This window comes from Arvicola amphibius, chromosome 6, assembly GCF_903992535.2.
Source record: "Arvicola amphibius chromosome 6, mArvAmp1.2, whole genome shotgun sequence".
Lineage (NCBI taxonomy): Eukaryota > Metazoa > Chordata > Mammalia > Rodentia > Cricetidae > Arvicola > Arvicola amphibius.
Window position 1 is genome coordinate 42,524,026 of NC_052052.2, and position 72,089 is coordinate 42,596,114.

General features: G+C 44.8%; 1 non-coding gene across 1 annotated transcript; it reads left to right on the forward strand.

Moving 5' to 3' along the window:
* Positions 1 to 55,445: 55,445 nt before the first annotated feature.
* Positions 55,446 to 55,587, forward strand: LOC119818130. Its single transcript, XR_005286039.1, has one exon. It is a non-coding gene; the product is annotated as a small nucleolar RNA SNORA67 (small nucleolar RNA).
* Positions 55,588 to 72,089: the final 16,502 nt, after the last annotated feature.

The following is a 72,089-nucleotide window of genomic DNA, read 5'->3' on the forward strand; positions in this document are numbered from 1 at the left end:
AATTCGAGAATCATTTTTGCCTGAACTAATTATAAGGGCTTCTCTGCATCTTGAAAATTACAGGAATTTCTCCCATTCACACATTTTTTACCAACTGGGACAGCTAAAAAACAGAATATATTACAGCATTAGACCTGAGAGACTTTCCCCATAAATTTCATTTATAACACAAGTAAAAAGACAAACTTGGATATTTGCTCTTTTAATCCCCTGAAAGACAGCAGAATGACTGTTACTTCTGACTGCCACCCACTTGACTTATGTATTTTAATAAAAACAGGCAACGTGTACATTTTCTCCTCACAGTCACAGAATATCGTGGGAACTGTAAATTAGGCTAAACATGAAGTTCCTTAGGATTGAAAATGTTGCACAAAAACCAATGACATATTCAACTTTGGAGGGTTATTTTGGTTTAAAAAGTTGAATGGGGAACAAAAAAGGAGGAAGGGAGAAAATGTGCTTTTTCTATCACGTGACGACTTCCATGAAATAGAGAAATTATTTTCAATTACTTAGGAGCATAAAATGTGTGCATATAGATTTTTTCCCCATTGACTTGGTTAAATTTAGAAACAGAGTTTATTCAAGGAAAAAAATGCAAAAATTGACCTAACTTAATTTGTTTTTAATTTTTAAAATATTAAGCCGTAAGCTAACCTAACTTTAAACATCTTTTGAGGTACTAAGTAAGCTAAAATTTGCAAAAGCAAGTGTACTGTCTATTGAATAAAAATTCAAATATGAAAATGATAAAAAAAATGTATTCATTCTGTCTTTGGCAACTTTTATAAGTTAGGGAAATTATGACCCCCAATTTGCATGTGAAAAAAGAATGAGGGTCACAGACTACAGAATATGACAGACAAGCAATATTCAATAAATGATGGCTAAATGAATGAAAAGTACCCTTGGGCAGCAGCCATATTTAAATGTAAAACATTCAAGCTTTCACCCAGAGACCCAATTTCAAATGTAGGATGGTCACCCTGATCTGAGTGACCTTGGGCATGGTTTCATTCTACAGCTCCAATCCCTTGGCTATGAGATGCTTGAGTAGCATCTAGTAGTACCATGCCAATATCACCATCCGTTCTAGGAAACCCAGCGTCCCTGTGCAGAGAAGGCAGACTAAAGGTCTGTACAGCCATTTCCTAGGTTTCTCCATCACACCCAGACGCTACCTGTAGTTCCCTTTATGGGAAGGATCTACTAATATGATATGTGATCGGTGCCCTACCAAACACTGCTTCAGAAGCATGGCTTCAATAGAGGAAAATCCACATGTGGAGTGAGCTTTGAATCCACCCAAACTCTTGTCTACATCCTAGTTTACAAAACTCTGTCGCATGACCATCTGTAGTGTAGGACTTAGGGAGCAGAAGAGTGTGCTGAAGTCAACCAGTGAGGTGGTGGTGACTGTGAGCCCTGGATCCCATTTCGTCTGCACAACCATGGGTCATTTCTAGACTATGGTAGAGACTGGGAGAATTCGCTGGAACTCCCTGAGCCATTTGCTCGCTTACAAATGTTCACCACGCAAGTTCCTTTTGTGGTCAAATGAACCAAGAAACAAAGGCTTAAGAGATCTGGTCCCTCCCTCCAAGTTCACATTCTAGTGTGAAGGAAGGCATTAAACCGCCAAATACAGCCTCCTGTTTCTGTTCTCAGAGAGGCAGGTTTAGCAAAGTAAGAAAATATGGGGCTAATGAGCCAGCGTCCCTTGGAAGAGAGGTTCGGGAAGAAAGGGGGCCATCTACCATGTGGGAGGTCTTGGGAGGAGTGGAGAGGACACCTGGGCGCTTGCCAAGGCTGCACACAGTCATGTAGCTGGGACAGAACGTGAAGCTGGGAGAAATTTCCAGTATGGCACAATTAGTGGTGAGTGGGTACAGAGGGAGATCTGTGGGGCTCCTAAGGCTTGACATCCCTTGCTCCCTGTCCTACTCAGTTATTCATTCGTTCATCCACTCATTCATTCATTGCATGAGCATTAGTTAACATTTACAGTGGGGTCTGTGTTGTGGAACACAGCAACGGGTCTTTTCTAAGACCCCTTCCCCAAACCTCTACACCTCCCGTCTTCAGAGAGAGAATCAGAGTCACTTTCCCCTGTTAGCTTAATGAGAGCAGTAGACAACAGTAACTTCCCTGAGTGTAAGACATACATAGTAAGAGTCTCTGCGGCCTGATAAAACTGTCCCCTAGCTTTCCAGATCACCTGCCCCGGCTCCAGGCAGTTCTCACAGTTTAGACCTCCCCACAGGTGCCAGCTCCTTCCCAGGCCCTTACAGAGTAGTAATTGCCTTCCAATTGGTTTCTGGGTTTTGTTTGTTTGTTTGTTTTCTTGGTTTCTGCTTTCTTGTTCATGACTGTGCGAGCATCCCAACCCCATCTACCACACCAGCTGGATGCCACAGTATCCAACTCTACCTACGGCACCTGATGGGGGCCACAGTAGCCCAGCTCCACCATCTCCCACACCAGCTGGGTGCTACAGTATCCCAGCTCCTTCATGGAGCTATAGAAAATCTCTCCCTAACTCAGGCACATTTTTCTTCCTGGAAAGCCTGCCTTTGAAAGGTAAAGAAACGTAATCTAGTTTGAGACAAAAGGTCTTCAGTTTTCTCATATGAATTTCTTCTGAAGAAGCAGAAGAAGAAACACCAGCAGAGCACCAAGCTTGGAAATTAGAGACGCTGGTTTGTCTCTTGGCCTTTACTTTGCTGATGCTCTATTTACTGACAGTGAAAAGAAGAGAGAATCCACCCCTGAGCGTAGACAGCGTAGGGAAGACACCAGAGAGAATCCACCCCTCAGTGTAGACAGCGTAGGGAAGGCACCTGGTATCTACCACGTGACCATATAACTATTCAGCTCTTCTCTTGACTTCAGCCTTGTTGAGTAAGCTTCCCCACAGGTTTTGGGGGTCTTGAACCATCAAAGGTAACCAAGGACAAAAGTCCCCTTTAAAGGAAAGCTTAATGATTGGCTTCTTTGACTGTCTCCTCAACCTAGTTAGTCATTAATGTCCCTGCAAGCTGATGTTACACTTCTTTGTGGGTCGAATTGCAAACGGTGTTTACCTGTGGAAAAACACACATTTAACTTCAATTTTATTAACGAATTCAGATTTTGTAGGAGGAGTTGTTCATTAGAAAGGTCCATTTCTCACAACTCGCCATGTGTCCAAGACTAGTAACTTAAGCTCGTTGACTCTCAATTTCCCCAATGTCATAATTATGTATGGCATGGAAATATCATGAAGAATAAATGGGACACAGGCACATACATGTGGTGCACTTTTTCCCTCAATGTGATTTCCCTAGTAATTAGAAATGCCTACCATCAGTTGGAGATTGATCGAGAGAAACAAAAGGAAAAGAAAGAGAAGAAAACAAACATAAAAACTAAAATAAAGAAACATTCATTATGGAGTTTATTACTTCAACTACTGGAAACTGTGTAGGAATCTGAACTGCAAAGCTACTCATTAAACTGTCTGCTCTTTCCTGTTTAAACAAGGCCCCTCTTGGGTCGCAGCAGCCTGTGCCTTCGTGGGTCTGCATCCAGGAAGGAAGACGTTACTACGGTAACCGAGGAGGCCTTCTCCAGAGGGTCTCTAGGAGGGGCCACGATCTGGTGCAAGTGACAAACTCCAGCTCCCTTGATAATGAACAGAAAGGTAGCAGCCACGACGGCCAGGCTTTAGCAGAATGAGTGCATTCAGGCGTGAAATCCCTTTCAATTGCTCCTTTGTTCTTGGTAGAGAATTCACTTTGTGCTGCTCTTGAAAAATGGCTGATGGAGACTCAACGGTGTGTAAATAATAAATATTCCAGAAGGAAAGATATTGTGTGCTTGTACGTGTGTGTGTGTGTGTGTGTGTGTGTGAGTGAGAGGGAGAGAGAGAGAGTTGGAAAGAGAGGAATTGTTGGCATCCTTCCTGTACTTTGGCTCAAAAGTTTTTATGGCCTGAAGTTACAGAATAACCCAGTTACCTCTTTTTACTACCTGGGGAGCGGGATGTGAGGGGGAGACTGGAAGGAAGATGGGTCAAAGCCGTTGAAGTGGGTGTTTGGTAACAAAGCATAACCTATGCTCCCAGTGGACAAGGTTTGCACTGTGGGGACTGATGCTTGCAAAAGAGCAAAGACAAGTGTTGCAGGAATGGCTGGACAGGAAGAATTGGGAGAGAGAGAGAGAGAGAGAGAGAGAGAGAGAGAGAGAGAGAGAGAGAGAGAGAGAGTCAAAGTCCGAAGGATGAGATGAAGCCTAAGCCAAGAATCGGGAGTGAGATATATTGCTGTTTCTTTAAAAAATGTGCCGTGCTAAATACCTTTCTGCTTTAGCCACTGCATCTTCCCACCCAGCATCTTAGATGGGTGCGGGTACCAGTCACTGAGGGGTAGATGGAGAAATGTGCTTAGAAACTCAGCTACTAGATGGTCAGGTCAGTATTCAAACCCAGGCCAGTCTGACTCCTGAGCCAAGGATTTATCAACTACCCGCATGCTGCCTTCCACTGATAAGCATGGGTGTGGCATGTGAAGACTAGAAGACAAGGTTCTGGACTGGTACCCTGGTGAGGGAGTGGAATGGCATACTGTATGCTGTCTCCAGCTGACTCCTGTCAACTCTTAGTGAGCCTAGTAGTCTTCCTCAGATTTACCCACCACCAAAGAAGCTTAGTCATTGCTTCTGGATGCTAAGGACATGGTTCTGACTGGGGTGGGCCAGTAAGAAATTTTCCCAGTGATTAAACCCCACAGATCCCCAACCTCTCGGAACCTAGAGTAGTAAGTTCTACCTGAACTAGTCTCTTACCGTTCACTTTTATGATCTCTAAGTTTCTGTGCTCCATAATCATTCGGAATTCAGAATGTCCATCATTTTGAACATGCAGAACGTGAATAATTTCTGTCTCAGCATTTTTCCATGAGGACACACTGACCTTGGGTGTCTAGAGCCAAAGTGGTTCCAGTTTAATAAACACTCTTCCATGGAAAACCTATGGTTGAAGATGATGGAATAATTACCTGCCCATAAGGAAGTCAGAGAAGTGGAAGCCAGACAGAATGAAAAATGGAGGGTCATGCAGAGGTCAAGGCCAATGCCTCACATGTGAGTAGGAACTCTCTAGACTTAACAGCAATATCGAGTACTTGATCATTGCTATGGAATATGTATGCACTGTGTGAAGATGTACTGCCATGATTGGTGCAATGTAAGACTGAAGGGCCAATAACTAGGCACGAGAGATAGGTAGGATTTCCATGGAGAGAAAGGAAGAGGAAGAGGAATCCAGGTGCAGAGGAGACGCCAGGAGAGATGGAGAGGAAACAGGAGGTGCAAGATGGAAGAACGCAGATTTAAAACACCACATGGTAGAACATAGATTTTAGAATGTGGGTTAATTTAAATGATAAGAGCTAGTGGGATAAGCCCAAGCTGAGATCGAGCTTTCATAATTAATAATAAGCCCCCATGTCGTTATTTGTAGGCTGTTGGCCTGACAAGAAACTACTACTATAGCTCGTGGAGCAGGAAAGCTGGTAAAAGTTCCTTCCATGTTGTAGACTGTGTGTATTCAGGAGCAGAGAGACTCTGTGTTCTATAAGTCAGTCCATGGCTAGGCTCAATTGATAACTATATGTCAGATATTGACGCTGAAGAGGAGGAGAAGGAGAGCCTCTGGGGGATACATTCGTAGGTATTAGTGGATGAAGCAGGTACGGAGGGGTGTGATGTCATGGAAGTGAGAGAAGGGGGTCCCAGAAGTGGAAACTAGAACAAGCCAAATAAAAAAGACCAGGTCATACGTGGTGGTGGGAGGGGCTAAGCTGGGAACTAGTAATGGCATGACTTGGAAAATGAAGTAAAACAGGAAGCTAACACCAGAGTGTAGTATCACCACGTGTTCCAGTGAGACACCGCCTGAGGCCCTAAGGACAAGCTTAGACTGACAGGGGAATGGAGGGGGAGGGTGGGAGACACTTCCTGGAAGACGTGAGGTTTAGACTGAGTCCCGCACGATTCAGAAAGATGCTATAGATGAAAGATGCCGTGAAAGTGTGCGCAGGACAAACAGAACATGAGGAGATCCAGAGAGAAGGGAGACCCTGACGCGACTCCTCGGCAGATGGGCCGGCACCCATGTGTTGTAGAGACTGAAGCAGAAAGCAAGGTTTGAAGTGAGGAGTGGATGTGGGAGGCGGCAGCATCCATGATAAGTCGTAATATTACAGTAGGGCAATATTCTGGTGCCAACTCCAAACATGGGGGATGTCGGAGCTGGAGATGTGGTCTAATGGAGAAACCAGAAACCTCAAGGCAAACTTCGTTCTACAGAGAAGAAAACTGGATTCTTTGACAAGGAAGGGAGCTGACAAGGTCAGGCATACGGTAGGCAGTGAGCAAACATTTATTCTGTTATTCCTGAGTTCTGAAATAATTTTGTGCCCCCAGATCCAAGAGCTTCCTTGTCCCGCTAGACTATTACTAAGGTGGCTATCAAGACCGGCAGACAACAGCTGGGGATGGTGGCATCATGCCTATGATCCCAGGACTCGGAAGGCAGAGACAAGAGGATCTCTGAGCGCAAGGCTAGGTTGGTATATAATGAGTTCCAGACCAGAGAAGACTGTACAGGCAGAACTTGCCTCAGAATTCATGTCGACAGACAGTCACGCGTCCGTTGCGCTTGCTCTCTCGGGTGGAAATGGCGAGAGGTGGCCTTCAAATGTGTCAGTCAGAACTGACCAGTGTAGCTGGAGAAAGGTTACATCATACTCAGGCACGAGAAACAGGCACCACCTGGGCTTCCTTTAGCATCAGAACCTACTAAGACCTTCAGTCTAGAACTTTTATCTGACCCTCAGCCCATGCCCTTGGCTCTTCCTTCCTCCGGAAGGAAGCTCCCTGCAGGGCTTTGTTACCTGCGCTCCTGGGGTCTCACATCTCACAGCCCCCACTTTGACAAAGCATCCACGCCATTCATAAGCAGGGGCACGTGCATTTCTACTTGGGCTCTTCTTCCATCCCTGCACAGTAAGGAATCAGTTCCCCAAACCCTGGGAATCAGATAGCCCCTCCAGAGGGTATCTGCTAATGGCAGTGATTGCCACTGAGAGGAAGATCTATGTGGGGACAGTGCTCCATTACCTTTTGTCACTGGCACATGCACAGACTAGAAATGGGAAAACGAGAGCCAGGAAAGCCAACCAGTTTCTCCACGGTTACACGGCTCATGAGTAGCACAATCCTGGACCCAGATTTCCCACCTATGAACTTTATCTGGTCCACTCACTACCTACTTTCTCCCACTTAGGACTGGCTTGTATAAACACCAAAGTCATGTCACATGTAACCCAGCCCAGGGGCTTCTGTCACTGTTCCGATGTAGGGCCTCAAATCTCTCTGTGCCTCTGCTTAATTCTGTGTCAAATGGAAAAAGTGATTCCTCCTCCCTTGTCTATGTGTATGGGAATGAGTGTGACGGGGCGGGCCAGTGTAATTATACTGTCTATCCCCAAAAATCGGCTCAAATGCTGACTGCTTTGCAAACTTTCCTGTTAGCAAAGCCTTGCACTCTTCCATCCACGCATGCTCGGAGAACAGAAGTGAGAACAAACTCTGGGATGGCAAACCACTGAGTTTTGACTTAAGTGGGTACCTGCAGGGGGTGGTGTGGGAAATCAGGCTAGGCCAGGACAGTGAGTTGGGCCAGCTTGTGGTTGCTGAGTAAAGGTGCTTTTGAAGGGTGATTGCAGCCCAGTGTTCTGTATGATGACCCCCCCAAGCCAAGCAACTGCAGTCTTGTGGGGTCCAAATGTGCCCCACTGCAAAAAAAAACTGCATCATCTGGGATTACTGACTCTTTATACACCCTCATAAAGGTACCGGGAGAGTCACAAGACCCTATCTGAGTATCCAGCCACTTCCTCTCACCTGTTGTGTGCACCTTTCCCTTAATTGCATGCTAAGGCCTCAGGGAGGGACTAAGTATTTAAGCCTGAGGACACTAGGGTAGAGTGCTCCATCTATTGGGGCTTTGGGGAAGCCCTCATCCTGTCAGAGTAAAGGTTTTGTAGATGGTGCCTGTTAGGGGGAAGAGCACAGACACCCCGTAAATAATGCCTTACCTATGGTCTGTGAGGAGCACAATAAACTCACTGGTTCCCCAGAGAAAAACTTCAGCAGACTTGTCATGGAGTTTGTCATGGAGGTCTTAGTAGGAGGGGTAGACCCCGTTCTATGTCTCCCTTGCTGGGGAAAGGGAATTTTAGCTACACCCAGATACCAGAAAGAGAAAGAGGAGGATAAGGACAGCAGGGAGATCTGAAAGCTGTTACAGTCAGCCTGATGCCAGACATCCACAGCGAACAGGACTCATAGTCAGGAGAGGCCAGATCTGCCGCCTGAGTCCCTGTGTCAGTGAGGGAAGGAACCTGCCCAAAAGAGCCCTGGGGCTTGTGACTGGGTATCCAATGAGGGGCAGGGAATGTTGGGGTGATGCAGTGAAGGAAACTGCTTTCCAAAGAGTGGGGTGCTATTTCCAGAAGGTGAATGAGCAGGCTAAAGACAAAGGTTAAGATTTGTTGACAAGTTCAAGGATCAAGAAAGAAGTGCCAGTCTGGGAACTGTCCTTTAAAAGCCATCTGCATAGGAGTGAGATCAGAAGCAGGAAGTATAAGATGAGGGAACTTGTTAGGGCCAAGGAGGACAAGGGCAGGATTGGATCCTTTGAGTTCTATTTGGAGGAAAGTTCCAGGAAAACACAGAAAAGAAATGATATATAAAGGAAGCCAAGGGTTTAAAATTAATATTGTCTTATGCTGGTTGATGTTAAGAAGTTCCTTACCCCCTCTAGATATTTTCAAATATTTCAAGTATTAAATTATGACACTAACAGTACCTTGCACGTTGTGAGGATTAGGGATAGGCTGTATCTTTGCTCACCATTGAAGATGAATCCTCAGCAAATAGCCACGGTAATAACCAGCCATGATACTTTTGTCACTGAGGGAGGCCCAGCGTAACAGGTCTCACATGGCCAGTCCCAAGCCATCAGCTGGAAACACTGGGTTATCTCTTGGGGTTACCAGCCGCATCTATTTCAGCAAAGATAAAAGGAAAAACAACGGGTCAAACGTCTGTCACCAGCGTCTACAACATGGCTTCAAAAGCGTAGAAGTGTCTGTCGGGTACGGGACAAGACTAAGCTGTTTTAAACCAGTATCAACACTAAGCCCCCTTCACAGGCATCTGGAAAAACTCACCAAGGGGAAAAGTGCCCAGGAGAGGTGGCTGGGACCAAGTTACATGGGACAGGCTGGAGCCAAGAGATAAGAGGTCACTGGTCAGCACTCTACTCTGGGTCCCCCAGGACTCCACCTCCTGTAACAGAGGCAGCCCAGGACCCTTGCAGAGAGGAAAGGCGTGAAGTGTTAGCAGCTGCTGTGTTCAGAAGAGCACACAGCTGGGCCACTTAGAGCCTTGATGTAACATTGAGACAATCACTTGGCCTTAACCAGCCTCTCCATCTGCAAAATGTGGTAAACAGTATTTTCTTCCACATGACTTCTTTCTGTTAAATAGTATGTTATTTAAATATCATAATAGATGCAAGGTACCTGAACCACAGACATATATGATGGCATTATCCCTTCTTACCTGTCAAAGCCTACTCATTCATGACAATTCTTGTGGCCTTCTCAACACAGCGATGCCTGTGACTGAGACCTATAGACTATCAGTCACGCAGCAGACACACAGATTTGAGGTCACTGGGGCTAGGCTCTTAGGCCGGTGAGTCTCAACCTTCTTAACGCTGCGACCCTTTAATACAGTTCCCCATATTGTGGTGACCTCAAAGCAAACAAGAATTACATTGCTACTTCATAACTGTAATTTTGCTACTGGTGAGAATCATAATGTAAAATCGGATACGTGACCCCTGTGGGGTTGCAACCCACAGGTTGAGAACCACGGATCAAAGTTGCTCTTAGCCCAGGAAGGTAGTCTCAGCTTTATTCTTAAGGCCTTCCCACTGTATCTGTGAGCTGTAAATCGAGGGTAGCTGGTTACACAAGAGACACCCCTTATTGCTGATAGTAGTCCAGATCCAAAAGGAACACAGCAATGACAGTTATCATTGATCAAGCATTATTTTTTACCAGATTATGTTTCCTTGCTCTGTACAAAGTAGACGACGTTGTTTACTTTTTTCAGAAGGGAAAACTATGACTTGGAGGGGCTAGGCTCTCTGGGCTAGGGTCTGAGAGCTCAGGGTTTCTGGGCTCATTTATACCCAGGAGAAGTGAAACTCAAGCAAGAACCTGGTCCGTGCTTTTCACACAAGAGCTCCTCCTAACGAGGGTGGTGAATGAGCCATAACTGCAGGTGGAGGGGTGACCTAAAGTGGGAGGCAGGACATGAAACGAACCCCAACACCTCTCTATCTGAACCTCCTGGCCTACAAAATGGGCTGAGAACCCACAAGCTGCTGCTACCTGGAGTTTCGGGGCGGATCGCCTGACAGTTTATGATTGAAACCACTTTGCAAAATTATCAAGTCCCATATAAATGTAAGTTATTATTAATTGTTATACCCATTAAATAATTAAATCCCAGCCATAATAATGAAACATAAATTGCTGTTAACAACTATTAATCAAAATGTATGCTGGTGGTAATTATGCCAATTAAGATTCTCAGTAATAACGATAATTAGGACTGATACTAAGCAGTGGCCCATCAGGTGTGGACTGACACGAAACTGTACGTGTAAACAGCGCGAATGAAGTGGGCTGAACGCACAGCCAAGCTAATAAAGACAGCCAGACTTAAACACGCCAGCTAGTCTCGCTTAGGGATGAGCATCCTGCTGTGCTGGAGTGGGGAGGACTGAGGAATGCCCACGCTGGTACTGTTGGCAAGTATTTGGGTCACACCTGCCCTGTGGCTATGTGGTTGTGTGGCTGTGTGGCCACGCTTCTGTACTCTGTCCCTTCCAGATGAACCTTCACCCTATTGAATCAACCATGGCCCCATGGCCTTGCCATTCTCTCGTATGCCAGCTACCCACCGTATTGCTCATGTTTTCTGATTCCCCAACATCTTCCATGTCCCTGTCCATGAAGACTGCATTTAATGAGATGTTTTTTTCTCTTCTTTGTATCCCTTGGCCCCTATGGGACTTGTTACCACAGCTCAACCACTTACAAGTTGTGCTTCTTTAAGAGGTTATGTGCCTTCTTGCTTTAGTCGCCTCTCTAAAATGAGGGTGTCGGCGGCACAGACCTGACAGGATCGCTTTGAGTATTAGTAGAGTATGTAAGGCTTAATGGTAAAGCTGAACACAGAGGACCCAGCTAAAAGCCACCATCACTGTTGCCGCAAGGACACCTACCTGCAATAGCCACTCTGCCACCGTCACACCCCTCTGTCCCTGCCATCTGTGCTTGTCACATAGTTGTTGCTCCTTTCACCGCTACTAAAATGGAAGTGGATAAAAGGTCCCCTCAGTCTACAAGCAATAATAAAAGAATGGTGCAGAGAAATCATTGCCCATGAAATCTGAAGGTTTGGCTTCCTCTTGGTTCTTCTGGTGACTTATTAATGGGTTATCGAGCATGAGATTTGAAGATTTGGCTTACTCTATGTTTTCCTACTTACCTGTTGATTGGTTTTGTGTGAGTCCCTTCTCTTTCCCGGGACTCAGTCTCCTCTTCTAGGAAATGGAGCTGGTGACCTCTGGCCTGCCTCTTTGACAGACTGCACTGTGAGGTTGAAACGAGGACACAGATGGTCACTGCTTTGTAAACTGAAAGGCACTAATCAAATACAAGATACTTTGACTGTTATTAGAACCATCTGGAAGTTGTTTGGACTTACAAATTGATAGACTCAGTCAACACTTACTTGACTTACACAGACAGCGATTGTTAGGGGTATTTTTTTTTAAGTCGTTAACCCTACACACGTTGCGAGTCTTTTTTTCTTTCATATTCTCCCAATCTTAGAGTGTTCAAGTTTCGAGTCTCTAAGCCTGCTTGACAATAAAGATGCAAAACAGCTCAAGCTGAACCGGTCCACAAGACTTTTGGTTTCTGTTTCCCGTAAGGAACTTCTAGAAGCAAGGCTAATTGCTGAGTTATTAGATACAGCTCAGACCATGGGGCACCTTGGGGTTTTAGAAAACCTCCGAAGTTACTTTAAGATAATAGGAAGTCCCAAGTGTGAGGGCTACTAAATTTTCAAAAATAAAACAATGATCCAGATGAAAAGAAGCCCTAAATATCTCTTTTAGTTTGGCGGGCTTCTCATCGGATGTCTCCACTACCCGGGCCTTGTTTGCAGGGAGGAAATGTGGGCACCAGTCTCTCACTTTGCTGAAGAACAAATCATCCCAAATCCCAGAGTCTTAAATGTCACAGTTCTACAGGCTGGCTGGGTAGTTCTGCTATTCTGCCTGGGCCATGGCAAGGCCAAAGGCAATTTAAAATCTTGAGCCTCTTGTTAGACCTGAAGTTAACCTATTGAGCCTCACCAGCCCAAGGACCAGGTAACTTCCTAGGATTCTGGGAATTGTAGTTTTTGGGCAATATCACCTGCCTAAGGACCAGGTAAATTCCTGGGGTTGGGGGGGGGTTGTAGTTTATGAAAAATAACAACAAGGCCTCATGGGAAAGTATGGTGGCCTATGGGTTTTTCCCATATTAGCTCTGCCAACATTTGTCTTGAGGCCACTTACCTGGAAAGTCTCTAGATGATGGTGCTGGCCAAATTCCATCTTGGACAGTATCTAAAATTTTAATAGAAAGTTTGCTTAAATTTGGCCAAATTGGTGGAATTGGCTTTTTTTTTTCGTGACTTTCAAGATTAATAACTATGGCTATGATAATACTAGAACCAGTGTTTTACCAGGGCCAGGTTAATATCTTATCAGGACTACACTGATTAATATGTTAAAACGCTGAACTTTTGAAGTCTAACATAACAGTAGTACAGTAAGATAAAGAAATTTGAAACACTTTTCATTTTTCACATATACTTCCTCAGACCTTTACAACGGACTGAAGTTTCCTTTGGAGCTGACAAGCCCCCTCCTTGCAGCAGCATTTGTTGAGAGGTCTTTGAGAGCTGGGCTCAGGGGACAGGGCTGGGACTCCCAGGTTTGCCTTTCTGGGCAGGGTCTTTCATACTCTAGGAACCAGTGTGGGTCTCAGCACGCAGAAATGACTTTCCAAGACAACGAGAGCAGCAACTCCACCACCTCTCAAGGCAGAGCCTGGAAATAGATTCTAAGTAAGAAAAAGACATCAAGATGGACAGGGAAGACAACACATTGACTTGATTCATGAATTATATCTCACAGGAAGAAAATTATGGATTGCCGAGTGGGGAAGGCATAAGTGAGCTTGGCAGAGTTTAAGAAACGGGCAAAATGAAACAAAGGCCCAATTGCTTGTCCATACATGACCGAAGAAAAACCAGAAATCGATTTGAAAACATCAAAATGTAGACTATTTTGAAAAACATTTTTAAATGTGCGGGACTCTTTATCAGCAGCCTCAGCAGGATCTTGCTGAGGACTGTGGCAGAGGCAGCCGTGAGCCTTTGCTGGATGGTTCCACGTTGTTAAAGGATCGCTCTTCACACATTCTACTAGGAAGCTAAACAAAATGACAACAGAAACTTCTAAATGAACGACAAGGGATTATGTAATTTATGTAGACAAGTAAAGGATCTAGGTGATACAGATAAGACAAAATATTTTCTTTTTTTAAAAAATATTTAATTTATTATGTATACAATACTATGTCTGTGTGTATGTCTGCAGCCCAGAAGAGGGCACCAGACTCCATTACAGATGGTTGTGAGCCACCCTGTGGTTGCTGGGAATTGAACTCAGGACCTTTGGAAGAGCAGGCAATGCTCTTAACCACTGAGCCATCTCTCCAGCCCGACAAAATATTTTCTTAAGAAAAATAAGAGACTGAGGAGATGGCTTAGTAGGTAAAGGGCCCTTGTTATGCAAGCATGAGCACCTAAGTTCAAATCCCTAGCCCCCATGTCAACAGCCAGCCAAGGTCGTGTGTGCACCTCTAACTCTAGTTGGGGGAGAGGGCTGGGGCTTGCTGGCCGCCAGCTGAGCTCAGCTTCAGTGAGAGACTGTCCTCAGGGACTAAGGTGAAGAGCGCTAGAGAAAGACACCCACCATCCTCACAGGCATCAGCGTGCAGAAACACTCACAAATGTAAAAGAAAAGGAAGTTGGAGGGTAACTTCAACAATCCAATTCCAAGATCCTTATAACTCTTCATAGATCCATCGGGTAGAACTGACTCTAAGATAGATTGATAAATCATACACAGTCTTCTCAGCAAAGGTGCAAAATTAAACAATCATGAGAAGATTTCAGTGAATGGATGTTTATCTGCAGGGTTTGGGGGAAGAGGATAAAAACCACTCCAGTCCAGTCCATATGCTGAACAGGGATCACCTCAAGATAGGCCATCAACCTATATGTAAAATCAAACTTTCTAGAAGAAAATGAATGGAAAGGCCTTTGCAACCTTGAGCCAAACAGGACTTCTGAGATCAGCCAGCACAGGCAGAGAGAGTCTGTGGAGCACGGTGAATGGCTCGCCGCAGGAGCCACTCACTAGTGAAGTCACTGCAGCCAGTCACTTGGGCCTTGGAGAAAAAGTCAAGACTAATGAAAATTCCTCTGCAAAGTCTTTACAGCTCTCTGAAGTCAGCGAGACTCATGTGGGCTTTCTGTTATTCCACGGAGCCGGAAAGGGCCTATCTGAACAAACAGTTACTGCTTATTTCCCTTGCTTTCAGGCCCAAATCCAGAATTTGTTGTTGTTTTAACATTTACCACCAACACCCCAGCCACCACCTTACAGAGTTATTTCCCTGCCTTTGGAGAATTGAGGATTTATTATGCAGGCTTTGAAAACTGCCTCACACCCCTATTCCTGCCCCGGCAGTTTTTGCATGAACCGTTTTCCAAACACAGACAAGATACTAAGTCATTTTAGATTTCAGTATAACGAGGGTTGGATGGCCTGATTACCACACACCTCTCTACTCTCATACCTTCTGAATCTCTGATCCCAGTAAGAATAAAAGACTTTGCAGAAAAACCTGGGTGATGATTGATATGATAACTAACCAATACCAAGTCATATCCAAGAAGAAGGGTGATACTACAATTTGAATGGTGAGTGTTCCCCCAATACCCCATATGTTAAAAATCTGATCCTCAAGATGATGCTCCTGGGAAGTGGGAGAACCTTAAGGGAGTGGTGATTTGGGGGAGGTCTTTAGGCTTTTGTGGGTCTGCCCTCAAAGTAACTGTGAAAACAAGCCCCTTTATCTTCCTTGCTTTGCTTTCTGGCTCAAGGTCTAAGCAGGTTTGTTCTGCCATATATTCCCACAAAGCCTGCAGTATGCCACTCTTACCAGATGCTCAAGGCAATGATGCCATCTGATCTTGGACTGGCATCTCTAAGTCTGTAAGTCAAGACAACCCTTTCCTCCTTAAACTAACTGTCACAGGTCTTTCATTACCATAATGGTAAGCTGGCTGATGCGCTTGACCTCTCTTCCTGGTTACAGTTAAATACAACCCACAGGAGACTCAAGGAAGTGGATTCTGCATGTTAAACCGCTAATCACATTTACATTGACTCATGCCTTGATCTGTTCATTACGTTAATATTTATTTGTACTCATCAAGCAGCAGACACCCTGTGGGGTACCAAAGCCTAGTGTTTACCCCAAAATGTGAAAGACAAAATGCTTCCAACCCAGACGACTTTCACCTGCTTACTTACTTCCTGAGATAGTTGTCTCACCTTTCTGGCCAACTGCTGTTCTTCAAAGATGTCAACAGGACTTCCTCTGAGAGAGGTTTTTCTGACTCTGAATTGGTTAAGCTTCCTTGTCATGTATTTCCTCAGATCCACCTATTATTGTGTCCTATTCCGTTGCACTAAAGAGGAACAATGTTGAATCTACAACTGTAAGCTAACGATGAATGAACGTAAAATAAATTGTGGATGCAGAATGTCTCCTGGAAGAAAGGCCAATGTCATTTGAAGACCACCTTCTGAAAAGTAGTTTCCCGGCTAGGCTCAAAGTTGCTGTGCTCTTCAATGTTGAAGACCAAGTAGTACTATGCTACCAAGTCAACTTCATGACACAGCTCAAGAATGCAACGGGCTAGTTACCGGGAAGTAGCCAAATTCTTCACCAGAGCATCACTGTGCTCTCCCAAACAAGTTTTCAGCCATCTGCCTGTATTCACATCTTGCTAAGAGTGTCCATTTATCTGTAATGCAATTACCATGCCACCTTCTTTGCTGGCCAGACACACACTATTGTTTTGTACTTCCATACTGAGCCCTTCACTCCACTCTGTCTCTAGGATAGTCCACTCATCTGACTCAGACACATCTCAAATGCCATCCCTGTTCTGTGTGTGTTTCCCTGGTAACCTGCCCTTCTTCTCTCTTTCCTTTCCACTTCCATTCCACACGTTTTTACATGTTGTTTGTACCTAAAAGTTAGTCTACTTAACATCATGGTTTATACTCTCTATGTCTTCCCGTAGCTCATTAACTCCTCCAGGCCAGAAGCAACATGATGGAGACACAGCCCCTAATAAACCTCCGCTGAGTTGAATTTCGCTCAACTATCTACTCATGAGATCCACTTGTCTCCCTGCTCCCTGTGGTGGCCACTGGGAAAGCATACAATGCATTTCATTCCTCTTGAAAACTGTGAGCTATCTGGTGCTGCCAGTTCACACCTTTAATCCCAGCACTCAGGAGGTAGAGGTAGGTGGGAGCTCCATGAATTAGAGGCTCCTGAGTTCCAGAACAGCCAAGGTAACACAGAGAAACCCTGTCAGGAAAAAAAAAAGAAAGGAAGGAAGGAAAGAAGGAAGGGAGGGAGGAAGGAAGAAAGGAAGGAAAGAAGGGAGGAAGGAAGGAAGGAAGGAAGGAAGGAAGGAAGGAAGGAAGGAAACAATTGTGCAATAACCATGCTACACTTGACTTCAACAACTCAATCTACTTATTTGCCAATTACTTTCTGAGCCCTATCATATTTTAGGTAAAATTATAAGGCTCAAAGACTATGGATGCAGAAAAAATATCCATGATGATACAAATGAATAATAAACAAGTTAGTATAACACAAAACAGATGTCATGGCAGAAAATAATATTGAAAGCTAGATGTGATTAGAGGTTGCCTTGCATACTGGAGCATTAGATGGTACTTTCAGAAAACTTCTTTCTGGGATCTGCATTTCAAGTCATCAAAAAAGCAAACATTCAAGGGAAATAAGAAAGTGAGCACACACATACCTGGCTGGATATGCAGCATTTCTAAGCACAAGGAACATAGAAGAAGACCTCTAGCCATGGAAGCAATGTTGGTGATTCAACTTTCAAGATAATGCTTGTCTGCCCAGTTCAATGAGGTGAATGTTTTCTCCACAAACTCATGCAACATTATTAAGAAGCGTAGTCTTTGGAGGACAGTTAAGTCATGAGGGTAGAGTCCTCACTGATCAAATTAATGACCTTCTACAAGGCACATCAGAGAGCTCTCTTGCCACATACAAGAATACAAGGTGTAACTGGCTGTCTACAACTTGGAAAAGGGTCCCTATAAGAACCAGGCCATGATGCCACCCCGGTATGTCATCCAGCTTCCAAAACTCTGAGGAATGAATGTATACTGTTCAGAGGCCAGCCAGTCTATGGAACTTTGATGCAGTAGCCGTGAGTGACTGGGAGACTCAGGGCAGTATATTTTAGGGTCAAGCCTGAGACAAGTGTCGGAGTGTACGCCAAGGTGAGGTGGTAGCAGACGACTCAAGAGAAGAGGTTGAGAATATACAACCTTAAAGGTCAGTCACTGTAAGGGCTTGTCTTCTCAGTTTGTGAGATGAAAATCTATTAGGAAGTTTTAAGCCATCAGGTGGAATCAAGTGGCAAATACTTCATAGTGTTCGGCGTTGAAATAAGTGTAGAGGAACAAGAAGGAAAACACAAGGACAACTAAGACTGGAGTGGCAACGTTTGTGGGATGAGGGGCGGGGGAGCTGGGATGTATTTAGAAAGAAGATGGTAGATTAAATGTGGAGTACAATAAAAAGAGAAGCTTCAGGAAAGGCAGCTCATGAGGGAGGGACAGAGGGATTTGATGAAAGAAATTGCTTATTAAAATGGGAAAGACTGAGAAAAACAGATATTGTCTGGAATCCTGAGAATATTATGTTGTGGAAAACTGAGGTTGGGGGTTGTTTCAGTACCTGAGAGACATGGCATTGGCAATTAGAAAAGAACCAGTGTTCACCAAAGAGATGCAGGGACAGAAACAGAAACTGGGACTTGTCGGCATACCTACAGCATTTCGGCTCACAAAACTAGGTGACATCATCAAAGGGGGTGAGCCCAGAAAGATGGGGCCCTGGGACTGAGCCCAGGCACATTCAATTTTAAGAAATCAGAGAGTTTGTGAGGAACTAACAAAGAGGAGAAGTGGTCAGTGAGCTGGGAGGAAAGCCAAGGGAGTATAAGGTGAGTGGTGGAGAAAGAGGATCCATGCTGTCAACACATGGACCAAGGAAATGGAGACAGACAACTGACCTTGTGTTTAACAAAGTAGAAATCCATTGCCTGTGGTGGTGATGGAGGGGGAGGTTTTGTGAATAATGGACAGATAGCCTGACTGGAGCAAGGTTTGAGAAAGCACAAAGGGGATGGAACTGATGAGCAAGTATAGGTAGGCCTGTTGGTTCACCCATTGCAAGCCTGGTTTGTACCCAGAATCTAAAGCTATAAGGCTCGAGTCTGGCAGATAACAAAGATTTAAGTGCAGACAACTCACTCCAAGCATCATTACCTTACTACACCCATTTATCTATATAGCTGTGCAAATTTCTAGAATTTTTAACGTCAGTGATGGTATTGTATGATAAAACTTTTCCTGGGGAGATGCAAAACACATGCCTGCTTAGCCCAGACAGGGAGCCCGCAACAGACCAAGGTCTGGACACCACAAAAGTCTAACTTGTTGAACCGATGAGTTTTACTAGAGTGACTTACAGGGATATAGGTGCGGGGCTCCTTACAGGAGAAGAGATGACTCAAAGGCAGCTGCCATCACCAAAGCCTAGCTCCTCTGGCAGCTCACAAAAGCCGGGAATCTGGAACACACTGCACAGCCCGTAGGCAGCTCAGTAGATCGAAGAGTGTCCTTTCCAAGTGACTCAGTTGGTCTAGACATCTTCCAGGTAGTCTTTCTGGGTTGGTTTTTGTTAGTTTGGTTGGTTGGTTGGTTGGTTGGGGTTTTTTTTTTGCCATTTGGTCTAGTCTCAGAATTGTTTTCATAACTTGGTCTGGTCTCAGAATCGTTTTCATAGCTTAGTTTGTCTCAGGGTCTTCATTAGAGTTCAAGGCCACTTGTCTCAGAGGCTTTTCCTTTGGGTTGCTTTGTTTGTTTGTTGTTTTGTTTTGTTGTTTTTATTGTTTACTCTGGCAGGGAGGGGCCTAGTGAATCTGGTCAGTTTTAGGAACTTCCTAAAGCTATTTTGAGCTTTTGGGTTTGTTTTTTTTTTTAAAAAAACCTTTCTGTTTAAGGAAGTTTCTGTAGGATGAAATGTCTTAATCTCCGAGGAAAGCTGTTTCATACAACAAAGTGGTGGAATCTCTTCCAGTCCAGAGTCCAAACCTGGAGAGTTCTCACTGGGATGATCATTCTCAACCAGGCTGTGCAGAGGAATCCCTTGTTCCCCATCAATCTTAACACAACAAAACTGTGTCTCCTCCAAGAGCATCTCCTGTAGGGTCAGGGACTAGCACCGTTGTCCTGATTAAGGGGGCAGCAACAAAACAGGTCAGTCTTGTGAGGCTAAATACAGTCTTTGCTTTGGTAGCCTCTCCAGAATTTTTCTCCCTGTCCATCTCTCTGTCACTAAGCCAGCTCACAGGACCATCATCTCTGCTTTGAACCCTTGTGATCGCTTTCCAGAGTTCCTCTGCATCTGAGCCTATCTCCTCCCACCCATGTCTTAAATGTTATCAACTTATCCTTCTCAGTTAACTCTGTCCTTCCTGTAAATACTTCTGATATTTAATGGCTTCTTGGCTTTGAGTTCAAATTCAAAATCATGTTACATTGGTACACAAAAGCTGTTCTGTGGATGTGTGGATGGATGGATGGATGGATGGATGGATGGATGGATGGATAAATGGATGGATAAATGGATGGGTGGATGAATGGGTAGATGGATGGATGGGTGGGTGGGTGGATGAATAAACAATGAATCGATACTACTAGGTTAAACAGAAACACAGAGAATGAACCACAAAGCTGGGTAATTTGATCTCCAGTAGGTGAGTTTTTAAATAGCCAGGTTCTCCTCATTCTTTAGTACATGTGACACGGCTCCCTTGTGATGTGAGTCACCTCCATATTTACAAGTCCCACCCAGCCTGGGTCAGGGCCTGTTGTGCACCATGTACATACTTCACCAGATGTCTTATCACAGGACACTGCAACTGTCACTCAATGTATCATATTTCCAGCCAACCTGCCAGGACCATCATTTCTCCGTTGTAATGCCATTTCAAGTCTATTTTGTTAATAAGTCATGCAGATTTGTTCTGCAAAGCAGATTGGAATGCCTAGAACCAATGCTACAATTTCACAGTTATGGAATTCTCTCTTGATATGTGACAGCCCAAGGACACCACATATAACGTCTGTCTTGCCATGCCCCATCCCCACTGCCGGACATGTGCTTCCTATTGGCCTTGGTGCATGCAACTTGGGATTCATGCTGAGAGCACATTTGAACCCTTCATCTTTATAGCACTTTTCCAAGAAAATTATCCAATCTGGCAGTCCTTTTGGCACCAAGGCTACTCGACAGATCACGACAGATCAGGGCCAGATGCGAGGAGAGAATGAACTTCACCATCAAATTGTCCGATACCTAAAATATGTTGGCTTTGAGAGAGCACAGTTCTTTGTGTCGCCTATAATCAGAGGCCTAGGCTCTCCTGTGCATTGCTTACAATCAGACGACCGAGCTCTGCAGTATGCCAAGGCAGTGAGGTCTTGATGTTCCTGGCTGAGTTCTGTCAGTGTCCCACGGTAGAGTTCCCTGCCAGGTGGGTCGTCACAGTTGTGAAATCAGAGACATTGTGCAAGAGGAGAAAGAGATTGTCCAACTCAGCAAAGGGAAGCGCCTTTGAGAATGAGTCAAGGCCGGTGGGCGTCCAAGAAAGGGCCAGGGATCATGAACACCAGCACGCGTGGCAGGAAGTAGGATCTTGGGGATTACAAACCAGGCAGAGCACATGGGCAGACAGGTAAAGATGACTGTGGTGGGGGAAACATGAAGAACTCCAGGGCTTGCTCCCAATCTGTGGTGCATTTCTTACAGAGCTTTCTCCAGAGTCAAAGCTTTTACTCGGCCTATGAGCCAAGCATAGCTCTCATTTCTAGGTCATTTTATCCCTGTGTGTAAAATGTGTATGCACAGATGCAAGTGTGTTTCTGTGCCTGAATCCAGACTTCCGTGCCATGGTATACATGAGGAGGTCACAGGACAACCTCAGTGTTGGGCCTCACCTCTCCACTTCCTGTGAGACAGGATTTCACTTGTTTCTTTTTCCCCCTGTGGGGTACCCCAGGATACCCAGCCCATAAACTGAAGAACTCTTCTGTTCCTACCTCCCAGCTCCCCTCAGCATCACTTCGATTTTTGAGGTGTGGATACTCAACATCTGACTTCATGTAGATTGGGGGGGGGGGATTCGAACTCAGGTCCTCACTGACATATAGCAAATGTTTTCCCTAGTGTGCAATTTCCCCTCCTCTAGTACAACTATCCCAGATCTACAGTTATTCTCATTCTATAAATGAGGAAACTGAATGCAAAGAGCTCTTATGCCCAGAACTATTTTATCCAAAGTCCCTGTCCTTACAAGCTGAGCAACCCTGAACTGTCACTCTGTCTTCATCTAGAAAGTACATGTGTTTCAGTCAATGAGAATGTGCGCACCGAATTACCTCACCAAGAACCATGCGGATTTGCGTTGCTCCTCTTTATTTGCTTACTTCCTTATCTCCCATTACTTTCCATAGTGAGACCACACACTGCCATGGCTCGAATAGTGGTAGTTCAGAGCAAATTAAATTCTCTGCTTGAAATGTCTTCAGATCTTCCACCTGTGCCGGAAAAACCCAGTTACGCTAACTTAGTTGCATAAGAATCATCCAGCAGCTCTTTGTTATCTTCTGTTGTAGGCCAAACCTGTGTGCAGCATGTAAAAGTTGGGTAAAAGCTCATGTCCCACCTCAAGGATCTCAGCGTCAACAAGAGACTGCTTAGCACTACATTAAAGAAAAGGCCCAGCAGACAACACCTCAGGAAAGCACACTCCTTCTTCTGAGCTGATTCTAAAAATGCCCAGGTCTCCAAGACAAAGTCAAGTGCACACCCTAAGAGAGGGCCATGGGCTGGCACAGTCACGGAATGACAAAATGACCTGCGTGATGATGAAAGCCACAGGGAAGAGCCCGTGGATGATGAAGTGGGCAGGGCTGAATGACCTCCATGACTCTGTTCACCATGGTGTTGAACACTTTGAAACCTCCTATCCTGCACGGAAGCTCCGTTAGGTCAGAGGGCAAACCACCTAAAATAGCTTCAGGAAGTCCCTGAAACAGACCAGATTCACTAGGCCCATCTTCCCAAGAATAAACAAGCCAAGATGCAAAGAAGACGCTGAGACCAGACAAGCTGCCTGAGGAAGTAGAAACCAGTGAAGTCACCTGGAAGAGGTTTAGACCAAATGAGTCACTTGGAAAGGACACTCTCCAGCCTGCAGGCTATGCAATGAGCTCCAGATTCCCAGCTTCTGTGAGCTGTCAGAGGTGCTAGGGTGGGCTTTGGTAATGCAGCCGTCTTTGAGTCATTTCTGTTCCTGTAAGTAACCCAATAAAACTCATTGGTTCACCAAGTTTGACTCTGGTGGTATCCAAAATTTGGTCTGTTGTGGGCTATCGGGGGCAAGTAGATGTGTGCTTTGCATCTCTGTGGGAAAAGTCTTGTCACACAACATATGGCCCCATTCTGGAATGCACTAAAAGATTTTGGAGTCTTCTGGAATCAAGAGTGGGCTGCCTTACCTGCCTTACTTGGAAGATCACCATTGGGAAAACGTGATTCCCTCATGTGTAAGATGGGGATATTGATAGTACTCGCCATATAAGGTTTGTAAGACAATTGAAGGATATAATATAGGGTCTGGGGAAATACCCAAGTGGGTAAGAGCACTTGTGCAAACATGAGGACCTATATACACAGCATCCACGTTAGGAATAATTAAAACCTGGCATGTCTGCATGGACCTGTAACCTTTACTCTGAGAGACAGATGTAAGCAGATCCTGGTAACTCGGTTAGAGACCCTGTCTCAAATGAATAAGGTAGATAGTGATAGAGCAGACTCTGGCCTTCACACACACACACACACAGAGAGAGAGAGAGAGAGAGAGAGAGAGAGAGAGAGAGAGAGAGAGAGAGAGAGAGAGAGAGAGAGAGAGAGAATACATATATACATATGAAGGACTTAATGTCACACATAGCAATTGCTCAGTATTATTATTACTTTGGTTGTCTGGGCACCAGTTTCTGGAACTCCATATACCTTGTTTTTCATTTCTGTCCGCTGACAAGGAGAAAAATTTGCCTGGTATGAGAGTGAACCAGCCATAGTGACTCAAGTCTGTATTCCTAGCTCTTTAGAGACTGAGGCAGGATCATGAATTCAAGTCTAGCCTGTACTACATAGTGCCATCCTGTGTCTTGGATTATTTATTTATTTATTTATTTATCATTATAATAATGATAGATAATGTAATAATAAATAACATAAGAAACAGAACCAAGAATAGGAGTGAGAAAAGCTGCCCAGATAGACTATTAGTTAATGTTAAATAGGTACTTCAGTCCGCCATTTGTCCCAGGGTTCTGTGGCTGAAGCCAGCAGAAATAAATGACCCGCACATAGCTTAGGAGAGTCAAATCAGCAGCTTGGTTTGGAGAGACCTAGTTCCTTGGAAGAGGGACTCATGTATGCCACACCCAGGTTTCAGCACTAGACGAATGGTAGTAATGAGGACAGGACCACTCCTAGGCATTGTAGATGTGAGGGAGAATACAGCCAGAGCATCTGGAAAGGTCCACACTGAGCTAAACCATGAGAGGAGGGGAGAACAATAAGAAGAGAAGAGGGAGGGAAGAGGAGAGAAGACAAACAGAGGAAGAGAAATCCAGGAGCAGAGCCAAGAGCAGAACCAAGAGAACCAAGAACCAAGAAAGCCAAATGTAGTCAAAATGACTGAGGTTATATAGGAAAGAGAAGCTGGGGAAGGGAAGAGAAGGGAAGGGAAGGGAAGGGAAGGGAAGGGAAGGGAAGGGAAGGGAAGGGAAGGGAAGGGAAGGGAAGGGAAGGGAAGTGAAGGGAAGAAGGGAAGGGAAGTGAAGGGAAGGGAAGAAGGGAAGGGAAGGGAAAGGAAGGGAAGAAGGGAAGTGAAGGGAAGAAGGGAAGGGAAGTGAAGGGAAGGGAAGAAGGGAAGGGAAGAAGGGAAGGGAAGGGAAGGGAAGGGAAGGGAAGAGAAGGGAAGGGAAACGCTTAGGATAGCGGTAAGAGTGGGAAATGCTGGGGAGCCAGGACTCTGTAACAGGTACTTACTTGCTGAGAGCCTGCTTCTGCTGTGATGTGTTAAGGGCACTTTGGTTAGCCATCTGACCTGGGTTTCTTTGCAACCTAACAGTTAATAGGAGGAAAGAGCAGGGAACACAGAAGCCCAGCCCCTCAAGTCTCACCTCCCTACTACAGCACACTTTACAATTGTGGTTTCCTGGCAGCTGCAGCACACGGGAGTGCCAGCCCATAGTCTCAGGACCTCTAAATGGGTTTATTATGTGGACTCTGTTTTTTACAGGAGACACAGTGTGAGTTAGTAGACTATTCAGAGCGGCTTCTTCACAGTCTGAGGAGTGGACAGACTCACTACCTTCCAAAGACCCCCTGGGAACACTGTGCCCCTCAAGCACCACGGGGAGGGAAGAGAGTCTGAGACAGGAGAGGTAGGACCCTCAATAGCTTCCTTGTGTAATTCTGAAGAGGACCAAGGCCTGGCTGCTTGTTGAGGGTAGTTTGATGTTTTTGATCATATTTAGGTGTAAGATCCCGGGATGAGGGTAATTTCTTCATTCTAAATGGCTGACAAATAAGACAGGCAGAACCCAATCAGGGTTCAATGCCCTCAGTACCCACCATCTTTGTTAGCTGCTCCCTCACCTTGTGTGAGAACCTCGGGTCTCCTTAGATAGCAAAGGTTGATAGCTCATGTGACAAGTAACCACGCTGGCAGTTATTGAGAGGAAGGCTGTGCTCTTATGCTTTCGGTCACAAGACACAAATAAAACCCTGGAGTATAGTCTAGATTGGCCAGTAGCAGTTGACACAAAGGTGTCCTTCCTCCTTCCTTCCTCTTTCCTCCTTCAGTGATTAAAATCCTCTGAAACCACTGCCCTCAATGGATTCTCCAGTGCGTAGCCTAAGCATCTCTTCATGAATCCAAAGAAGGCAGAAAATGTGACCAACTCTGAGGAACACGATGATTTCATAGCCTCCCTGCATAGCCCAGACTCCTTTCTGTGGGCCTTCACTTGACCTTTAAGAAATAAAGTTCATCTGGTAAAGAAGAATCTAGTAGCTTGTTCATACCCAGGATGAATAGCTTCACAAGGGCCCAGAGTCAAATCCCAGAAGAAAACAGACCCAGAACCCTGGCCACGTGGTCCTTCCCAGAATCCTCACTTCCAGAGGAACATCCATCACCTGCAGCTCTCAATATACGATACCTTATATGGGAAAAGAGACTAATTCTGCCCAAATAGTTCTTATTATATAATACCTTTCATGGAAGAAGAGACTGACCTGGGGTCACGGAAGCAACCGTGTCTGTTCGCTGTCTTTTTCGCGAATAAGTAGAGACGGGCCGAATCGCCTATTTCATCCGCTCAGCACCTGTGTGATGAGCCACCCAATGAATGTCCTGAGCACTTCTGAGGTGGGAGGGGCAAGGACATCAGAATGAGGCTAAACCTAGTTCAGATCCCATCCCTGCCATTTTGCGCGTTCCTATTAGCAATCTGCTCTCCCTGAACCTCAGATCCACACTGGTAGCTAAAACAAGCCTTGCTGGCGGGCGGCATGTGGGCCGCCCGGGACAGTCGGGAGAGCTAGGGCCGCTGACGAAAGGTCAGCGCAGAGATCAGCAACCTGAGGTAGCGGGAGGCAGGAGAACTGATTGGGATCCGAGGCTCAGTTTCGCTGCTCACGCAAGGCTCAGTTTCACTGCTCACGCTCTCCGGGTCTTGAGTTTTTCCTTAATTCTGCTAACCTCCCATTTGCCCGGTATAAAACAGCTTCGGGAATCCTGCTTTGAATCACTGTTGTGGGAGTGAGAAACACTTTTACAAAGTATCTGAAACATCGTGCATGCTCCAAATGTAGTGACCGATGATGCTTCCCAGATGCCTTGCTGGGCTGGCCGTGCACCCTTCCATCAGAGCTAAATAGTTTCTCTCTTTGTGCCCCTTCCTTAGCCACTAGCTAGGGTCCTATGTCCTTCCTGCTTTATCCACAGGCACCATGAGAAAAATTCATAACAGCTATGGTGGACAATAGTCAGGCTTATTAGGTGTACTGTGTACAATACTTGATGTAATCTTGATGATTATCAAAATAGTGACCTCAACATGTCATATACTGATACCCAGGTCATGGAAGTGTTGCCTTACATGGCAAAACAGGCTTGTCAGTATGACTCGGGAAGAGTTTTAAAGAGGGATGAGTACTCTGAATTTCTACAAAAGACCTTAAATGTGAGCACTTCCTCCGATGGGAGGCAGAAGGGATGAGTCAGACGGCCAAACGAGGGAGCTGAAAGCGTAGGAAAGGTGTGATGTGTAACTGACTTTGAAGACGGAAGAAGGGAGCCGTGATTCAAGTAATAAAAGTGACTTCTGGAAGCTGAAATAACCCTGGCCAATAGTCAAAAAGGAAACAGATGCCTCTGTCCTCCAGCTACGTGGGATTGAATTTCATCCCATCCACAGCTTGGACGAGCTCAGCAGCAGACTCTTCTCCTGAGGCTCCAAAGAGGAACCCATAACTACCCACACCTCCATTTCGGCCACGTGACCCTGCAGCAGAGACACAACTGGGGCCCGCTATGCCTGGACTTCTGCTCTGTGTAACTGAGATGAAAATGGGTATTAGCTTCAAGGTATTAAATCTGAGTTATTACAATAGCAGGATATAATAGAAATTCTTCATACAACCCTATAGACTAATAGTCAATATAGTGTAAACAAAGACTGCTTTTTTTGTTTTCTGGCTGTCTAGAACCCAAATAATCACACAAAAATCATATTAATTACAACACTGTTTGACCAATAACTTAGAGGTATTCCTAGCTAGCTCTTACACCTTAAATTAACCCATTTCTATTAATCTGGGTATCACCATGAGGCTGTGGCCTACAGGAAGGTTCTGGCATCTTTCTCCTTCAGCGGCTACATGGTATCTCCCTGATTCCACCTTCTTTTTCTCCGTGTCTTTGTTTGGACTTCCTGCCTACCTATATTCTGCCATGCCATAGGCCAAAGTAGCTTTTTAAAAACCAATGGTAATAAAACATATTAACAGCATACAGAGGGGAATCCCACATCACTATAGTCTCAGTTTGCTCATGAGAAACTGAGGCAGAGAATATTTAAGCTCTCCCCGGGCCCTAGAGCTCCTATCTGGAGGATAAACTTGATCAGACTGACTCAAAAATATATTCCTGTAAACAGCTCCTGGCTCATAGGATATGATCAATAGTATGTATGCCTTTAATGAATGGATAGGTGGAGAGCAATGCAAATGTGCAGGGCATAGAAGATTGCTGTTGCTTGTGCTGTATTAGATGGGTCCCAGCAGTCATTTCAAGACTTATCTGAGCCACACTTCTGAAACCTCCAAGTCAGCAAGCAAAGACCGGAGGATGGCTGTAAGCTTGAGGCTACACTGGTCTGCCTATCCTGTTCCAAGCCACCCAGCAATATTCTTCCTTAAAATCAAGTCTGAGAAACAGGGTGACTCGGGCAAGAGCATCACAAGGAGTCATGTGACCCGTGTTCTCTTTCTGCTTTTGTGGTGTTTTCTGTCTGACAGTCCCAGCTCTGCTCTGAACTGGTTTTCACACATGCCAAATGGAAACGATCCACTTGGTAGAGCTTCCTTTCCTGGAGTTCAGAGACCCACCAGGAGATGGAAACGGACCGGGACTAAAGGGCCTACGTAGTCCATCATCGCACAGCATGAAACGCTTACTGAGTGCTACCGTGCCAGGCAGTGAGTGGGTTAGGGCCACAGCTGAGGTGAGAAATTGTTGTGGAAATGTGTGAGGATGGTTTGTTGAAGACATGACTGAGGGATTCTGTTGGCTGGGCGAGTGGGAGTCTGGGAGAACTCCCAATAAAGGTTACCTTTGCGCGGACTCGGATAGGAGGCATAGGCTTGGTGGCGGGATGCGGGAAGAAAGCATCTTTTTAAGGTAAATTGCCTGAGGGAATTGCCTCTCAACATCCTTGTGCCTGATTCGGAATCACTAGGGACTCAGAGAGTCATCCCTGGAGATGGCCACATATTCTCCTCTCCAGCACTGCCCTGCGTCCCTAAAGTTAGATAGTCACTGACCAATCAGAAGTGACTGCTGTCATTCTTGCAAGGAAGACTTTCAAAACCAAAGCCACCCTTTATGTGACAAGAGAATCTACAGACTAGCACTGTCCGGCAGAAATAAAATGCAAGCCATACGTCTAAGTTTAAGCTTTCTAGTAGGCGTATTAAAATAAAAGGTAAGTGGATGGGACAAATTAATTTTTATTAATGTGTATAAAACATTTTAACCCACTATATTTGAACTGTTTCAATATGTTATCAATAGAAATTAATAAGCTATCTGAAATTGTCATTTGGATGAAATCTGCGGTGTGTTCCAAGTGTGTGTTTTAGGCTCATGGGGCGGCTTGGAGCAGTGCCACTTTAACTTCTCAGTGGCCACATGTGGCTGCAGTTACTAAGATGCACAGTGCAAATGAAGCAGCAGGAGTCCCAAGGCTTTTGGCTTGTGAGTGACAGAGACTCCAGCCAACCCAGTGAACATACAGCCTAAAAGCAAGACGCAAACTCCCCCACAACTACCCCCCCCACTCCACAAGCCACAATGCTCCTGTCTGTATTGCAGCCTGGCTTTCCTGAGCTATCCAGACTTGTGGACTGGAAAGCCAACGCCAGCAAGCCTGGAAAGCGACGCAGGAGCAATAATGAGAGGCCTTTTATGAGATACCCAGGCACTGGATCTCATCCCAGAGGAATGTTAATGGGTTTTATGCCATGGTAAGGTTTAAGAGCTCACACTGGAGGCAAGGAAAATAAGAAGGGTGCCGGGTACAATAGCAGGGCCATGAGGCTCGCTACAGGAAGAGAAGAAGCTTATATAGAAAGCTGTGTGTATGGTTCCACAGCAACCTGCAGCAAAAGCAGCTGCTTGTGGTCCTGCCAAGAAGGCTAATGCTCATGCAGTCTCCTTCAATTTTCTGATGCATCCTTTTTGCTATCGCCATTAGCTGCAAAGAATTGTTGCACAGATCCATCCTGACAACAGGTTTGGCCCTCAAAAAGTACTCTGGCTCCACTTCAAGGTCATTTTTCACATCTCAAGGTCATTTTATTTTACTCCCATACCAGGCCATACCTCAAACCTTGTAGCTTTTCAAAAACACTCCAGCTAAGATGGGTTTTTTTTCTTCCTGTATTTCTTCGCACAAATGATGTAGCATAAAGAAAAGATGAAAAAGCCAATCTTTTTTTTCTTTCCTTTTTGGATAACCTTGTAGCATCCGGGAGAAGTTATCAGGGACTGGGATGAGCAAAGAAAGCCAATCCACTTGCAATGATGAGACCACATCTAATAGAATTTAGAACTGATCCATTATACTTTGAGAATGCTACCTGCTTATCTTTTTAGTAACTGAGGATGAGGGCAGCGTCTATTTGAACCTGCTTTGGGCTTCCTTATGGAGAATTTTGTAGGAAGCATTTCAGTAAAAGGAGAGGGTATCAATGAGAGGCTGGTCCAAAAACGACTTTGACCCATTTATGCTGTATACTCACAGCTTCTGTGGTTTTCGGATTCTGTAATCAGCCTTGGCCTAAAGCCAATCTCACTAATATAAAGACGGTTCTTGCATGGCAGGCAGGCATCTGAATGGCTTGTTAACTATTATGCAATGGTGCAGAACACAGACTGGTCCAAGCTCCATCAGCTACTTGCTGTGTGATCTTAAGAAAAGTCAGCAGGTGTCGGAGCCTTGGCTTCTTCATCTCCAATTTGAGGGTGATAATCCCTATGTCTCTAGGGTAGGTGAGAGGATTGAGTGGGGGAAGCCGGCATGTTAGCCAATGGTCCATAAACTTCAGTTGAATATCGAGTAATGAACTGCATGGATTTGAAGCCAATATACTTAGGCTAACAATTAAGCTCCTGCATTTGCTAATTGTATGGTCATTGGCCTAGAGTCTGTAAAACAGGATGATGCCTCTTGCCCAGATTACACTCAGTGGCGTATTTGACATTTAATTTAGAATCCATGCTCTAGACAGTCGTCTGAGTCAATGACGAAAATGCTGATGGTTTATTTTGGAAGTGACTGCCTATGAAGTCATTGTGATGAAGAAAAGAAGTCCGTGGCCTCCTGTGGTGTGTGTGTTGCTATGGTGGTAGGTACCTCCTCATGGAATGCTCATTTTGAAATCTTATTTTTATTCCTTCGGTTGGTCTGACTTCCAGGTCTTCATTCAGGGCACACCACAGAAGAGAGAAGAGATGTGGGGCAGCCATGCTCATCCTGGTCTCCTTTCTCTCACTGATGCTCGCCCAGTGGAAGCTAATTCTCCTTAGAGCTATGCCCCTCTGACTTTGCTATGCTCCCCAATATCTCCAGGTGACCTTGCCGACAAGGAGACCCTACTTCAGCAGATCTGAAGTGAGACGGAAAGGAAGTCTGTGATCAGCTTGGTGCAGCATGGCTTTCAACTCCGGCAGCCCCCCCCCCCCCCCCCCCGGGAGTCCATCCTGAGCATCACACAAACGTGACTTCGATGTGTACCTCCCTCTCTCACATCACCTCAGCGTAGAATTGTCCATCGTTCCCCTCACACCTGAACTTCTTGCTTCATCGTCTTCCCCTAAATGGGACAACACAGTGTCTCTTTCTTCTTCCCTAACTAATGCTGGCCACTCTGAGCAGTCCCATTGTCATTTACCCATGCTGCCTTGGCTTGATCTGAATATTCTCTCTCTAGAGTTTGGGGCTAGAATCCTCCAGGCTCACAGCAGTGATCTGGTCAGTGCCTCAGATAGACTTTCATTGGCTTCCTGTATATGAAAAGCAAAGCAAAAGCAGCCCAAATCCTCCTGGCAGTTGCCACGGAATCACCAGCCTCGGTTGGTTTAATGAAGCCAACGACAAAGATCAGTAATCAGAGGCTTGGCCTTAGTGTCTCTCAGTCTCAGACGGGAGTACCCCAGTCTCCTGGAAACACTCACTACGCTTCCTGCTGTTCAGCATTAACATCCATTTCACTCAGAGGGTGTTTCCAAGTTTACCGGATGACCACAGCATGCCTGAAAACACCTTTTAAGATTCTCTTCAGCCGTGAAACAGAAGGACAAAAATGGGGTTGAGGAAATCAGCTCTGAAGGAAGAAAGGGGGGAAGTTTGGATTGGACTACTTCGGATGCTCCCAACTTCTTTCACTGCTACAACTTGGAGCGGGTGGGTTTCATTTGGAAAGCATTACTCCGCGGTTGGAAGGGGAAGACCCTCAGTCTAGCTCACTGTTTAAAGTCCAGCCTCACCACTTGCTGTCCGCGTTCTTGGGAAAGTTCTTAAACGTCATGGTCACGCAGCTTTGCCCGCTGTGTCATGGGAATAATAAGAGCACACAGCACGTAGGTTCAAGTGAAGATGAAATAAGGCCAGCACTTACGCCTAAGCCATTTACATTTTAATTGCTTAATAAGTCCCCGACAGGCACTGGTGAACATCATGCCAGCTGAAACTTCACTAACACCCACTCAAGAAATTACACTGGAATGCCAGCGAGAGCAGCATGAGAAGAGGAATATATTATGGATATGGAAAAGAGGTGCTCATTTGATCAGGCCAGTTTCAGTTTAGGGGCAAAGAGGCAAGAGTATAAATACAATGAAATGAAACCCTTTGTTTCTATATTGGGGTCAGAAATGGTGCGCTTAAAGCAGAGTTTGTTTAGAAAGTAGGTATTTTGTAGCTCTGCCTGCTAAAACGCCCCCAAAGCAATTACAGGCCCAGGACAGTGCCCATGGCCAGCACCTAAGCTATGGTTTACACATTTCCATTCCTCACAGAGGAACCTGGGCGCCTCCTGGAAACGGTGGGTCATTAAAGTCGGGAGCAAGAAAGTTCCGAGGACTTTCTGTGCCGGTGCAGAAGTAGAAAGAAAATCCAAGTCAACTGGGGGGGGGGGGGTGCCATAAAGGGACTTCCAGATCAAGTCAAGTCTATCTGCAATGCATTGTCCCACTCTTGAGTGTGGCATGCACCACACCTGACACCCAGTAGGGAAAGCGGTTTCCATGCTCCCAGCATTCCCTGTTCTAAGAGAAACCAACTGTGAAATCGGCAGTTAGGAGCAAATCCATACGTGTTCTTTGTTTTTTCCCCTACCCAATGAACTATGTTTCAAGGTAATCAGATGTCCGCAGTTTGGGAACTTCCGGCACTAAATGGAGGAGATAAGAGAGCTAGAGCCGATTTTTGAACCTTGATGAAACAACTGGCTAGCAAAGACCCTCAAAGATTAACGGCGAGATGAAAGAGCAAGTGGCTTTTAACCTGGAGATATCAGAGGGTTGCCAATGGCCCACTTGACAGTTAGCACCATTAAAAATGGGACAATTGTGTTTTATGTGCCCTGAATTCCCATGCCAAAGGTGAAAAGGAAATACTCCTAGAAAAAAAATCAAAAGAAAACTTGGCCTTGAATCTATTCAAAGCTTTTGAATTAAACTTCACTTTAATCAAGCAAGACAGAGCACAAGTTTGAGTAGGGGAGAGGGGAACAAAAATCGCACCACAAAGAAGCAGGCCGAGAACTTTAGAATGTGAGATGTTCCATGTGGTCTGATTTCTTCAATAAGAAAATAGAGTTAAAAAGGAGGGTACACAGAAAGATAGTGGCAGGAGTGGGGGGCTGCTCCAGATCACCAGAGCCTTAAGAAACCAATAAGCAGACACCACAGGTGTGGATCTCATTTAGGTCTTAATTTGAACAAACCAACAATAACATCACACCAATGGGATAATTGAAGGAGTCTGTATATGGTATCGAGGAATGAGGGGGAATTGCCTTAGGTGCGAGTATAATCCCCTGGTAATTAAGACACTGTCCATACTCCTATGGGTGAAGCACCATGAAATCCGGGATTTGCAGAAGCAGACTGCTGTGCAGAATTGGGGGTGGAAGTAGACGAAGCAAGGGAGACAAAGTCCTGATGTGTGCGCAGCGAATATGAGACTGATGTCGCTGCTACAGACGAGTATCCCACCATTGTCATTGTCACGGTTATATCCGCACTACAGTGTCTGTGTTCGACAATTTTCATAATAAAGGTATACATTTATTAAAATATATATCAACTGAAAGCTTGGATTTTTCAATACCAGTGAAGCTCCTGTTTCATCCCCACCACCTTGTCATGACATCTTTTGTTAACCTGATGTGCGCTCCATCCCCAAAACGATGGGTGTGCTCATTTCTCACTCCTGCGGACACGGCTTGGGAGGGAAAATAAAAGTCTCTCAAGCAAGTTTGCCCCGGCAGGTGGTGGTCAGTGTTGATTTACACACTAAGTGGATCCACCTGTGACTGTTAGAAATGCAGACGCGTGGGGATTTATCCCAAAGATTTTGATGCAGAGAAGTCTGTACGGAGTCCAGGTAAACCTTCATTTTTGGTACAGTATTGAGTGGTTCTGATGTGTGTGGATTGGACTCTTCAATTGAAGAAACACTTGTTTAGCTGGACCATATAAAATCATCATGGGTGGTGGTTTCATGGGGGGGGGGGGAGGGACCCAGGAAAAAAGCTCTAGAGACAAGTGGGTGGCGTGTATGTGACCACAGTCTTCCATCTCAGGGGCTCTGATTTCTGAGGTCAAGTAATGAGAATGGATGATTTCGCAAATGGCAGAGCTGGCCAGAATGCAGTGTTTGATTTTGATTGTATTTTCATCTAAATGAAAACTGCTGTGGGAGTCAAAACTAAAGCCTTTGATTACAGACAGGGCAGCCATGGATAAATATAAATCCCAGCTTTCCAGGCAGCTTTGTGACTGGGATAAGGCACACACAGCACTAACTAGCCTGATTATATAAGACGTGCTTATAATAAGACTTAAACCAGTATGGGCTCCCTTGGAGTCCACTTTATAAAATTGCCCTTTCTTTCCCATCAGCCCTGTAGGAATGGGTGCTTATGCTGATGATTGATTGGCGCAATACTGTTTCCCTACAGTTCCTCGTCGCGTGCTGATTTACTTCTAAAGGCAAGCTTGCTGCCTCCTAAACCCAGAACTGCCCATCCTCAAGCAGAGGACAGATAGAGGTCTGTTAATGACACACCACTGAAGAGATCCTGCGTTGGATCTTGGGGAGAATGGTTGACTCCCATCAACTCTGTGCCTCAGTTGCTCATTTGTCTCGATGCAAATGTTCCACGTAAATGTCATGTCCCTGCCTAAAATACTTTTCATCCATGAATGAAATCTATGAATCTGTGTAACCAAATTCCTTTTACCAACTAAAATGACCTGCTCATAAAAGACACAGATTATACAGAAGGCCCTTCTGTGTTCTCCTGTAAGTAGCCTGAGCTATCTCCAACAGAACTTAATAAACCCTTTAATTGTGTTATCAATCCCATCATAACTCATAGCTGTAGCATGATTATCTTCCTCAAACCTAACAAATTGCATATGATCAACAAGGAGAAGAATGACTAGATGGACAGACGGATGGACAAATGAATTCTTAGCTAGTGGATCTAAGCTACTGAGTTCATCTAATCCAAGTAAAATATGTCCCTGAGTGAGATATCAGAACCATCTTGAGGAATTTCTAAAATATTTCAGAACTTGAAAAGTGCCAATGGGCAAAAGACATCTTTAGAAGTCCGTGTCAAGAGGCTAGGAAGATGCTCAGCAGGTAAGAACACGTCCTGCTCCTCAGAGGAGCCAGGCTGGCTTCCCAGAGCACACACGGCAGTTCACAACCACCTGCAACCCCAATCCCAGGGATCTGAAGCCATCTTCTGGCTGCCACAGCTTCCGTACAGACAATGCACACCCACACACATGCAGGCAGATACACACACAAAATAAAAAGAAATGTGTCATTTTTGAACACAGGTTTTTAATTAAGCAACTAATAGTAAATTGAGGAAATTCTGGACAAACTAGCCTGTAACTATAGGTTAGTTGATTACTATACAACTTAGGAACATTTTCCAAAAATGGCTTGAACAGGATAGATATAGACTTTTTGAATTACAGATGTTCCCCAGGCTCTCCTGCTCAAGAATGTGACAAGTTCTGCATAATGTCCACGATAGGGGGAAAGACTGACAAGAAGACAATATCATCTGTGCACAGGGGAGCTGATTAGATCTCTGTGTAACGAAAAATTCCGATGAATGAATTGAGGTGATAGATCAAGCTGCCATTGCTCCTTGCCTTCACTCTTTAACGGCTGAACAAACTGATCAGTTAAAAACTTACCATCCCATTCATTCATTCACTCATTCATTCATTCAACCGATGACTAGAAGCACTTCCTTTGTCCTCTCTCAGTAGAAGGTCAATATACAGACAATACTAAAAGTGCAAGGAGTTCAACCTATGAGTTACTGTAAAGCAGAATCTTCGACAATAGGCCTCGAAAATGTGATCATGAGCAAGCCTTGTCAGCAGTGAGCTTTTGGAAACTGTCGTAGGCGACAGAATCAAGTTGAGAATATCTTTGTCCAAAAACTTAAGGGGAAAAAAAATCAAGAGTAGTGTTTTGATTTTTAAATATCCTCGCTGGGAAGAAAATCACGTGCAAACCAATAGAAGAAATGTCATGATAAATGCTGTTAAAATATTGCAGAATTGGCTGGGCCCGTGGTCCAGTGGCCTGCTTAAAGGCACAAAAGGCTGGACTTAATCACCAGCACAGAAAAAAATATATATAATAAATGGGCTTTATATATTCTGCAACAAAACAACAGACCTGGCTAGATGGGTTAGCTGGGAGAAAGACATCCACAGATTCTCCCGCTTACCATCCTTACGAGAGATGAAAGCAGAGTATGCAGTAGCAGTATATGAACCTTATCTAAGCTTCAGCGTCACTGAATTCAGTGTGCGTGGTAGCACCTGCCATAGAGAATGGAAAAGAGTTTCCGGCCCTAAGGTTGCCCAGCAAAAAACAAAATGAGATTGTCCATCCAGTGTGTGTGGAACAGCTACTATATTCTTGTGAGAGACCCTGCTACAGAAAGCACTCCATACCGCGCTCAGTACCCAGTGCTCACACAGAAAAAGGCAGCGACTATTACTGCTTCACTCAGTCGTAATTGTCTTAGTTATCCACCCGGCCTCCAACAACAGAAACTGCGTCTGCTTTTGAAAGCCCTCCAGTAGGAAGGCTAAGCACGGGCTGTTGTAGTCAGCACATTGTAAAGCCCTTCAGCGAACTCTCTTCTTATCGAGTGTTATTGAGATTTCAGTGGTGAACAAACTCTCAGGATCCCGTCTGCTGCTGGACTCGGGAGAATCAACTATTTTCATCATCAAGTCAGATTAAGCTCTGACTAGCCCAGCTTCCATTCAAATTCCTCCCCTCTGAACTTGTAAGTGTTGTTTGTCTGCAACATGCAACATAGCACTCAATTTTACCGTCTTGGAGTTGACAGGTTGCGTAACAGTGTCTGAAAAAGCCCTGCCTACGAGCATCAGCTCTTTTGGAGTCAGACAGTCATGGATCCAAAGCTCTAACTGTCTGACCTTGCGAATTTTGTTTAGCATAAATTAAATACAGTACGGCGATGACTTAATGAGAACGTGTACCCCTAAGTGGTAGTGATCAACAGTACCCCCAAAAGTTAGCGTGCCCTTGGCCCTCTGCCAGTTATTAGGAAGTTCTGTGTGTGCGGAGCCAAACTATTCTTTTTACTCCTTGACTCTTCTCTTCCTAGCAGTCTGAAGTCTGTCCTCTGGAGTTGCAAGATCATTGAAGATAGTAACCATGTCCTGTCATTTATCAACCAGCAGAATTTGAAGTCTTAAAATCAGGCAACTTTCAAGTAACCAACATAGTGGGTGCCCTTATCTTCCTCTCTGTTCCCTGAACACTCCCCAGGGTCTCCCTAACACATTGCAGGACCCCCTTGTTATCTTAGTTCCTCTCCTCAGAGACACCGTCCTTCACAGATGGCACGGGAAAATTAATTCTGCGTGGCAGATGTGTGGAAAGAAGCACGAGAGATGTTTTTCTCTGCTAATGTGACATTGGTTCTCCCACCCCGTGCATCTCAAGTGACCTCTGCAATCATTCTCCCTAGCTCGTGGGACATTATATACGAGGCCCACTTGTGCATTTCTCCCTCGTGTCTGCAGGCTCTGTCTTCAGCCCTCTTTCTCAACTAGGTGTTTTCATTCCAAGGTGTAAAAACTAAATGAGGATTTGCGCCATTGTTAAGCATGTAGCTGATTTTTTTAGAAATCTCTAATAGTTCTCTGAGAATTTCATACAACCTCTTTTGATCCCATTTACACACTCCGAACTCTTCCCGATCCATTCCCCCTTTCCTACCCACTCAACTTCTGCATCTTGGGGTTTTGTTGGGTTTGTTTCTGCTTGTTAACCCATCTAGACGAGTTTTGCTTCCCACATATTCTGGTGGCTCTCCAGTGGAGCATGGTCGACTTACCAGGGTGTACTCTTAGAGAGAACTCTCTCTCTCTCTCTCAATAGCTGTCAACGTCCAGTAACTGCTCAGCTGGGGTGCGACTTCCTGCCACGCTCCTCTCTCCGTGCTTGGAATTGGTCTGGCTTGGGCCTGCCGGGGTCTGGTGCGTGCTCTCAGAACTGCTATGAGTTCACACTTGCCCATACTTCCGCTTGCATTGCTGTGTCCAGAGGACAGTTTCCGTATAGTCATCTACTGCCTCTGGCTCCTCTGCTCTCTTCACCTACCCTTCTGAAATGATCCCTGAGCTTTGACAAGAGAGGATGTGATCCAGATGTCCAGCTCAAGGCTGAGCATCCTGCAATTTCTCACTCACCGCACTCTGGCTAGTTGTGAGTCTTCTCTACTCACTGCCCACTGAAAAACAGAAGTTTCTCTGATGAAGGTTTAAAGATGTACTAGTCTATAAATATAGTAATAATTTACAAGGAATCAGTTTACTATTATCTCTCTGTAGCAGACTAATAGTCGTAGGGCCTCCCATAGGGCCTATGACCTATGGTTCTATAGGTTCTAGGCCTAATAATTGTCCCAGGTTTGGGTTTCATCCTGAGAAGTAGGTCTTAGATCTAATCAGAAAGTGGTTGGTTATTCCCATGCATGTGCCACTATTGCACCAGGTAACATGTCTTGCCTTGTGTAGCTGGTGCTATACATGTACATAGCATTATTAAGAGTTGTATCAGTTATATTATTCAGTAATGCCCTTTCTTTTAACTAAATATTACAAGTAAGATCTGTCTGTCAGACCATCTAGTTCAGTGACTGGCAACCTTCCTAGCGCTTGGACCTTTTAATACAGTTTCTCATGTTGTAGGGACTCCCAACCATGATATTATTTTCTTTGCTACCTCACAGCTGTAATTTGGCTACTATTATGAATTGTAGTATAAATAGCTGATATACAGAATATCTGATCTGCGACCCCTGTGAACGAGTCATTTGACTCACAAAGGGGTCATGACCCACAGCTTCAGAACCACGGATGTACTTCCTTGCTTTTCAATGCTGTGCAGTGTATTCTTGAGATTCCATCTCCTGCGCTTTATAAACAACTCATCTTCTCAGTGATGTCACACAGGTGGCTTTTTAATCTCTGGGTGCCGCACAGAGCATTGTGATGAAGACTGCTATTCATATCGCCTTAGTGAAATATTATCTGACATAAACTGCCAAATTTTCCTAACTAGTTAAGCTAAAAAATTGTACCCAAATGAAAGTAATCTGTTATTTTTTTTTTTTTTTACTATTAGAAGGGAGAAGGATCCAGACTGATTTTATTCAATAACAATTCCTAGGACCACACAACACCAAGCAATCGTGGTCTCAGTCACCAGAAGTGACTGAAGAAACCTTGAAATCAGCATCAGCTTGTTGTAGAATATTACTTTAACTATGTGAAGATGTATTCCATTTGTTTCTGCTGAAGGATATTGCTTTAACTATATAAAGGTGTGTTCCATTCGTTTGTGCTGCACTTGTTTAATTATGCAAAGATGTGTTACGTTTGTTTCACCTTGTCTGCTGAAGACACCTAGTTGGTCTAATAAAGAGCTGAACCGCCAAGAGCTAGGCAAAGGAAAAATAGACAGGGCTGGTGGACAGAGAGAATAAGTAGGAGGAGAAATCTAGGTTTAAGGGAGAAAAGGAAAAAGAGAATAAAGGAGAAAGAGAGGGACACATGCCTGGGGCCAGAAGCCAGGCAACCGCCAGCTAGGCAGACATGAGAAGCAGGAAAGTAGGACAAACAGAGAGAAAGAAAGATTAAAAACCCAGAGACAAAACATAGATGAAGAGAAACAGGTTAAGTTATAAGAGCTAGCAAGAAACGAGCCTAAGCTAACGTCAAGCATTTATAACTTATAATAAGTGTTCATGTAATGATTTGGGAGCTTGTTGGTGGCCCAAAGGAAAACCTGGTTCATCACCTCTCTCATAATTATAACTAGCAAAGAGATGACCAATGACAGGGTTCTTGGCACTCTCTGAAGTAGATCCAGATCCCAGAACCCTTTGATATATATATATATATATATATATATATATATATATATATATTCTGAAAAATAAATAGAATTATAAGTCTTTGTGATTATACACAAGAGCAGACACAGCAGGAGTAGCACAGGAAAGCTCTTGTGATGAGTACTTCTAGCTTCCAAAGATCACCTTTGTGCACAGAGGAAATAGGGCATCCATAGAACATGGAACCTGAGGCATAAGGGAACACCTGGAAAATACAGATGTTTCCCTTGTATCTCCTGTGGTGCAGTTAAACAGAAGGAAGTTGGGTGAACCTGTTGCTTTAATCTACCACAAAGCAGAGTGGGACTCTGGAAATTTGAACATATACAAATTTAAAACTGGCCCCCAAAATGCCAGATTGTTGTTGAGAACAGCCCTGCATGTCGATCCCCACGGCGGAGGTGTGCCCTCTTTCTGATCCTCATGTCCATATTAACAGGGACACTGCGGTTTGTCCAAGTACTCCCCAACATCATGTGTTAATGATTCAGTTTCTCCAGAGTGGTGCTCTTAGGAGAGATGTAACCTAAGAGGCGGGCCCAACAAGGGACACTGTCCCCACCTTATTCCAGTTTGTTTCCGGGATGATGAGGCGAGCAGCTTTGCTCTGCTAGACGCTTCCACCATGGTGTGATTGCCGGTCAAATGCAAAGCGATGGGGCCAACTGGTCATAGGGCTTAAACCTCCAAAATGGTGATCCAACGTAAGCATTTCCTGTTGTAAGTTAACTGTCTCTCAGGTTCACTCTAGCGACAGAAATTTAATACGACATAGTACCACCTCGCGTTCTCAATTTTGCCAGCTTAGTCACAGGAAAACTGAAGTTTTGTTTTGCTTTGTGAGATTCTGACGTCATCTTCTGACCACCAATTCTCCTCCAGACAATATTTCCATGTCACTCCTGACTTCTGGAATTGACAGCTGTCTCCTAATGATCCATTTATCTAGAGTATTTTAAAATCTCTATTTTAAATCTCCTACTTATTAGTTTTTTTTTTTAACTTTGGAAAGACAGAAACAAGAAACAACTTTTTGTTTGACACATGGAAAGCTGAAAATGAGAGAATGTTTGTGATTCACTCAAAGGCCCCCGGCAGCAGCTGGAAGAGGCCTGATTACAGAAGTATCTGAAACGCTTGGGGCACATCATCCTCTAGGAACTTGCTGAGTGCTGGGCACCAGATCGAAGCCAGGCTCCTTTCAGTTTAATAATAATAGCTTCAGAACCAGAACTGTCCCTCTTCTGGCCTTCCATATAAAGCTTAATGAAGAGACATGTGGCATGCTGAAAATAATTCAAGACCTCCACAGGCGACATTAAAACAATGACTTTGTCATTAGGAATCGTCTGAGGGGCCGGGAAGATGGCTCGGCAGGTTAAGTCTGTCGATGCAAGTGTGTGAATCAAGGTTCAGACGCCTGGAACCCACATAAAGACCATGTAGGTGTAGTAATCTGGATGTAATCCCAGTGTGGGGGACTCTCTGGAGCAGACTGGCTAGCCTATGCTAGACAAAACGGCAGGATCCAACCTAAGCAAGAGACCCTACTTCATTATATAAAGTGGGGAGCAATTAAGGAAAGCACACGTGCGCACACACACACACACACACACACACACACACACACACACACACGTGCCCACACACAGGGAAGCATGTATAGATAAACACGCCACACATAGATACAAGCAAATAAATAAAGAACGGCTTGTTATGGGAAGACAAAGTACTGTGACTTCCATCGCTTGATACCTGCTCTCACAGCAAGTCTCCACCCACTGGGCTTCACCGCTTCTTCCAGCTTCCTATCGGAGCGTTTTTTGTATAGCCCGCCCTACGGAGAGGGAGCATAGTGGGTGCCTCGGTGGTTCCTTTTGACTCCTGTACACATAGACTAGGAGCACAAAACCAAAACACATCATCGACGTGATTGCTTTATGATGGGTGCATCACAGAGGCGTTAAAGAAACAGGGAAGAGAGCGGGGCAGTGGTGGCGCACGCCTTTAATCCCAGCACTCGGGAGGCAGAGGCAGGCGGATCTCTGTGAGTTCGAGACCAGCCTGGTCTACAAGAGCTAGCTCCAGGACAGGCTCTAAAGCTGCAGAGAAACCCTGTCTCGAAAAACCAAAAAAAGAAAAGAAACAGGGAAGAAAAAAACAAAGACAAAAACACCTGGAAGAACCTGGGGAGGTTTGCTGAAGAAGGTTGTTGGAACCAACTCTAGGCAAAGGAGTGAAGTTTGCCAGAGGGGACTGGAGCAGGAAAGGTTTCCATAGGAACAGAAAATAGAAGGACAATGATGGAAAGGAGCAGAAAACCTTTCTTCTAGATCCATGGCCCATCTTCTTTCCATATATAGACAATTAAAAGATGCTTTAAGACAAAGTGAGGTCTCTGAGCTCCACTCTGTAGAATATTCTTTAAAAATAAACAAACAAAAATAAACCTGGCTCGTTCTTGCTAACCATTCCATAGTACAGCATTGATTAACCAGTGTTTCCTCAAACTGGTGATAAGGTTTCTCCTTGGCTTTTGTTTGAGATGCAGAGCCTCTGTGTGCTGTTTATTCGGTGGATCTGGGAGGAAGCCCGAAACTCACCATTTAGGAGGGACCCCCAGGAGAGTCTCATCTTTAGAAAAGTCTGGCAAAGGTAGGGCTAGTTCAGACCCTGAGTCTAACCCTCCTCCCAAGTCCTATGCAGAGGAGGTAGATTCCAGCCCCTGGCTGGAATACTGGTCAGTTAACTATTAAACCCTGTGAGCTGCCACCCTGGGTTATTCAAGGAGACCTTTCCTAAGAGAAAGTGACTTTACAGACTGCCGCTCCGGGTCCCTCCCCTGCATTCCCATCTGCCCCCTCAATCCAGAAAGGTGGCTCATTTTCTCTGTGCTAGAGATACAGAAACCAAAGAACGAGCAGTTTGGGAAAGTTGTAGACAATTCGTTTGTAAATAGCAGGGTTGGAATTTGAATCAAACACTCTGGAATCCAAACACTTGCTATCCCCTTGGCCTCTGGGAAGGTATCTTAGAGTCTGTCCTTACAGAATGAGCCTGTACAAGGTCTCGCTGTGGTTGACTTCAGCAAGCGGCTGCCCAGTTTACCAGTTTGACAATGACCTTGCACTGACCTCCAGTACCCCCACCCCACCTGCTTCACCCTAAGCAGCCATCCTGTTTGTGTCTTGCCACTCTGTTGCAATTTTCCACCCGGATTATTTGTAGCTATAACAAGCAAGGCCACGCCAACCTCTGGCATTAAAAGAAGCTTGAGCCTTCATTCCTGAGGTAATGAGACCATTTTTTCCAGGTTCCTTCCTCCAAAGTTCATGAACTTCATAAAAAATAAAATAAGGCCAGCTCTATTACAGTCCCAGATCGGTGCAGCAGGAAGCCAGGGCTGACTGGGGAAAGGCAGTGCCTGGAGGAAGAAGGTCGGCGAGAGCTGTGCCTTTACCTTCCACCCTTAGGAGACTGGGGCAGAGGTCAAGCTTCCTAGGTACCGGCTCCCAGGAGACCATCAATAAGGTCACAGGAGCAAGGTGGACCTGGATAAAAAGCCATTTACATGTCCTCGCTCACTTGCAAACGGACTTCTGGGAAAAGCCCACAGCTGGGTCTTCAAAGTACTGCGGAATTCAAATCCACCCAACTCCTCTGCGCCCCCAGCATCCTGAATAGATCAGAAGATCTGGAGATGAGGGAAGACAGGCAGTGCTGCTTCGGCTTCCTTGGTCTCTTGCTTCTTGGTGCCAAGTTCACTGTCAGTGTTTCTGTAGCGGCCCCGTGTACAGAACCACAGTGGTTCTTGTCCCCATTCAAATGGTTCATCCTTGGAGACACTCAAAGTTCATTATTTGACCCGAGCACCCCAACGCTTGGTAGTTCTCTACTGATGAAAGTCTCATTTGGGGAAAAAAAAAATACGTTCAAACAGTACTTCATTGCCAAGAGCATACTGGCTAATGCAGCAGGACTTTACAGGGGAGGGCACGAAGGACTCGACTACAGATATAACAAGGGCGGGTGGGTAGGGATTGTACCTGAGGAGCAAAGCAAGACTTGGTAACTGGAAAGTTGCCAAGAATAAACACTATAAGTGAAGGCGAGTCTGGCTAAATGGATATTCTCTGTAGCCAGATTTTAACTGGGGGTCTGGACAGAAAGAGACGTTGGTAAGATGTTGAAAGGTGATCAGAGGGTAGTTCTTATGAAACTGACTCAGCAAGATTCCTGCCAAGACTGGATTTACATGGAGGTATTTGGAGAGGCTGAAAGGAAGTTCAGAACCTGACTGAAGATCAGCCACGCGAAGACTCCGTCAGACCTCACTGGATTTTCCACAGACAGTGTTTCCCGCCGTGTTCCTTCTTGACCTCGGGTCTCTTCCCGGCTTCCTTCCACAGGCTGTGTCTCCTCTCCTTCCACACCCAGCCTGCCTCCGTGGTCCTCTCTCCAAGCTGCGTACCTTCAGCTGTCCACTACTTCTCTACTTTGGTGGTCACACCAGTGAGATTTAAAAAAAAAAGCAAAATGAAAAAGCACTTACTTAGCTGTCTGTCTTAGCTTCAGTCTACTTCTCAAGGTCAGAATGAGGATCACGTACTGGAAGAATCGTAACCCCCTAGCGAGCTGTGTACACATCTGGGTATTCTGTAGGCATCATTACCAACCATGCCCATGTTTGCCATCAAGCAAGACTGCACTGACGTCCCAGCAATGCCTCTAATTGCCATGTGCCCCAAGACAAGGCTGTCACCTGTGAAAGAAGACAGGGAAATAGCAAACGCTTCTGGACCTAGAGACGATTTAGAAACAAACATGTCAACGGCCCATTAGAGGCATTGTGCTCTCCCTAAATGAAAATGACGTGTCTGGGCTGCAGGTCCACCGCTTGTTGTTCAGTCTAGGTGGTTTGGAATCAGAAGCTTCGCACTGTGGAATCGGAGGAGCGCGCCCGATGACAGGTTTAAGACCTGCTAGGCTTCCCAAAACCTGCGCAATTGCCTCCTAATTCTCAGCTAAGACCACCGAGAAGATTGCAGAGACACTCAGGAAATAGCAATCAGGGGCTCCCAAAGCCTGGGAGGTTTGGTGCGAGGAGAGACAGCGTGTAGAAGGCCTGAGCTCAGTGCTTCCAGGCCCTAGGACCCCACCCCAGATGTGGCGGGCAATGCCGATGCAAGTGTGCTGCATTTCCTATGAACGGAGCCAGGAGACCAGGAGAACAATGTCCTCATTGATGGGGAAAGGTCGCCGAAATTCCAAGGACACTTGAAGCCTTTCACTGGGCTGAGCAGAGATGCCTAATATTAATCCTACGTAATACGAGTCCCTGACAACCCTCTCTCTAAAGTGCCTGCTGGCGGTTCAATTGGCCATTCACTGGGACTCAGTGCATCCATAAGGAAGTGCTTCAGAAGGGGGTAAGCGCTCCAGCCCCGGACTCCCTCCACCCTGCCCCTCCCTCCGACCCAAAGGTCTCCTGAACTATATTATATATTAGCACAGATCATTATGAACCTGGGGGAAAGTGCTTTGCTCCACTGAAGGCTTAAGGTTTTGAGCGGCCCCAGTCTAAGCCCGAAGAAATCCTTCTTTATGTATCACAGTCGTGGGGAGCAGGAGAGAAGAATCAGCGCAGGCTATTTCTGCTGCCCTACCTGATGGTGCTTCTGGCCTGGACATCGACTGCCTTCCCCTCTCACACCCACTTTAGAACGGTCCTCTGAAGTCTGCTCATGTTATTCAGCAAATGCCAAAATTTTATGGAAAATTTTATTTCTCTGTTCCAGGTGTTGCAATGGAGGATAAAAAGATAGCGCCGTTCTTACCCTCCTTGTACAGCTAACAGACTGAGAAAACCCAACTGTGACCTAACTCCATACCTCTAAGAGCAAGGAATGCTTTTCTGGGGGGCGATCAGCACCCTAGGAAAAGCGTAGGCAGCCTTGTAACCCACCAAGAGGATCTTTGGCGACACTGGCTTTTCTGCTGAGACTGGATAAAAGGCTAAGCGGTAGAGCAGGGAGAAGTGACGTGACATTTCTGTAGAGATTGGATAAAAGTCTAAGAGGGTGAGTGGGAGGAGGAAGGAACTTGAGAGGACCTCACTCAAAAGGGGTCCCAAAAGAAAGCAGGGGAAAGGGGAGAAAGAGTTGACCTAGCAGCTGGTTAGAGATTCGAGAGCTACTCCGCCCACTCCCCCACCTTCTATGTGCACGATTTTCAGACCCTGCTCAACTTTGTGATAGGCTATCTGAAGGAGTCAGGGAGGGGACTGCCCCCTTGCTAGCTGTGGGAATCCCAGTGGAGGCAAAGCTCTCCAAGGGCCCTCTTGTCAAGAACGGAATCCACACCAACTCACTCACCTGTTTGGTGGCTCTGATCAAAGGAGCCGCAGTGAATTGGGAAGAATGGCGGTCCTGCCTGTGGTCCCCACTGGCGGCCCGGTGGTACCACACAGATAACGTGGTCAAGGGAAGCAGAATCGGGCCACCCTTTCTTTATCCTCACCCTCAGAGAAGTCATCTTCAAGCCATCAGAATGAGTGAGCCCTCTTGTTTCTCAGAATTCTCATCCCTGGCTTGGGTCGGCTCTCCCATCCCAGAAGTGAGAATTTCTTCATATTGAGTTTGGAGAGAGCAGGGCAAGCGAGAGCAGGGGAGAAGGAAAGGCATTAAGCCAACAGTGGGTGCATTTCTGAAAGGGAGAACCGGTAGAAGTCGGCGGAAGTCTTGACGCTGAGAACAAGTTAGGAAGCAGATTCAGTGATCGGAGAGGAAGCTGCAGATGGCCGCAGCGACATGGCCAGAGCTCCTCACCACAGACTGGCCGCTCATCCCGCAGCAGGCTGTGTAGAAAGTGGCGCGTATGGGGGAGCTGGGTGAATTCCTGTGATTCGACAGAATTTGCACCAACTTTCTTTGGCAATACTTAATACTTGCAAATGGTGTGTCTTCAGAGGTGAAGGACTAGATGTCACAAGAGTACAGAGGAGGGTCCTTTCCTGTCCCAGCCTGTGGCAATTCTGAAAGGCTTGGTCCATTTGGGGCCAAGGATGAGGAAAGCTGGGTGAATGCAGGTACACATTCGAATGCGCTATAGTTTGTGCCTAGAATGTACCAGAAAGGCCATAGGGAAGGTTTAGTCCCCACGATGATGGCGTGAAAGAACTCTGAGAGGCGGGGCCTAGTGAGAGGTAACTGGGGTATGTCCCCCAAAGCTCTGCAGAACCCAGGCCCTTCCGTGTTCTTTTTTGCTCCTTGACCATGAAGAGAGAGATTTTTCTGTGCTGTGTGTTCCTGTCATGATGGTGCTGCCTCACTGTAGACTGGAGGCCAACGGACTGTGACCCAAAAGGCCGTGATTGGGAGGGAGAACAAAATTCTTCGCGTTTGAGAACCTGGTGTCAGCTTGGGAGCCAACTGCCTGGGACCAAATTAGGCCCTGCGGCTGCTGCTGTGTGAGTCTGGCAAAGTTGCCTGCCTTGCTGAACTTCATTCCCATCTATAGTGTGAGACCAGGGACGATGCTTATGTTAACAGGCTTGTTTGAGACTCTTTGTAGTGTGTTTATTGTGCAAAGTGCTTAGGACAGCACCTGTGTGTGGCACATGCTCTAACCATATAAGATAAATATAAATGTTAGCCATGATTAGGGGAGTGCTTCTTTTCATATAGATAAGATGTTACAAAAATTGCTTTTCTTTTTGAGGAGTTGCTGGCTTACTAACAAAATTATCGAAAGCTACAGAGTTCCCTGTGACCTCTTTCCCCTCCACACATTATCTCCCTTTTATTAGCAGGTTGCATTAACACATTTGTTACCATTAACATTGGGTCAGAAATGACACACTTCCTAACTAAAGTCCGTCCTTTGTATTGTGTTCTCTGTTGATTTTGACAACTGTGTATGGGACATCAGTCATTGAGGTGGCATCTAGAACAGCTTTACTGTCCCTTACCCCAGCATCTTATCCCCTCCCACCCCACCACAGCCGGCTGCTGGTGTTTTTACTGTCCTTATTGTGTGTCTACCACGACATATGTCATTTTGTGAGAAGCATATGGCCTGGCATGTAGCCTTGCAGATTAGCTTCTTTGGCTTAGCACTGTATTAATGATGCACCCCACTCCCATCTCTCATTGCTTAAGTTTTTAATGAGGGGTAGGCATCGTCCTGCAAAGCTTGGACTGGGATTCTCTAAGGAAGCTAAACAAAGTCTCTTCTGGCCCTTTGTTCTGGTGCTTTGGAGAGCTCTGCACCTTTGCCTTTAAAACTCGATTTCATCCTCCGGAAAAAGTCCCACCAGTAAGACACCTGGCCTCTAATTGTGACCCTTTTAAAATGCAAGTACTCCAAGTTCACAGTAGGTACTTCAGGTCTGGATCCAGATGTAGCGGGCGTGGTCGGTCGGCAACTGGAAATAACCAAACTAGCCTTATATAAAATACTCAGCTTTAATAAAAGGAGAAAATGGGAGAAACTTACAGAGCCAGAGTTCCAGCGAAGAGCAGGGAGCCAAGAGAGTAAAACAAACAAACACAGATCTTTTAAAGGTATTTTGTGCCCTGGGAGGGGTCATGCCCCTCAGACAAGGGATTGGTCAGCTCCCCCATCATCCAGAGCATTTTCCAGGGGGAGCAAGCCTAAAGGGCAGCTGTCCCCAAGCTCCTTGCTGAGAGATGGGGATTTAGAGAGCTGAAATCTGAAGGGGACGTTCAGAAACAATGACAGGACATTCCTCTCCCATGTCATTTGGCTGCAGGTTCAAATAGGCGCAATGAACATACTGTATGAAGGAAAAACAAGCCCTGAAAGTTAAAACACAGATTTCAACAACAGATCTTGTCCATTTCACCTACGAGCATTCACGGTTTGTCCGTATTTAATTTTTAATGATAACCTTTACCAAAAGTAGCAGTTAAAGACCATCAGAACTTTCATTTATCACCATGTATTTATGGAGCACCTAAGATATGTAAGATAACATGCAAGTGAAAAGTCATATGATCCCAACAGAAAGCAGACACGTGTCACTGCATAACCGAGGAAGGCTTCTCAAAGCAATGACATCTGATCATGGGGGAGAGGGGATGACATACATGGGGACATAACACATTATAGAGGAGCTGGGATGGTGGCAACAGGACTTTGTTCTATAGAGTGAACAACTCTGCCTGACTCAGAAGAAGCCATCCATCAGAATGGAAGAGGGGCTGGACACTCCCGGTTCTGAGAAGTTTCAAACCTGGGACAAATGGCTGAGGTGCCGATTTAACATATCAAAGCAGACCTGGCCTCCAGGTTCTCCCAGCATCCCTCAGTCCCTACCTGTTCTAAGGTATGACTGGCAAACTCCACCCTCTCCCCTGAACTCGACAACCCAGAGTCGGGCTACCCTTCTTCCAGGGGCTCTTCCGTATATAATTCAGACATTTTGGTTACCCAGCCTTTATGTACCTGTGGCCTCCTGGCTGCTGCTCCTGGTTCCCACTCTGCTCTTTTTCTTCTATGTTCCCCTCCTTCTCTCCCCACATGGCCCAGCTCAGTCTGGTCACATCTATTCTGGACTCTCCCAGATGTCCCTGTCCCTGCCTCCACCTCTACTCCTCCTTTTATCTACAATAAACTTTCTCCTCCACCATACCTAGGAGCAACCATGTCCTTCCTTTCCTTTTCTTCCTTCCTTTCGTTCTTTTTTTCTTTCCTTCTTTTTTTTTTTTTCAAGTTCTATAGCCAGGAACATAGTCTGCAAGAACATAGGGCTGGTCACTTAACAGGATGGACTTCAGTTGGCCACTCTTCCCAGGCCCAGCCTTTCCTGTAGCATAGCTCCCTGCACCCTTGTCTAAAATCCCTGTGGTTAGTTCTTAGAGCATTCAAGGACTTCCTGCTTCCGCCCTGAGTCCTTGGCTGCTGCTATCTTCATTGTCTACCCCTTAAGGAACAAGTTTGCTCTCAGTCCTGAAGGTCAGACAATAGAATTCTTGTACGAGGTCCTTCTCTGGCACTGGACAGCAAGGCAACCTTGCTGCAGCCCGAGGAGGAGAGGGCAGGGCAGATTTTCCTTCCTGGAAATCCAGCTAGGCTGCACACTGCCTCCCCACCCTTCTGCCCTGCTCACTGCCCTGTACGGCCTAGTCCCTTCCTTGGCTTATCCAGCAGCTACTCTGCAGCCCCGACAGACAATACGGGCCTTGACTTTTCACATTAAGGCCCAGACTCTTGGGTGGTGCAGCTTCCCCATGTTTTCCGAATCAAGGAAGGCTCAGCTCTGCAGAAACTCCATTCAAAGAAGTACCCAGTCAACAAACAGGTTCCTGTCTGCAGAGTCAGAAGCGTTATTTGCAGTCTAGGGATGTCAATGGCTGTTTGGACTGACCCACCAGTTCTTTTAATATGTCTTTCTTCCCGCTGCCTTCATGTGACTGTGAGCGTGCGTATACACAAACACACACACACACACACCACACACCCGCATGCGTGTGTCTGGAAATGGGGGCACTTGGCCCTCTTACGACCTATGCTCACACCATTACCCACCTATTACTCATCTTTCCTGACTTTCCACGCCTCCATGAATTTTCACACCACCACTGACCTTAGTACTACAACAGCACCCATGACAGAAAGAAAAGACCGACAACTTTAAATGGGAGCAGACTCAAATGACAGCTTTTGCAACTATTGTATCAATCTGTGTAAAGCACGACTCTCTCCTCGTCACCCTCACCCCGCACCCAGAGACTGAAAGAATTACACTGCAGATTGAAGGCTACAGCCCGTAAGAAACAATGGACAGTGGCTGTGACAGAGAGTCATCTCAGGGTGTTTCTTGGGTCTTTCATTAACAAATCAAATTCAACTGCATTCCAGCAAGTATGGAGCCGGACTGCCCATCAAGACCACGGAGAGACGGCAAGAAGTGTTTAGAAGACATTTTATTACAAAGAACTGAAATCCCAACCCCAGCTGGTTTCAGTGGAAAGATAAAGAAAATATTGGCCCGACAAAACCTAATCACTACACCTCTCTAAATCTATTCTCCCGCCCTTCTTTTTATTAGTAAATCTCTCCATGTAACCCAAATGTAAGAGTGGCGTCTTCCATGCACACTGCAGACTGGATGCCCAGCCTTCTTGAATGTACGAGTGGATGTACAATAGAACAGAAATGAAGTAAATAAAGACAATCTCAGGCCACTTTCCAGAAAGGGAAGAGGAAGAGGTAGAGAAGGAGGAGGAGAATGGAAAGGCTGCTAATCATACTTTCTTTTGCTCATCCCTTTGTCTTAGAATGGATTGATCATTTCTTTGAACCTAGATAGGGAAGCCACATGTTTCATATGGCAAACTCCTACAGCGTTGTGTGAGGTAAATCAAATGCACATCTGTTTGATTGGCCCCTTTGTCGATGAGCCTGTGGCAGTAGTTTAGCTGGTCTTCAACTCATTTCAGGTGGGATCTCATTCTCCACAATGCCAATAAGACTCCGGTTCCCTTCATGGCCCACTTTGATGGTGCCCATCTTCCTCTAAGACTCTAACTGTGCCCCTTCCCACGTGGTCCTTGGGTCCTCCGTCAGCTCTCACCCCATACCCCAAACAATTTCAGGAGTAGTAACAAAGCTTTCTACATTGGGTACACATCTCAAATTACTATACTCCTAGTAGAGAGAGTCGTTACTCCTATTACCATTGGAAATTACCACTAGCGAGAATGACGTAGCAAGTGCATCTAAACGGAGGGCATTTGTTCAGTTTCTTCTTCGAATGTCTCATTTAGCTTGAGCGATTTAATTGCAATTTGTGTTCTAATACTCAACGTTTGTTCTTCTGGGGCCATTTCTGGATCTTTTATGAGAGGCAGGAACCTGCTTCACAATGTCCCATCAAGACTCACAATGGAGTAAGACAGATCTCCAGAATGAAACTGAGTCCTGCTAGGAAGTAGGAATCAATACTGGGAAGCTGAACAATGACAGATATCTATCTACTTCAGTCGAAAATGCTGTCCCCTGACCGACAGGGCTGAGACTAAAGAGGTAAGCAATCTGTCTAAGGTATAAAATTTAAGGAGACAGGGTCTCATATGCTGACCCTTTACTTAAGGGATCCTGAGAGAATCCTTCAATTTTGCTCTCTGTGTGACCACTTTGCCTTTCTCTAAACCTGACCTTTGACCAGAAGCCTATTTGTCATTCCTGTGCCAAGCAAGACAGTCCACAGACTTTGAAAGTCCAGCATGATTAAGACTCCCCAGTCTCATCCTTGTATGCTTCCTGACACAATGACTGTTCAGGCCAGAATCCTGGAATCGTCTTTGGCATTGCCCTCCTCTCCCTCTGGGTCTGAGCAGCATCCACTACATAGCACCCAGACATTATGCCACCAGCATCTTTCCCCTGACATCAGCATGCTACCTGTCTTCCTAGTTCCAATTTTCTGTCCTCTGTTTTGTCCTTCACACTGTCAGAATAATTTTTCCAAGCATGATTTACAGCATAGTCCTCCATAATGAGCCCACCTACATCAGGCCTTCATTATTACAACCAGGCCTTCTCTGCCACACCCCAGCTACAGAGACCGTCTATGCCACACCCCAGCTACAGAGATATTCTCTTCCACACTCCAGCTATGGAGATCTTCTATGCCACACTCTAGCTATAATGATCTTCTATGCCACACTCCAAGGACAGAGATCTTCTCTTCCACACCCCAGCTACAGAGATCTTCTATGCCACACTCCGACTACAGAGACCTTCTCTACCACACTCTGGCTATACTGATCTTCTGTGTCACACTCCAGCGACAGAGATCTATGCCACACTCTGGCTACAGAAATCTTCTATGCCACACCCCAGCTACAGAGACCTTCTCTGCCACACTCCGGATATAGTGCTCATCTCGTGGTTACTCAGCTCCTCCATGTTTCCAGGCCTTCTCAGCATGCTTTTCCCACACCCACAGCCAATTTATTCTTCAGGTAACAGTTCCTCAAAGAAGAGCTCACAGCTCACATATCCACAACACAGAATTATACTTTTACAATACTTAGCATTGACGGGAAACATGGCTCATCAGACACAAGCATTTGTTGTGCAAGCATGGGGGCCTGAGTTCAAATCCTCAGCTCCCATGTAAAGAGCCAGGCATGGCCATAAGGCCTTCTATAACTCCAGAGCTCAGGTTGGGAGAGATAAGTTCCCTGGGACTTACTGGTCACCAGCCTAGCTTCAGCTTTGTTGAGAGACCCTGACTCAAAATAATAAGACCGTGAGTGATAGAGTGGGACACCCTATACCAGGAAGGAAGAAGGGGAGGGAAAGTGAGGGGAGGGGAGGAGAGGGAAGGAAAGGGAAGGAGTTTTTCCAGTCTCAGGACCTCCTCCAGCCACACTACTGTTCAGTCTTCCCCGAATGCCCCTTCCTCCATCCCATCTCTGTCTGTGCTCTTCATCTACTCAGCAAGCACTTGCTCAGCTTCTCTCTCACCTGGGTTCTGGTTAAGGAAAAAGAGACGTGGCTTTGCTCCTCAGACACAGTCTAGCATTACCTACGCCAATTACCGACATGAGCTAGCAATGGAGAGAAAGACACGGAAGGAGAGTTGTTTGTGAGCACAGTAGCAGACAATACTGATATAGCTCTGGAGTTGGAGAAGGCTTCTTACAAGCGATGACTTACGTCTTTCCTTTAAAGGAGAAAGCCCTACTGAGCCTTCAGGAATGAGATCGTGATGGTGAAGCCCTCTACAGCTCCCCCAATGAGACCATCATTCCCTCATCTAAGATCTGTAGCTGCTTTACCATGGAGACTAACGGTTCCAACGGTTCCAGGGAGAATGATCACCATCTCCCCCCGGCCTGTGGTCAGTCTCCCTGCAAACTGGCAACTCCTGGATCTCAGAATCTCTTATTCATTTTTATGGCTCCAAGGTTGTGTTAGATACAGGAGGATGCTAGGGAAGCTTGAGTGAATTCCAATGTAAATCTACTCCAGAATTTGGGGTATTTTATTTTATTTTATTTTTAAGTGTGGGCTGGGAATGGTGACTCACACTTGCAATTCCAGCATTCCCAAGGCTGAGGTAGGAGGATGCCCTTGAGTGCAAAGTCAATCTGAAGTACAGAGTAAGATCAAGGCCAGCCTGGGCTACAGAGTGACCCTGTTTCAAAAAAAAGAATAAAAAACCAACTGAGGTCCTAGACATTCGAGCACACCCACGTATTGCTCCCAGCTCCCAGTCCTTCTGAGGTTAGAGAAAGTTATTTCACCCCCTTCAGGGCCCAGGAAACACCACAGAAGACGAGGCAGAAAGAACCAAAGAGCCAGCAATGGTGAGATGTGGAACCAAAAAAGAGGCTTTTGCCATGACAGCCATGGCGTCCGTGGACTCACTGTAGCTGCGGTTAAATGTGCAAGACCTGCACAAGATTAAGCCTGTCAACACCTCACCATGGCTGGCAGCGGTTCCCTGAATCCTCACCTCTCTCTTTATTTATTTATTTATTTATTTATTTATTTATTTATTTATTGGCAATTGCCAGTTGCTGGAGGGGAAAGGTGTCATTTTCCTGAGTGCTGTAGCTGTGAAGTTGTCTTTGCTCCGGTAAATAGTCTCCCAGCCTCACTCAGGCAAGAAACCCAGTGAGTCAGAAACAAAAAGAAGACGTCAAAGCAGGAGGGGGATTGCTGAGAAGTGTTTCAGTGGGAGAGGGAAGGGGACGAGAGAGAGAAATAGAGGTGAAAATGGCGACAGTTCGCCCTCCACGTGTATAAAACTGTCAAACAAGAAAATTTTAACTGAGATCTTGCCTCAAAAAAAAAGAAAGAAAGAAAAGAAAAGAAAAACTATCACAAAGAAAAATGGGCACCTATTTCACAATTAGCAACACAAATATATTCTTGCTTCTGCTGCTTTTGTACACTGTAAAGATTTGTCACTCATGTTGGTTTAATAAACCACTGATTGGCCAGCAGCCAGGCAGGAAGTATACGCAGGGTGATTAGACTGGAGAATTCTGGGAAGAGGAAAGGCAGAGACATGGTCACCAGCCAGATGCAGAGGAAGCTAAACATGGATAAGAATTATAGGTTAATTTAAGTAGCAAGAGCTAGTAAGTAGTCTAAGGTGAGTCTCTCTCGAAGGGGCTGACTAGTGCCCCTTTCAGGAACATAGCAATTTGGAAGCAAGTCTGGCATGCCTGAGGTCTCTGGAAAACAAGGGATGCTTTTTGCCTTTGCCTGCCTTTGACTGCTTACATGTTTTTTTTAAAAAAGAGTTAGTCAGTAATAAGCCTGAGCAGTAAACTAAACAGTGTGTAATTAATATGAGCCTCTATGTGTTTATTTGGGACTGGACAGCTGTGGGACGAGGTGGGACAGAAACTTCCATCTACAGGTTCTTTCTGGGTTGTTGTTTTTCCTAAAACAAACAAAGAACCTTTTCTAGTCAGTTTGCATGTATTTGTTATATTATTAGTAAAAAATAAACCTGTATGAAAATTCTTGAGCTGCCACTGAAGTAACTGATTATAAAAGGTCTTCTCTTGGATTTAAGAGGCAGATCTGTAATTTCTCTGTGTGTGCAAAGTCTGGCTGTCACAGTGACTGAAGCAGTGTGGTTTCTCACTTCGAATTCACCTTTTTATGATGTGATCTACCTCGGTGGGCAGCAATACTTAAGGGCTGGCAGGTGGATTTCCAAATACCAAAACAGGAGTAGAGAGAACTCTGTGAAATGTCATCTCTCAGACATAAGCACACCTATTCCCCTTTCTCCTCCCAAAGTGGCTGATAATGAAATGGGACCAGAACGAAATCTCCTGAGGTTTGGTACCACTCTGTGAAAAAAAAAAGTGCCTTGGCCCCTCCCTTTTCAGTTCCTTTCATCTGGAATATCTTCCCCCCCTCCTCCCCAGTTGATGTATAGTCATTGTATATTGTGAAGGCCTTCTTCATAAGGACAGTCATGCAAGTAAGTCCTCAAGTCAGTGAAGTCTAGCATGTTTAATACCACGCCTCCTCTTCCTCTCACTTTTTCTCCACCTCTACTAGTCACCTTTCTTTCTAAAGGTGTGTGTGTGTGTGTGTGTGTGTGTGTGTGTGTGTGTGTGATTTTTATCTATTTATATAAAATCTATTATCCACAAATGAGAAAAAAACATTTGACTTCCAAAATCACATTTATTTTGCTTATTGCGATGGTCTCCGGTGGCAGTCATTTTCCCGAGAGTGATGTCATTTCATTCTTTTAATGGCTGAATAAAACTCCACTGTGTATACACCACAGTCTACTTACCCAATTGTTGAACAATTGGGCTGCTTCTAACTTGGCTATTGTAAGTATGGTTGCAATAACATGAATGTACAAGTATCTTTGCGGTACCCTGACTTACAGTTTTCAGAAACACACTCAAGAGTAGTAGAGCTGGGTGGTGGTAGCACATGCACTTGGGAGGCAGAGGCAGGCAGGTCTCAGTGAGTTCGAGGCCAGCCTGGTCTACAAAGAGAGTTCCAGGACAGCCAGGACTGTTTCACAGAGAACTCTGTCTCAAAAAACCAAGAAACAAAGAGAACAGTATAGCTTGGGCATATGGTAGTTTGTGTCTCTACTCATCCCCTCTGCACCCTTTAAACCCTTCCCCAAGCGTAGCCTCATTTACTTTCCCAATGGCATGCTGTTAGAATTTCCCAGAGGCGATGAAGCATATCAGTAGCAAACTAAGAGAAGAGCAGGGCATCTAGCCACCTTTCCTCCATGGGAGGCTTGTCCAAAGTGCATGGGTGTGGTGGTTTGAAAGAAAATGGTCCCCAAAGGAAGTGGCACTATTAGGAGGTGTGGCCTTGTTGGAGGAAGTGTGCCATTGTGGACGTAGGCCTTGGGATCTCATATATGCTTAAGTCACACCCAATATCTCAGTCAACTTCCTGTTGCCTTCTGATCAAGATGTAGCCAGCACCATGTCTGCCTGCAGGCCACCGTGTCCCACCATGATGATAATGGACTAAACCTCTGAAACTGTAAGCCGCCCCAATTAAACGGTTTTCCTTTATAAGAGTTGCAGTGGTCGAGGGGTCTCTTCACAGCAGTAGAAAGTGTTGTGTCCATCTCTCTTCTGCTGCTGCCCAGCAGAGAAAATCATAATTCCTGGAAACCAAGTGGCTATAGAAAAATCCTACAATTTAGCTGTAGTTTAGAAACCAACTTAATTTCGCTTTATGAATCACTTGCAATGAATCTGAGCCTTTCTTCTTGAACACCCACATCAGCCACTTTACTTGTGACAAAAGGCCCGACTGGGGCAGCTTGAAGAGGCAAGGTCTTAATCGGGCTTGCAGTTTAGAAGGTACAGCCCACCAGGATGGGAGAGCCGAGAGCCGGGCAGCAGGGAGTGGGGGTGAAGGCTGAGCAAACCATGGTGGGAAAGCAGGGCAGCGGGAGTGCGAGCAAACTAGTCCCCTTAGCTCCAAAATCAGGAAGCCCTGAGATGGATACTCACACTCCACCGGCTTTCTCTTTTTTTATTCAGCCAGAGACCCAGCCCAAAGAATGGTGTTGCCCACATTTACAGTGGGGGTTAAGCTTCTCACCGTCACACCCACAAGCTTGTCTGTAAGGTGTTTGTAATTTCTAACCAGCTGACAGCTGAGATTGACCACTATAACCGGTGTGCATTCCCTGTTCTCCACAGTGACTACACACTGCACACACACCCCCATTTTATGGGATGAGGTCAAAGCTACTTGGATTGTTGTTGTTTTTCACAGTTTGTAAGAGATCTCTCTCTCCACCTAAAGGAGAACACTATTAAAGAAAGGAGGCGGGCAAAATGGAAATAAAATGGTCATGAAAGAGAAACAAATGGTCAGGGAAGAAATGCAAGACCATAATCATTAAAGATGTTTTCAGCGGTGCTAAAATTCCTCAAGATTGGGTGCCTTAATTTCTTTTTGTATTTTTCTCCATGTTAGTCAATTAACAGGTGGAATTTTTAAATTAAAAAAAAAGATCCACTTTCAAGCTGGGCATAATCCCTCTTCAAGGCCTCCATGCCTTGCTACTGGATGCCTTATCCTCAAAGGCCAGTCAACAGGTTGTTTTGACTTAGAGCGTGGTTAGCAGGTGTTTTGAGATGAAAGGAGGTAATCATGCTTGCTTGTTCTTTATATCAGGGGAGTCTTGTGCCTTACCTTTTTGTTTGGGATGTATAAGACTTTGAGTAATAAACTTGGGGCTGATCACAGTACTCACTGGATGCCCTCCCAACTCTATCTTCTGCTTCTCATCTATTTCTTTCCTCAATCCACACCCCCTTCTCAGGAATGTACTGACCTGTCGGGCCAGACCCAACACTCACTGATCCCCTTTGGACTCTCTCAACCCATGACAGGGTCCTAGACTAACATTGTTGGCTTTTTCTACCCATTACTCACTCTGTGCTGACCCTTCTCCTTTTCTAGAACAAAAAGCACATTCTTCTCACTTCTGCCAGAAGGAATCATGACTATTTTTTTTGTTTTCAATGTTCTCACGAGCTCTTGTATTCACAAACTGTTTACCAGGTGTTTCCGTTAAGCAAAATAGTTATCTCCCTGAGATTTATGGTGCTGCTATAGAGACGCCTTTTAGGATTTGTTTTTATTTTGTTTTCATTTTATTATACATATATACAGAGGCTATGCTGCATAGCTGTAAGGGATGGTGTGGTGATGTATACCTTGTTTAGTTTACTTCAGAAAAATATTTATTTAAATTCAATGTTTTCTTATGTGGAAACTGAGGATTATAATGTTATTAGGCTTGCAGCATGTTAAAAGAATTATATTAGCTAAAGCTGGGTCTGGTGGTACATAGTTGTAATCTCAGCACTCAGGAGCTGGAGCCACGAGGATCGTGAGTCCGAGGCTAGCCTGTACTACATAGGAAGATCCTGTTTTCAAAATCAAAGCAAACAAACGAGGAATTAAATTTGTTAATGGGTGTAACAGACTCAGATTCTTTTTTTCACACAGCGTAAGGCTTTGCAAATACTTATCACTCAAGCTTAGGAAAGGCTTTGCTGCATTTGCTGTGATGGCCTCTCCTGAGCACGGGATTCATACCCATTCCAGTTGCCTCGCCATGCAGTCAGTAAGACAGGGACAAGAAGGCGTGCCATGGGGTTCTCTGTTCTGCGACACTTCCAGGTGGTTCTATGTAACTATGGACTAGATACAACAACACAGCAGCAACAAGCTGCAAGCATGCAATCGGTTTTGAAACCCATCTGCAGTGTGATCTTGGACAACTGCTCTCGCTCTCAAACCTGTCGCTTCCTTCTCTTATAAACTCAATTAAAACTAAAATCTGCCAAACGGGTTAAAAAAATTAAGGGATATAATCTACAGGGGAAAGTATCTTGTACGTGGCATGCGCTCAGTAGTGTCTAGTGATGACTCCAAGCAGCAAACATAGGCACTTGTGTGGAAGGAGTCCAGAGCATCATCTTTCATTCTTAAGGGCTGGTCATTAGAGTATGCATCGATAATGCCAGCTCCCAGTTCTGTGCCAGTGACCTCTATAACAGCCTGCCCATTTCAAGGTCACCTAGAAACGTGTCAAGAGCAATAAGCACATGAAACTTGGACATTTATGTTGAATTCATATTATTTTATGTCATTGAGATCATTTCTGTATAAGGTATTTTATACCCTACTTTTCCGCTGGTCATGATATTACAAGTATGTTCTCACACCCTTAAAGTTTTTATACTTTAGTAACCACAGAATGTTCTGCAGTAAAGACCTGTTATAATTTCTTTCACCACTGTCTTGGTGCTGGGCAGTTAGCTCGTTTCTAACTCAGGGTTATTCTAAGTAACACAATAATGAATGTTTTGGTCCAGAAGGTTTTGTCCTCATTTTGGATTATTTCCTTGAACTAAATTCCTAGACAGAATTTCTGAGCCAGAACCCATGAGCTCACAATGCATATTGCCATACTGCTATCCAGATCCTTCATGTATTTGAAGCCAATGACTGCACTTCCCAGTCTTTCCTCCAAGCTAAACGCCTTCAGATCATCGCAGACTCTGTCACCATCACCTCTCCGGTACTGGCATTGTCTTTGCCCCTGATATATAGATTCAACAGAGATCCATAAGCGGGTATCAAAGCTCTCACGACTCAACCTGAGTTCATCTTCATGCTCCTCTCTCCTGCTTCCCCTTACCTCTCACCAGCCACCTTCCCTCCCTCAGCTGTTGCTCCAAGGATGCACACTGTGATGGTGACGTCACTCACCCACCCATCAGTCATTCTGCTTCTTCAGTGCAGGATATCTATCTATGTCGGTCAGTTTTCTGCCTCTGCGACAAAATACCTGACACAATCAGACACAAAAAAGAGGAAATTTTTATTTGGGTTTCTGGTTATAGAGGTGTGGATCCATCGGCAGTTGGCTCACTGTTTGAGGGCTTGTGACAAGACAGCACCTCATAGCAGAAGTCTGTCCAGAAAAAGCTGCTTGCCAAGAAGTTACTGGCAAGCCACAAGAAAGAGAAGGAACAGAGGCTCAATCTCTTCTCCAGGCACAAATGACCACTGACCCAAATGCTGAGCCACCTTCCTAAGAGTTCTAATATCACCCCAAAGCACAGAGAAGGGCATCTTAACTTTTTTATGTATACTACACCAATATCTTGGACATTCTTGGTCCTGGGGAACTGGGTCACCTCTTTGAACACAGGTCTCAAGTGCTATTGTTTCCCTATGGCCTTCTTCATTCCTTTCTTCTTGCCTGAAACCGAGTAGCTGGTAGGTACACTTGACCTCTGTGCCTGCTTGTGCAGTAGCAGCCAGGAAACCACAGAATGGTGGCTCGCTTGTATTTGAGTCTCTAGAAGGGTGTGAGGAATAACAGTGTCCAAGAACTGTCAAAATTCTTACTCTCCTGTGTCTGAGGGAGAAGGGACAGGAGGGTTTGCTGCAATTCAGATGGAGAGAGTCTGACAGAGAAGCCCACTTGGAGAAGACTGTGACTCTATCGAAGGGCAAAATGAACCCAACTCAGCCCACAGAGAAGAACTCAGGAGAGCAAATACCTTGACATCACATCCCCCTCTCCTCTTTATTCCCGGCTTAGTCTTCCTTTAGTAGAGCCCAACTTTATCCAGCCAGAGAGGAAGCCCCAGATATCCTCCTCCAGGGACAGAGCCTGGTGGAGAAGGGTTGCAGATAGATGTGTTGGGCAGAGCGTGAGTCCATTCACCACAGCAAAGCTAGCTGCTCTTTTTGTCAGCAAGCAGGCTGCACAAGCTGAATACTGCCCCACTCAAAGCTTTCTGCACCATGGCCTGACTATGACGCTGACCTACTCTGTCCCCTGCACTCCTCACAGATGTGAATTTAATGCATTAGAACTACAAACAGGCCTTTCTTAGTCTAGCATACTTTCTTGTAGCCCCTCACCCTATTCTGCTGCTTTGCCACCTAGTCGTGTGGACAATTTGGGGTTCCCCTCAACAGCATATCACTTCAAAAGCTCTGTATTTCAGCCCTGAGTGCGTGCGCGCGCGCGCGCGCACACACACACACACACACACACACACACACACCACGCACCCTGGAAACTTCCTGCTCTCGCTCTTTGGAGCTCAGACTGCTGCCGCTAGAAGGCTTTCCGTGCTTCTCCCAAACAAAGCCTGGCCTCTTTCTTTAAAGCCTCCTCTGCAGCTTCTATCGTGTGACATTTTCTATTACAGATGTTTATAAGTCTGTCTCCACAAATAAATCACCAACTTCTTTACAGCAGAGACTGTGTCTTATTTCATCTGTCTCCCCCAGAGCCCGGCGGAGTTTTGGACACGTGACAGAAATGCCGCGCTAAGTTGAAGGGTGAATCGCTGAATCAAATAGGTATTTGCAGCTAATAGGGATTTCCTTTTGAGCTTGATTTTGCTTTTAGTCTGTCTCTATTCTTTACACACTTCTAGCTCATGGTTTTGTAGCAGAGTCAGCTATGTCCTGACTATTCCAGCACAGGCCCGCATGGGCACCATCTTCCGGAGGCAGAACCTTGGACGGAAAGAAGACATCTTTGGGAGGTGGAGTGTGAGATGATCTGAGTAACACCTGCCCTTCGGACATCCATTTGACAGATGGACCTTGTTAACAGGTAACTTGCAAACAAGCCCTTAGAAGCTCTTGTGCCTGCTTCCTAAATCCATTTTGGAGCAAAAATCTGTTTTATTAGCTGAAGACAGAAGAGACCAATTCCAAATATTTAGAAAGGCTTAATCTTGCAAATTAGCTCACTGTCCTCTGGCCACATGGTGGCCACTTGTGTGGGAGGGAAGCAGGCCCATTTCGGGACAGACCCTTCTCTGTTTCTTGAAAAAACACAATAAAACACCCTTCCTCTTTCATCCACATCTGGCGGCTGCAAAAACAGTGACCCGTGGAATTCGCATTTTCATACTTGACTATGGCAGGCCAGCGTCCGGAGGTTGCTCTTGCTGCTCTCATGAAAGAGCAAAGCCTGTCAGGATAAGCAGGCTTCTGATGGAGTGCTTATTGAAAAAACATACCGGGATTTCGGTTGCCCCAAATTAGAGAGGGCGCTTATGATAAGAATTCCTTTCTTTGATTTCTCCTCCTCGGCCTCCCTGCTGTCCGGTGGGATAATTAATAACCCTGAGGTTCCAATTTGTAAAGAACGTTCTAGGAAAAAAATCCCCCAGGTTGAATAGATCAGGTGATCCTAACTCCCAAATTACAAGAAACTCCCGAGTTACAAGAAAATCATATGGTATCCTAAATAGGGCCACTTGCGCTAACTGGGCTGAAAAAGGACTTTGTTGTTGTTGTTACCATTTTAGGCTGGAGATTTCTCAGTGCACCCTATTTGTGCTGCTGTGTGTTGACTGTCTGATCATCCTCCTAGAATACATGACAACGGCCCAGACAAGCAGAAGGCACCTTCAAAGAGTATCATATTAGAGCCCAGAGGAATGCCATAATGAAACATGGACCATCAGTTCAAATCGGACTCAGCAAAAAGTCATGAAACAAACCAGACGGAGACAAGATAGAGCAATGAGGAAGCCACAGTGGACATCGGGAGGGCCGCTTAGGTTAATAACTTCTTGCAGGCACTGACATCTCAGTAAATTACTGAAGACCAAGGAGGTACTGACCTAAACAAAGGTGGGCACTGCCATGGGGCCCACAGAAAACCCTCAGCCAATGCCTGGAGACCAAGAGCTCTAGGTGGGATGGATAGGAAAGGCACGAGGAGGCCCAGAGGTAGAAAGGTGGTTTTGAGCCAGGGGAGGAGTTACCCTACTCCCTCTTCCAAAGCAAGACACATTTCAGTGTGGAGTCCATGTGTGGATGACGCACCGCCTGCTGTGTGAAGTCTCCAGATGAGTGAGGGTCACGGAATGACCAGAGGTCAGTCTGGCCATCGGTGAACCTAGTTATTCCTCTGGTCATTGAGCTATTTGAGGACTTGGAGAATGTTTTATGTGCCTCTTCAAATCCAGGTCCCCCAGACAGCACCTAATATGGAGCTTGATAAAACATTTGTTGAATGAATTAGTAAGACATCTGTTGAATGAGTTAATGACTCAACAAACCAGTTTCCACCAATTTTGTAGTAACTCAGGCTAAAATTAGGGCTGAACACAGTTTCTGATTAACAGCCACTCTGTGCTTGCTGCTTCTGTAAACATGGGAACAGATGAAGGTGACCCTGAACCTGCTTTAAGTTTGCAGCCATCAGCCACCCAGAGCTTTTTCCTCATCTCATCTCCTGTGAGGCATGAACTGGGAAGCTTGAGTGTCAACCAAATCCAAGACTGATCCTGGAAGAGCAAAATCTTGTCGTTTCCTCTGCTTATTAGGGAAAGCCTATTGTTCAACTTCGCGTATGTGTCCTGCCTTGGTGGAAGGCGTGAGCTGTGTCTCATGCACCCCGTGTCTCACTTTGTCAATGATTGGCAAATGATGAAAGTCACAAAACACAGTCAAAGAAAGTGTTTTCTGAAGGAAAATTTTATGGGCAATTTTGTGTAAGGACTTGAGTGACTTTTAGCATCCGCTGTTGAGGATGTTTCGTTTTTATTAACCTACCTTTGACCTAAGGAAGAATGGCTTACCAGCATCCTGGGATTGAGTATACAACAAACCTGCATTCATTTTGCTTTTACTTTATTTATTTGCTGCTAATAGGATTGATTAAAAGGCCTTTACAATTTCAAAATAGAGCCAATCCTATCTAGCCAAGGATGAGTTATGAGCTGCAAAACCAACTCAATTGACGTCAAATGGTACAATTACCATCCGAAAACTCTCCCACACAACACTGTATTGATCTAAGTGGGAGAAACTTGCAAACTCAAAATTCAACCTGACCTTGGGCCTTTGTTTCATCAGCTCTTCTAGACAGTCTTTGCCAAAAGCTATGCTATTGACTTATTTATGGATGCAGATATTCAAATCACCATTGTATTATGGGTAATTTGGGTAATAGTCTCCATTCTCACTTACGTTCTCCCACTTTATGTGTCTCAAGATGAATTCTCCACCATGTCCGTCATCTAGAAGCTTGACAGGTTAAGCTCATTTACGGCCTCCCCCCCCCCCACTTTATTAACCACAGCTTCCCTTAGGATTTTATTTTGTAACCATTACATAAAATATAATTTCTCACATCAAACAGTATGGATCTAATTTTAATAGGAAACTCTGATTATTTCAGCACGTTTTTTGCCAAAAGAGCAGTCAATAGCAAAGACTAGTGGATGCGGTTTGAGTCTTTGTCGGCTTCACTTCGTGATAATGGCTCATCAGCATTCAAGGTTCCCCAGGGATATTTTGCCATTTCCAATAAAATCAATGCATCATGATGACCATAATTACATAGAAATTAAAGGTAAAATGGTCTAGATCAGTTTTTAATTTGTCTTAACAAGAAAGATTGAGGGGAGGGGAACAGACTACTCCTGGAGTAGAGTATGGTATAGAGAAAGTCCCCAAACCCCACGAGGATGAATCACAAACCCTGGGAAATGATACTGAATTATGAGAGTGGGGCCAGTGTGTGAAGTGCCTTGGATAGCTGCCACTTCAGGACGGCCCTTCTGACTCCTGGTGCTTCTGCTCTCGGCTCAACAGTTTCCTGGATCCTAACGGGAAAATAAAGCATCAGCTGATGGTGAGGAGACTGGCTTCCTAAGACAGACTAAAACTGGTTCAAGAACTGTCCTTAAGAGCCAGCTCCTGAGCCAGCACTGGTGGCGCACACCTTTAATTCCAACACTTGGGAAGCAGAGGCAGGTGGAGCTCTGTGAGTTTAGGCCAGCCTGGTCTGCAAAGCGAGGAACTTAATTCACTTGGTGTTTACCCTTGCCAGACAGCCCAAGTACTTAGAGAAACTGACAGGTTTATTCCAGGTAACAGCCCAGTCCCATAGGTGCCTTCCTGACAGAGGGCAGAAATTGATCACTTTAGAGAAATGAGAACCTACAAGCAAAGGCCCATCTGTCTGTCACCACCACTACCACTAGGACTCACTGCCATCTGCCCTGCTCCCACACACTTAATCACACAAGATAGACATCAGGAGCACTTAGCACAAGGCCTACCGCAGCACACAGAAGCCTGCAGTAGCACCTGACTATCTGGCACCTATCTGGCATGAATAAATAAATACTTTCAAATTGTCAGAAGTGTGTCCTAAATTTAGACCCCAGCCACTGTCCCTAATGTGTGGGAAGTCAGGGTTAACAAACAACAGCAGACTACGGAGCTGGCAGGGCCTGCGTGCACCCACTGACCCAGCCAACCATAAGTCGTTTAAGGAAAATGAGTTCCTCTGGAGCAGCCATTCTCAACCTGTGGGTTGTGACCCCTTTAGCAAACCTCCATCTCCAAAAATATTTACATTACGATTCAAAACAGTAGCAAAATTACAGATATGAAGAAGCAAAGAAAATATTTTTATGGTTGGGGTAACCACACCATGAGGAACTATACTAAAGAGTCACAGTGTTAGGAAGGTTGAGAACCTAAAAGTCTAGAAGGAAGCATTTGGGATAGCCCAGGGTCTGAGAGCAAGTCGGAGTTCAGTTCTGGACCCACATGTCGTGTTAGATCTGAATATGAAATGTTCTCCTAGGGATCATGAACTGTAATGGGTTTGGGGAAGTGATTGGATTTAAGAGTCCTAACATGTTCAGGGTTAGTCCCTCAGGATAGTCATGGAAACAAGGCGATATCAGGGAGTGGTGAACTGTAGGACATGGGGCCTGGCTAGAGGATGTGCCATAGAAAAATGTGTCTTTGGAGGAAATCCATAGAATTATCAGGTCCAAAAACCTGTACTCCACAAAATAGGAAAACTTAAAGGAAAGGGACAACTTTCTGCATAAATATCACTTACCAAAATTAAATAAAGACCAGATAAGCAAATTAAACAGACCTATAACTGCTAAAGAAATAGAAACAGTCATCAAAAGTCTCCCGAGAAAAAAAGCCCAGGACCAGATGGTTTCAGCTCAGAATTCTACAAGATTTTCAAAGAAGAACTAATATCAATACTCCTCAAATTGTTCTACACAATAGAAACAGAAGAAACATTGTCAAACTCTTTTTACAAGGCTATAGTTACCCTAATACCCAAACCACATAAAGAGAATTACTAAGAAAGAGAATTACACACCAATCTCACTCATGAACATTGATGCAAAAATACTCAATAAAATACTGGCACACCGAATCCAAGAACAATCAGAACCATCATCCACCATGACCACAAGTAGGCTTCATCCCAGAGATTAAGGAATGGTTCAACATACGAAAATCTGTCGATGTAATTCACCATATAAACAAACTGAAAGGAAAAAAAGACCCACACATGATCATCTCATTATATGCTGAAAAAGCTTTCAACAAAATTCAACACGGCTTCCTGATAAAAGATTTGGAGAGGGCAGGGATACAAGGAACATACCTAAACATAATAAAGGCAATATACAGCAAGCCAATAGCCAACATCAAACTAAATGGAGAGAAACTTGAAGCGATTCCCCTAAAATCAGGAACAAGACAAGGTTGTCCACTCTCTCTGTATCTATTCAATATAATACTTGAGGTTCTGGCTATAGCAATAAGACAACAAAAGGAGAACAAGGGGATACAAATTGGAAAAGAAGTCAAACTCTTATTATTTGCAGAAGATATAATAGTACACATAAGTGACCCCAAGAATTCTACCAGGGAACTCCAACAACTCATAAACACCTTCAGTAATATAGCAAGATAAAAGATTAACTCAAAAAAGCAGTAGCCCTCCTTTATACAGATGATAAACAGGCCAATAAAGAAATCAGAGAAACATAACCCTTCACAATAGCCACAAATAACATAAAACACCTTGGGGTAACATTAACCACACCAGTGAAAGACCTGTATGGCAAAAACTTAAGAACTTTGAAGAAAGAAATTGAAGAAAACACCAGAAAATGGAAGGATCTCCCATGCACTTGGATAGATAGAATTAACCTAGTAAAAATGGCAAGCTTACCAAAAGCAATCTACAGATTCAATGCAATGCCCATCAAAATTCCAGCAAAATTCTTCACAGACCTCGAAAGAACAATACTCAACTTCATATAGAAAAACAAAAAACCCAGGATAGCCAAAACAATCCTGTACAATACAAGAATTTCTGGAGGCATCACAATCCCTGATTTCAAACTCTACTACAGAGCTACAGTACTGAAAACAGCCTGGTATTGGCATAAAAATAGGCAGGAAGACCAATGGAGTTGAATAGAAGACCCAGATATCAATCCACACACCTACGAACACCTGATTTTTGATAAAGAAGCTAAAAATATAAAATTGAAAAAAAGAAAGCATATTCAACAAATGGTGCTGTCATAACTGGATATAAACATCTAGAAGAAAGCAAATAAATCTGTATCTATCGCGATGCCCAAAACTTAGCTCCAAATGGATCAAAAACCTCAACATAAACCCAACTACACTGACCTTCATAGAAGAAAAAGAGGGAAGTACACTTGAACACTTTGGCACAGGAGACCACTTCCTAAATAGAACCCCAGTAACACAGACACTGAGAGCAACAATTAATAAATAGGACTTCCTGAAACTGAGAAGCTTCTGTAAAGCAAAGGACACGGTCAAAAAGACAAAATAGCAGCCTACAGATTGGAAATATATCTTCACCAAACCCAAATCAGACAGAGGAATGATCTCCAAAATATACAAAGAATTCACAAAACTTGACATCAAAAGAACAAATAATCCAATAAAAAAATGGGGTACAGACCTAAACAAACAGACAAACAGACAAATCTCAAAGGGCTGAAAGGCACTTAAGGAAATGCTCAACATCCATGGCCATCAGAGAAATGCAAATCAAAACAACTCTGAGATTCCATCAGAAAATGGCCAAGATCAAAAACACTGATGACAATTTATGCTGGAGAGGATGTGGAGTAAAGGGAGCACTTCTGCATGGCTGGTGGAAGTGCAAACTTGTACACTTACTTTGGAAATCAGTATGGTGATTTCTCAGAAAATTAGGAAACAATCTACCTCAAGACTCAGCAATTCTGCTTTTGGATATATACCCAAAGACAATCATACCACAAGGACATGTGCTCAGCTATGTACATAGCAGTATTATTTGGAATAGCCAGAACCTGGAAACAACCTAGATGCCCCTCAACCAAAGAATGAATAAAGAAAATGTGGTGCATTTACACAATGGAGTACTACACATTGGCAAAAAAAAAATAATGACATCTTGAAATTTGTAGGCAAATAAATGGATAAAAAAAACATATTGAGTGAGGTAACCTAGACCAAGAAAAACAAATATAATATGTATTCACTCGTAAGTGGCTTTTAGAATAAAGAAAAGAAAAACCAGCCTACAATTCACAACCCTAGAGAACCTAGATAACAAGGAGGACCCTAAGAGACACATACATAGATCTACCTAGGAAGGTGAAAAAGACAAGATCTCCTGAGTAGGAGAGAGAGAGTAGGAGAGAGGGGAGGAGGGGAAGGGAATAAAGAAAAATGTATAGCTAAATAAAAACAATAAAAAATATGTCTTGACTTCTGTCTCTTCTCTTCTCCCTCCCTTTCTTCCTCTTCCTCACCTTCTTCTTTTCCCTCATCCTTTCTTTGCTTCCTGTTCACTAAGCAGTACACTAATTTGCTCCTGCCATCATCTTCAGCCTCACCTCAGGCCCCCACAATGAAACCGGCAAATTCTCTGAAACTTCTTATAGTGGTATTTTATTTGTGTTTTAATAAATAAAGCTTGCTGAAGCCACACTAGTCAGCCATACAAGCCAGGCGGTGGTGCGCACACCTTTAATCCCAGCACTAGAGAGACAAGAACTCGTTCTGTTTCAGCCTGAAGATTTCATAGAGGTAAGAGCTCTCTACTGGTTTGGCTGCTTTGTTTTTCTGATCTTCAAGTTGAACCCCAACATTTGACTCTGGGTTTTTATTATTTGTGCTACAATTTCTAAAAACAAAAAGATGAAAGGAGTTATTTCTCTTTTCAAAACAGTTTTTCAGTTATTTCTTATGGTAACAGAGAGACTTACTAGTGTATACTTATAATCCCAGCTCATGACGTATGAAGGCAGGAGGCTCAGGAAGGCAGGAGGCTCAGGTGTTCAAGGCCACCTGCATCTGTTTGGGGTCAGTGAAGTGTCACCTGCATGAGACACTATCTACTGTGTGTGTGTATATGTGTGTGTGTGTGTGTGTGTGTGTGTGTGTGTGTGTGTGTGTAGTTTGACTATATATGCTGCTACCTAAGCTCCAAACCTGTATTCTCTCTCCCCGCACCCTTTGCACAGCGCTAACATTCCAGTTCTCCGGTAAAGAACCCAAACTGTGAAGTGAGCGCTGCAATCATAGTGACAGAGTCCATAGGTACATGTCTTCCTTTAGCCCTCCGCCTGTCCTCTTGGATTTCTTGGAAAATAGTGGAGTATTCTTATTGTCCTTATCGGTTCCTAGCAGTCACTGCTGGTCTTTTCCTTGGAACACAGGTACTTGGGGACATCTGCTTTGAAGGCCCAGATAAGAAGCATTAGAATGTTGCTCAGTGCTCCAGTAGACAGCTGAGAGACTCCAGCCCTTCTGACATTTTAACCCCCTAGTTGGCTCATCCTGGAGTCCTAAAACTAGCTCATAAAGACCTTTTCATTTCTCTTCTCCACTCCTCCCTTCCTAGCCAGACATGGAACATCAGGGCTTTGGAGACTCCTGCGTTTAACTATGATCAGCACTTTGCCACTCCATAGTTGGGAACCATCGCCAGAAAGTTACTAAATTATGTAACTTATCTGAGCCTTGGTTTCCAAATCTGTAAAATGGACTTGTGATAGCTTCCTCAAAGGCCTCAGTGACATGGCATAAGGAGCCACTGCTTGTACAATCTATACATTGTCTACCTTCCTTTCTCATGACAAACCCAAGCAGTGTGTCTCTTGGATCAAAGTGGAGACACGGACGAGATTAAAATGCTACCTTATCGTTTTATGGCACCTGAACTCTTTAAATTAGTTCTGCTTAATATTACTTCTGAATCTGTTTACTGGTAGGTTAGTGACATTCCACTCCCTGGGTACTTATTAAAACTTGAGAGTGCCTACCGCACAGTGGTGCTATAAGGGTTAAGTAAATTAGTGCATCTGAAGCTTTCAGAGAAAGCCATCTTTTGTGATTTCTATCACCAGCATTGCTGGAAGCCAAATGCTCTCACAGATGTTAAGGACATCGATAAGAAAAAGACATACCTGCTTCAAGATGGGTTTAGGCATCTGGTTAGCTTAATTAAATGCAAATTAGAAGCAGTCTGAAAGTCCATTGGCATCCAAAAGGTGTCAGATGGTATATGACAGACAAACACACATCTGACGCCAAGCCCCAAGTTCTTGGCATCACCACTCAGATAATACTGCTTTATTTCGGCAACCCTCAACATGATTACATATCTGAGCTCTTTGATCACAAGGGGAAAAGAAAGAGGGAGGAGAGGGAGAAGGAAAGATGGAATGAAGGAAGGAAGGGAGAGAAGGAATGAGGAAGGAAGACTAATTTAAGATACCTTTTCTAGAAACTTCGTAATGTTTTGTCTTTTCCTTGCGTGGTGTGCATGTGTTCCTATTGTGTGTGTACGGTGCAAATGTGTGTGGGAGCACATGTGTGAAGGTCCAGGGCTGACGTCTGTGGTCTTTCTTAATTAATTTCTACCTCCTTCTTTCCATTTCATCCAGTTCTCTGACAACACTAGCGCAGTCCTATCTTATTCCAGGGTTTCCTATTGCTACCTTCCAAGCAAGAATCACCCATGGATCACCATGCCCGTTCTGCTTTTATGTGGCTTCTGGGGACCTAGACTCCTGTTGTCAAACCTGCTGCTTGTACAGCAAGGGCTAGCTGCTGAGCTATCTCCCCAGCCTTCATATACAACATTTCATGAATATCATGGTCCTTGTAATTAGTCCTTGTAAACCAAGTCATACAAACAGAATTAGGGATTTCAAAAGTAGTTAAAAAATCTAGGACTTAGGCTCTTCTTTTTTATTCATAGTTCATAATCTGAAATTCACACAAAGATGCTTCTTATATCCATGATAATCTCCCTAGTAAGTATTTGTTACTGCAAACCTATACATTCTTTTTTCTCTCCCAGTCAGGCTATAAGTATAGCAGAGCTTTCTG